The sequence below is a fragment of the Salvelinus fontinalis genome, chromosome 41, assembly GCF_029448725.1.
Source record: "Salvelinus fontinalis isolate EN_2023a chromosome 41, ASM2944872v1, whole genome shotgun sequence".
In the NCBI taxonomy this organism is placed as follows: domain Eukaryota; kingdom Metazoa; phylum Chordata; class Actinopteri; order Salmoniformes; family Salmonidae; genus Salvelinus; species Salvelinus fontinalis.
Window position 1 is genome coordinate 9,681,422 of NC_074705.1, and position 60,948 is coordinate 9,742,369.

Sequence of the window (60,948 nt, forward strand, 5' to 3'; positions counted from 1 at the left end):
TGTCACATGAAAAGATATACTCAAATATTTACAAAAATGTGAGGGGTGTACTCACTTTTGTGATATACTGTATGTGTTAGTTCTCTGATTCTACAACTGTGGCACACACGTATGTAAGGTACTTTGCGCTGTGTATTGTCTTGACCAAAGAGTAAGAGGTACAATGCCAAAAAACTATGCTCAGCTTGTGGTCAAAACATATGACGTGATCTTCATAGTTAGTACAATCTCTGTTCATAACATACTCTATCATGAGCAGGTGATTCACCTGCAAAATCAGTGGAATAGTTTTGGTTTGTCTGTTGGCCTTTTAATTAATAGTAATTGATGCTGTTTTTGGCATGAAACACAATGACAATGTTGTGATATGATGCAATAACATTTTATATCGAATGTATAATTTTTACCTCTAATAAACCATTCAAATCTCAAGTAAATTCAGAATGGTCTCCCAATAATGTATGTTTGGTCCACCTGAAGGGGGTGCTCTCCAACTAGATCTCTTCAATTTACCAGCTAGCAGTTCAGCGGTGTGCCGGTGGGAAGCAGGTAGGAAAGACAAAATACAAGGACATTTCAGATTAAATAGGTAAACAATTTAACCGTTCAAACGTAGTCTGTGATATAACTATGCTTAACTACGTTAGACAAATAATAGACTGTGCTTCATAAAGCTCGGAACTGCTGAACAAGTTAGCTTACACAGCTAGCATGATGAAGCCCCCTTATCTCGCTGCTTATACGCATGGAACAATATGCTTTGAGAACGTGAAGTTATGGTAAAGGCATGTACGGTCTTTGGTAACCGTGCCACCTCACCTGCTCAATTTGAATGCAAACGTAACATTGTATCGATTGTCGTTCAGTCTGCTTCATACGATAGCTACATAACGTAAGTGGTCACCTTTACTTCGGCTTGGATGTTGTTGACCCATATGTCATAACTTCCAACCAGTGTAGACATTATTTGTTAAAGTTCCATAACAATAAATACCAACCCTGGAAATGTACAGTAGGTATTCTATTTTAGAATATTGCACACTCTACTTCATACAGTACATAATATGCATATATCAACAATGACTATGCAATGTCAGATGCGGTATTAAAACAGCTGTTGCACTGTGTATGTATTTTGTCCATTTGCTCTCTCTTTATCTGCCCAAAAGGCATTTATTTAGCAGAACAATTAGCTGTAACATCCTAGCTCCTGGCCATGTGTTCTCAGATCCAGCTCCCATTGCTGGTGAAGCGTTCATGATGTATCCTCCTGAACGGCCCTGGGCGTCCCCAGCACCATGTCAGCAGGCAGCCTCAGCCCCCCAGGGCACCCGACCACTGCGGGGTCTCCAGCTAGCTAGCGCCTCCTCCCCAGGGTTCATGCAGCTGACAGTGTGACGCCTGTCCCGGTACGGATCCTCTGCCCAGCCTCGTGGGGAAGCCAGAGTTCCCAGACACTAGATGGGACCGCATCAAGGATCTCTTCGACAGGGAGTAATTTATGACCGTGACGCCTCTCTCCTATTGTTTGTGGCTTAGCCAAGTAAACCCATCACGATCAAGGAGCGCTCCCCATTGCTTACCTGTGCAGCGGATGAGTTTTCTAGCCTGCACTTAGTTTAGAAGGTTCCAGTTAGTTTAGAAGGTTCCAGACTTCTAGTGTAGCATAAGCATCCTTGCCTTACTGGGCTTCAAAAATTGTCTGTTTGATTTTTAAAAGTTTGTTTATACACCCCTTCCCTGTGTTCCCAGTGAAATGCACAAGTATCCAGAGGAGCTCTCCAGCGTGGTCCAGAGGAGCTCTCCAGCGTGGTCCAGAGGAGCTCTCCAGCGTGGTCCAGAGGAGCTCTCCGGCGTGGTCCAGAGGAGCTCTCCAGCGTGGTCCAGAGGAGCTCTCCAGCGTGGTGCAGAGTACCTTAGCTGCCGCCTTGGCTGGCATGATCTACGGAGGGCTGCCCCGCCGCCCGGCACGCCAGGGAGAGGTTCATCCAGCTCCACCAGGCTGAGATATACCACATCCGGGTGGAAGCTGTGGTGAGTGTCTGCGGTTGTGAATTAACAGCAGGCCACTACATACATAAATGCAATACGATGTCAATGCTTTTGTATACGTTTTCCCAAGTGCAGCGAAAGCACATTGTGTCTGTCTAATTTGTATTTTATGTTTGTCTTGTGTTGATGGAGGCTCTGTGTTGTCGTTGTTCTCCCCCAGCGTTCTGCCCATAATGCAGCCAACCGGGGCTTTGTGCGGTACGGCTGGAATACAGTAATGCAATACAAATAGTCTGGGTAGCCATTTGATTCAATGTTCAGGAGTCTTATGGCTTGGGGGTAGAAGCTGTTTAGAAACCAGGAAGCTTGGCCCCAGTGGTGTACTGGGCCGTTCGCACTACACTCTGTAGTCCCTTGCGTTCGGAGGCCGAGCACATGCCATAACAGGCAGTGATGCAACCAGTCTTGGCTGTGTGCTTAGGGTTGTAGTCCTGTTGGAATGTGAAACTTTGCCCCAGTCTGAGGTCCTGAGCGCTCTGGAGCAGGTTTTCATCAAGGATCTCTCTGTACTTTTCTCCATTCATCTTTCCTTCAAACCTGACTAGTCTCCCAGTCCCTGCCGCTGAAAAACATCCCCACAGGATGATGCTGCCACCACCATGCTTCACCATAGGGAGGGTGACAGGTTTCCTCCAGAAGTGACGCTTGGCATTCAGGCCAAAGAGTTGAATCTTGGTTTCACCAGACCAGAGAATCTTGTGCCCTTTAGGTGCCTCCAGCGGGCTGCATTTTACACTTCCGTCTGGCCAATCTACCATAAAGGCCTGATTGGTGGAGTGCTAGAGAAATGCTTGTCCTTCTGAAAGGTTCTCCCATCTCCACAGAGGAACTGTAGAGCTCTGTCAGTGACCTTCCCTTTATCACTTCCCTGACCAAGGCCATGCTCCTATTGCTCAGCTCTAGGAAGAGCTCTAGGAGCAATTTTAGAATGATGGAGGCCACTGTGTTCTTAGGGAGCTTCAATGCTGCAGAAATGTTTTGGTACCCTTCCCCAGATCTGTACCTCGACACAATCCTGTCTCAGAGCTCTACGGACAATTCCTTCGACCTCATGGCTTGGTCTTTGCTCTGACATGCACTGTCAACTGTGGGACATTATATTGGCTGGTGTGTGCCTTTCCAAATCATGTCCAATCAATTGAATTAACTGCCTTGTTCAGGGGCAGAATGACAGATTTTTTATCTTGTCAGCTCGGGGATTCGATCTTGCAACCTTTCGGTTACTAGTCCAACGCTCTAACCACTAGGCTACTTGCCACCCCAAGTCCAATCAAGTTGTAGAAACATCTCAAGGATGATCAATGGAAACAGGATGCACCTGAGCTAAATTTTGATTCTCATAGCAAAGGGTCTGAATACTTATGTAAATAAGATATTTCAGTTTTTTATTTTTAATACATTTGCAAAAATATATATATTTTTGCTTTGTCATTATGGGGTATTGTGTGTAAATTGCTGAGGATTTTTATTTATTTAATCCACTTTAGGATAAGGCTGTAATGTAACAAAATGTGAAAAAAGTCAAGGGGTCTGAATACTTTCCGAAGGCACTGTATATGAGTCTTGTGATTTAGGAAAATGTAATTCCGAAAGTGTTTTAGTATAAATGGGTCCTAGTGAAATAATTGTTGATATATACTGTTAATTATGATATAATTGATTAGATAAGAAAATGCTGATAATGAATATACTTTTCCTACAGTGTCTTCAGAAAGTATTCATACCCCTTGAATTATTCTACATTTTGTTGTTACAGCCTGAATTCAAAATGGATTAAATATATTTTTTTGTCACCCAATACCCCAAAAGTGAAAACATGTTTTAAGATATTTCAGCAAATTTGTTGAAAAATGAAAAACATATCTAATTTACATAAGTATTCACACCCATTTGCTATGTCATTCCAAATTGAGCTCCGGTGCATACAGTTTCCTTTGATCATCCTTGAGATGTCGCTACAACTTGATTGGAGTCCACCTGTGGTCAATTCAATTGTTTGGACATGATTTAGAATGAAACACACTTGTCTTGATAAAGTCCCACAGTTGACAGTGCATACATAACAGTAAATATTCGAGAGAGAATTGTGAGGAGGCATATATCTGGGAAAGGGTATAAAACCATTTCTAGTGTTGAAATTTTCCAAAAGCACAGTGGTCTCCATCATTGGGAAATCTGGGATTTATGGGAGAGTGGCCAGACGGTAGCCACTCTTGAGAAAAAGGCACATGACAGCACGCCTGGAGTTTGCAAAAAGGCACGTGAAAGACTCAGAGCATAAGGCAAAATATTCTGTGGTCTGATGATTTGACCTGAATGGAAAGCACTATGTCTGGAGAAAACCAGTCACAGCTCATCACCCATCTAACACCATCCCTACCGTAAAGCATGGTAGTGGTAGCATCATGCTATGGGGATGCTTTTCAGTGGCATGGACTGGGAGACTGGTAAGGACAGAGGGAACAATTAATGGAGACAAATACAGGCAAATCATTAATGACAACCTGCTTCATTGCAAACAACCATAGACTGGGGCAAAGATTTACGTTCCAACGGGACAATGACCCCAAGCATACAGCCAATGCAACGCTGGAATGGCTTCAGAACAAGACTGTGAAAGTCCTTGAGTGGCCTAGACTTGAATCCCATTGAAAATCTGTGGAAATACACCACCACTCCCCATCTAACTTAAGAGGTTGAAAAAATCTGCAAGGATGAATGGGAGAAAATTCCCAAATCCAGTTATGCAAAGCTGATAGACATACCCAAGACGACTCAAAGCTGTATCCCCACCAAAGGTGCTTCTACAAAGTATTGACTTGAGTGTGAATACTTATGTAAATGAGACATTTCTGTATTTCATTTTCAATACATTTGCTCATTTCTAAAAACATATTTTCACTTGTATTTAGATGGGTGAACATTTTTTCTTTTGAATTCAGCCTGTAACACAACAATGTAGAATAAGTCAAGGGAATGAATACTTTCTGAAGGCACTTGGTAAGTGTGATTTTGTAAATGTGTGACATTCCTGCCTGTGTGGGTTTGAGCAGCTGTGACAGGAGGCCTATTCAGGCTGAACCTGGGTCTGGGAGGACTGGTGGCAGTCACGGCCATAGGAGTAACCATGGGATGAGATATGATTTAAGGGTTTTCAGTGGCAAAATAACGGGCTGGTTTTGAACAAGGTGGTTACCTGGACTAATAGTGTTTACAGTGGAGAAGAGGTTTGAGGGAGCCAGATACTGCAGGGCAAGCCCGGACTATGGTAAAATATGAACTATGAAGCCTGAAGAATGTGAGAAGCAAGTCTCTGGCTGCCAGCTGCGCCCCCTCCCTGCAACCCCTCTGCTGCCCCCCTCCCTCCCCCTAACCATGCACTGGGTGCCAGAGGGACTCATGTGCGTTGCAGAGGGTTGTGTTTTGGGCAGAAGAGCAGGGAGGGAGGCCAAGGCAGCAGCTGCCCCTCTATTTTTACCACCCCATTGTTACGCCAGCGTTTCATCTCTATCCAGCTCCCGCTATCTCTGCTGCACTAGTCCCTTCTGTCCTCTCCTCTTCACCTGTCTTCTCCCTCTTTTTCCTCTCCTGCCTCTCTTCCCCCTTTTGATTTGTATGTATATCTAATGTGTCAGTGAAGGTTTTTAGAGTAGTAATGGACTGGGTGTATGTGATCCAACATTCATGTTGCTATGTCTCCAGAGCGAAGCAGAGTGCTGTCCATGTCTGCCTCAGTGCCCAGCCACCTGGACTGTGTGTTTGATGTGTGCAAACAGTCCCGGGAGCACCCACAGCCTCAGCCAGGTGCAACGTGGGGCGTGGGGGGATGAAAGCAGGCAGCTAATCAGATAACACATCACGCTCCAAATGTCTGCCCCTACCTCCCTCATAGTCCTGACACATGGACGAGGTGATAGGGGCGGGTTACTAAGTGAGTGACAGCCACCACAGCTCTTCATGCTAAACTGAGTTTAGGGGGGTTGGAATGAGAGCTGTAGTTGATATCAGGTGAAATGCTCAGAGAGGCAGCAACATGGCGTCCATCTCTGAAGTTGGCCAAACTCTCTGTTGGTATAACAGTCTGAGAGTAAGTGACAGCCACAGTGACAGAATTTAATGTGACGCAGAACATTGACATGTTGGAATGAAGGTGATGTCAGCTCGGCTCATGTCATCTCGTCAGGGTGCCGGCAGGAGCTCTGATCATCGCCATGCAGGGATTGGCTGGAGCTCTGATCATCGCCATGAAGGGATTGGCAGGAGAAACGGTCTGGGAGAGGAGGAGGAGGGAGCGCAGAGAGCTGTATGAACTAAAACTGGCAGAATGGTACATTCCATGGGCATCAAAACACACACACACAACACTTTTACTCCTAGTATTCACTCACTTTTTCCTACGCCCTCAAGGAGTGCCCGTTTGTAGTTGACGGATGACCTGAATGCTGATTTGAGCAGCAGTAGGCGGACCCAGGATGTAGACAAGGACATACAGAAGATCCAGGAGCTGCTCAGTTTACCACGGAACGAATCCTTGGCCCAGGACTGACAGCAGCTGAAATACTCAGATACCAATCATAGCCATCATCACAGACAGACAATGGTGGGTGGGACTTTCCTCACCCCTGAGGACATACTGGTTTCTATTGATGTTGACTACTCTATTTTTACTTCTGTTGAATGGAAAAGGGGCCTTACTTATTCGCTCAACAAAATATGTATTGATGCTGTATTATGATTTATACTGTAAATGTGATTGCTTTGTCTGGAACTTTTAAATGATTTCCAACATATTTTAAATAAATGGCAATAATGACACAGTATCTTAAGGTCTGAAATTCACTGCATTAGTCATAACATTTTGTGCAAAGTACATGAGGCTGAGAGCCAGTGGGTCTGAAGTTGTGTTCCCATTATTCAGAAGAACTTTGAGGAAAAGCACTACATTTTAGTCATTTAGCTAGACGCTCTTATCCAGAGCAACTTAGGGTTGTGTCTTGCTCAAGCGCACATCAACAGATTTTTCACTTAGTCAGCTCGGGATTCAAACCAGCGACCTTTTGGTTACTGTCCCAACGCTCTTAACCACTAGGCTGCCTGCTGCCCAGTGTGTAGGTTAAGACACAATCACATTGCCATTATGTTCAGATAAATGAACAAGCAACTGACTGCTAGGCAATTCCACGGTAATGATGCCGAGATTTTTCAATTTAAAATGTATGGCAAACAAAAACCGATGATTGCAAAGTTAAACAAACCATAAAACCCCTATGCACAAGGACGACTTAACAATTTCCATTGAACATTTTACAAAAACATTGGAAGAACAGTGCAAATACGACGTTTGTTAACAGAAGAATGGTTTGTGCTGTCCTTCTGTTACCAAACTTTGCATCTGCACTGTTCAAGTAAATGCATTTTTGTAAAAAATTTTAAACATTTAGAATTGAAAAATCGGGGGGTCTCAGCATTCTGTTAGCATGGAATTAACCTGCTTTATTCGTTCTTAATCACAGTGAGGGTGTGTGTCTAGAAACATACAAATTGAATTACAATATGTGTGTCTGTGTGTCTCCATGTCTGTGATGTTGGCCCCTAGGCTTGTCAGCAGCAACTAGGTCAACCATAGCCTATGCCCCTGCTGTAAACAAGATGTGGCACAGTAACAGCTGGGACTCGGAACAGGACTCAGACTGACAACATATAGCCACAGCTAACATTCTAATTCTACTTTAAAGGTTTGGTCAGTGACGATCGGTTACAGCTGTTTGCTTTATTGTGTCATTAAGTTATGATTTTTTTTATTTATTTAACTAGGCAAGTCAGTTAAGAACAAATTCTTATTTTCAATGACGGCATAGGAACAGTGGGTTAACTGCCTTGTTCAGGGGCAGAACGACAGATTTTTACCTTGTCAGCTCGGGGATTCGATCTTGCAACCTTTCGGTCACAAGTCCAACACTAACCACTACCTGCCGCCCCATCATCTGAATGAATTACATTTCATGTCCTATCAGAGGTAATCTCCTCAGATCAACAAGTGATGTAAGCATTATTATGCAAATTCGTTTTTGTTGAAATGCAACGCAATAGTGTCTCATTTGTCCCAGGGAGTTATTACTAAAGAAATGCATTCCTATTCACCTCCCAGCTGAAGGCTAGCCACAGTCCAATTTAAAAAATTGGATTGGAATGGCATTAGGAATGTATGTAATTTATTTTCAGGGCACTGGGCAGCATGTTTTAGACAAAATGACAGGCTTTTAAAACATATTTTACCAAAACAATTCATGCTGCTGTACATTGCATATATTGTATAACATCTCTACGCCTACAGTGTGTATGTAAATGCTGTCAAAGCTAATGGGATCTCCGTATAGGGCAGGCCCACTATAACCGGCCCACTAGTCCCAACACAAATCTAGGGTTGCTAGAGACGCGACCCAGTCGTTCGTTTTTTTTGTTCTGTATCTGTGGACGCGACCCAGTTGTTCTTCTAAATGCCATACTGACTGGCAACGTTCTTATTTATCCCTTGCGGGACACTGTTCGGACAAAATAAAGACAATCCATGATATTCATTTGAGCTGATTTTAATAACTGAAACCATACATTCACGTTGTTATCCACCACAGCTGACTTAAGTGATAATGCCCGAGAGGCCGGTGTTTGTTGGATATATTGGCACCGGTGTCTCCCTCAGATGATTCTTTATGGCCTCGTTATATGCGAGAGTGACGTATCTGAGAGAGAGGATGCATTGTTATTATATTGTTTTCCAGTAGCCTAATTACGGGTGCAACTTAGAAATGACACAAACAGGTTATGAACAACATACCTTAGGCCGTTGGGCTTTAGTTGTCTGTTCCTCACTTTTCCTCTTCGACCCAGATGTAACTGGAGGTCGAACCACACTTTCTGGTCGCAATTCAACATTGAAACAATATTGAAAAGGTCAGAGAGACAGACAGCAAGTTTTATACAAGTCTCTGCTGTTGAAAACCAAATGCTGGTCTATAAAAGAAATGGGAGATGCTTTTTATAGTGGAGATCAAGTTTATACATTTCCTGGCAGGGTGGATGAGACAGTGGATTGTGCAGTGAGATGGAACAGAGTAAATAGTCATTTTAACGTCATAGATTTAGCCGGTGGTAACTTGTGAAATAGACAGCGACTGGAATGCGGTTTTAACCAATCAGCATTCAGGATTAGAACCAACCGTTGTACAGTCACTCCACACCCTTACTGTACCCACGTGACCTGTCATTATAAAAGGTGGCGTGGTGGCGTGGCGTTACATACTGTCTACATAACCCCATGGAGGTGGCGGAACGACATGAAAGCTTAGCGACCTGTTACTCTACTCTGAGAACCAAGGTTACATCCGTAATGTTCTCTTTCGTTTTCGTAACATGTCACCAAACAACCTAGGGGAGAGGCTGTACCAAAGAGTTCTTTCTGACAACAGAGTGGGATAACCCCCCATTTAACTTAGTCCAGATGAGTCCCAGGGACGTCCTTGTATCCACACAGGATGCAGCAAAATATAATTACCCAACAGGGTAACAGAATTTCACCTGTGATATACAACCTTATACACAAGCAAGCTGAAAGCTAGAACTTAAAACATGAGGCTTCAACTGGGTGCAACAGCACCAAGAGTGGAACGCCACTGTTTAGAACGTCCATCTCACTGATGGTTGATAAGTATGTACAAGGTTCACGGTATCGGTCACTTTTCTGGGTAGAGCTAGTGTGCCGTGTCCAGATTCACACCCCCCACTGATGTTGTGGACATAACATTGAGTGTGTAGTACCTCATGAAAGTCATGGGTGTTTCCCAACTTGCATCAGCACAGATAGAGTCCAGGGAGGCCCCTCTGAACAGGGCCCATGAAGTGACCATACCCCTGGTGGAGCGTATAATTTTGACAATGCATTGGTAATCCAATGTACCAGTCTCTGCTTCAAAACAGTGCAACCTTTGGTGTTCTCCACATAACACACAAAAAACTGTTCCGGTTGACAAACAGTGCTTGTTGCAGCAAGATAGGCAGTCAATTCCCTAACTGGGCAAAGGGTATGCAACTCATGACTCTCTTGTGGGGAGGCAGGTGAAATGCTGCTATGATTAAGGGCTGGTTAGCATGTGATGATGAAAGCACCTTAGGTAAGCATGCTAGATTTGACAGAAGCACTGCCTTTTAGAGCCATTTTCTGCTGAAGTGAGGATGGAAGGATGGGTAGAAAGAGCATGTAATTATCCAACACGCTTGGCTGAAACAATAGCCAATTGACTGAGAGCTCACATACACTATATATACAAAATGATGTGGACACCCTTTCAAATGAGTGGTTTCGGCTATTTCAACCACACCCGTTACTGACAGGTGAATAAGATCGAGCACAAAGCCGTGCGATCTCCATAGACAAACATTGACAGTAGAATGGTCTTACTGAAGAGCTCAGTGACTTTCAACGTGGCATCATCATAGGATGCCCCTTTCCAACAAGTCAGTTTGTCAAATTTCTACCCTGCTAGAGCTGCCCCTGTCAACTGTAAGTGCTGTTATTGTGAAGTGGAAATGTCTAGAAGCAACAACGGCTCAGCCGCAAAGTGGTAGGCTACACAAGCTCACAGAACGGGACCGCCGAGTGCTGAAGTAAAAATCTGTCCTCGGTTGCAACACACTACTGAGTTCCAAACTGCCTCTGGAAGCAACATCAGCACAATAACTGTTGGTTGGGAGCTTCATGAAATGGGTTTCCATGGCTGAGCAGCCGCACACAAGTCTAAGATCCCCATGCGCAATGCTTCGGCTGGAGTGGTGTAAAGCTCGCCGCCATTGGACTCTGGAGTGATGAATCACGCTTCACCATCTGGCAGTCCGACAGATGCATCTAGGTTTGGCGGATGCCAGGAGAACGCTACCTGCCCCAATGCATAGTGCCAACTGTAAAGTTTGGTGTTGGAGGAATAATGTTCTGGGGCTATTTTTCATGGTTCGGGCTAGGCCCTTTAGTTCCATTGAAGGGAAATCCTAACGTTACAGCATACAATGACATTCTAGATGATCCTGTGCTCCCAACTTTGTGGCAACAGTTTGGGAAAGGTCCTTTCCTGTTTCCTGTTTCTGCTTGACAATGCCCCCATGCACAAAGCGAGTTCCATACAGAAATGGTTTGTCAAGATTGATTTGGAAGAACTTGACTGTCCTGCACAGAACCCTGACCTCAATCCCATTGACCTTTGGGATCAATTGGAACGCCGACTGCGAGCCAGGCCTAATCGTCCAACATCAGTGCCCGGCCTCACTAATGCTCTTGTGGCTGAATGGAAGCAAGTCCCCGCAGTAATGTTCCAACATCTAGTGGAAAGCCTTCCCAGAAGAGTGGAGGCTGTTGTAGCAGCAAAGGGGGGACCAACTCCATTTTAATGCCCATGATTTTGGAATGAGATGTTCAACCAGCAGGTGGCCACATACTTTTAGTCATGTAGTGTAGCTCAAGTGAAGACAGAGGCTCAAATGGTGGGCTCATAAGTGATCATAGGACAACATCTAACGCCCATGAGGGTATTAAAGGAGCGTTGGAGGGCCGTAGCCTGTGGGCACCTTTAATGAATTGTAATTCTAGAATGCCCCTGATGATGCACCTGCAATCTGGCCATGACCCATAAAGATGGCTGCCATATACACTTTTAATCTATACTGAACAAAAACATAAACGCAACATGCAACAATTTCAACGATTTTACTGATTTCATATAAGGAAATCAGTCAATTACAAAACATTCATTAGGCACTAATCTATGGATTTCACATGACCGAGCAGGGGCTTTATTACAGACAGAAATACTCCTCAGTGTCATCAACCGCCCGGGTGGCTTGTCTCAGATGATCTTACAGATGAAGAAGCTGGCTGTAGAGGTCCTGGCTGGCATGGTTACATGTGGTTGTAAGGCCGGTTCAACATACTGCCAAATTCTCTAAAACGACGTTGGAGGCTGTTTATGGTAGATACATGAACATTCAATTCTCTGGCAACAGCTCTGGTGGACATTCCTGCAGTCAACATGCCAGTTGCGTGCGCCCTCAAAACTTGAGACATCTGTGGCATTGTGTTGTGTGACAAAACTGCACATTTAAGAGTGGTATTTTATTGTCCCCAGTACAAGGTATACCTGTGTAATGATCATGCTGTTTAATCAGCTTCTTGATGTACCACACCTGTCAGGTGGATGGATTATCTTGGCAAAGGAGAAATGCTCACTAACAGGGATGCAAAAGAATTTGTGCACAAAATGTGAGAGAAACAAAGATTTTTGTGCGTATGGAACATCTCTGGGAACTTTTATTTCTGCTCATGAGACATGGGACCAACACTTCAGTATAGATGGGGAATTCCCTGCAGACATAAGCTACTGGAGAAAAGTCAAATTACAGAACAAATTCCACTTTCCAGCAAAGAGGATGCCCTCTCTGCCTGAACTGTATCAATTACCAAGGAGGGCAACCCTGCAGCTACAAGGCCGTCACGTTCAGGGGCCACATCCACAACTTCAGTATGCTGGGTTAGGGTGCCAAAGCGTGTCGTTCGCTTGTGACAGGAGGTCCTTTCGAAGAGGGGAATCCCATGATTGGGAGGTTGTCAGCTGTACAAGGTCTGAAAACCAGTGATGCTGTGGCCAATGTGGATCAACAAGTAGAACTGACGTGCTCTCGAGACTGATCTTCCTCAAGACCTTGACGGACCAAGGGAATTGTTGGAAACTCTTCTAGCAGCCGACTGTATCCGCCAGGCTGAAGGATAAGGGCCTCCACTAGAGAGAAGGTATGCTGCCTTCTCCACACCCGGCAGGTGTATTGCTCTGAGGGATGTAAGGTGTCTGTTTGCCCAAAGCAGTAGCTCCATTACTACCTGCTGCAGTGCTATAGACCTCAGTCCGCCCTAGTGGTTGATGTGTGCAACCACGTTGTCCTATAGTACTGGGAGGAAGTGACGCAGTGCAAGGTGAACTGCATGGAGCTCCAGTACGTTGATGTGAGGTGTTGTCCATGGTGCTGATGTAACAGTATAACTTTAAACCGTCCCCTCGCCCCGACACGGGCGCGAACCAGGGACCCTCTGCACACATCAACAACAGTCAACCACGAAGCGTCGTTACCCACCGCTCCACAAAAGCCGCGGCCCTTGCAGAGCAAGGGGCAACCCTACTTAAAGTCTCAGAGCAAGTGACGTAACTGATTGAAATGCTACTAGCGCGTACCCGCTAACTAGCTAGCCATTTCACATCCGTTACACTCACCCCCCTTTCAACCTCCTCCTTTTCCACAGCAACCAGTGATCCGGGTCAACAGCATCAATGTAACAGTATAACTTTAAACCGTCCCCTCGCCCCGTCACGGGCGCGAACCAGGGACCCTCTGCACACATCAACAACAGTCAACCACGAAGCGTCGTTACCCATCGCTCCACAAAAGCCGCGGCCCTTGCAGAGCAAGGGGCAACCCTACTTAAAGTCTCAGAGCAAGTGACGTAACTGATTGAAATGCTACTAGCGCGTACCCGCTAACTAGCTAGCCCTTTCACATCCGTTACACTGACCATACACCATAGACCCCTGACTAGTTCAAGGCTGTTCCTCATCCCTGTAGGGAGGTGGCTGTTGTCAAAGTCACCCGGTTGTAAACTGTGGCTAGGAGAACTCCACTGGGAGTTTGAAGTGCTAGGCACCACCATTGTATTGTTCCCCAGCAACTCATTGAAATTGTCAGCTTTTTGTGCTAGTCTCTTCTGGGACACCAGCACTGTATTGGCCACATGTGGAGCAAGCCCAACGGTACACCATGGACTGCAGCAGCTAGGAGGCCTAGGAGCCTCTGACTCTCTAGCACTGTTTTCTCAGTTTGAATGTTGAAAGGCAATTTGGCAACGACACCACTCTTTCTGGAGAGAGTGTTGCTCACATGATTTGAGTGTACAGTGTCAAGCCGAGGGGCGAGTGAAATAACTGAAAACACAATTTTTCGAAGGCAAATCTCAAGTATTTTCTGTGTTCAGGTAGAATGGGGATATGAAAGTATGCGTCTTTCAGGTCCACTGTGGTGAACCAATAACCTGGTTTTACTGACTGAAGGATGGTTTTGATTAGCAGCATTTTGAAGGGAAGTGCTGAATGATTATGATTAAGACAACTTAGGTCCAGGATCAGACCGAGGCCTCTGCCCTTTTTTGGCACCAGAAAATAGATTTCGCTCTCTCCCACAGAGGAGGGGGGGGGCTGCTGGATGATCGTCCTTCACACTCTGTCGTAAATTACCAGAGAGGGAGACTCTCTCTCTCTCTACCCTTTAGTATCAACCAAAGGAATGCCCAAAACTCTAACGTCCAAAAAGTGAACACTGGAACAATATTTCTAACATCCGATTGTGTGGAATGATGAGAGATGGTCTATGGAAAACTAATGTCTATTTTGTGATGTCATAAAAAAATGGTATAAAAATGGCAATGTCTTAACAATCCTATGTTAGGAATAGGACTGTGATTTTAGTTTTCTAATGAGATAATTGTTTTTCCTATAAGCTATGCACGTAACTAGCCACACCCGAGTGAGCTCAGAGATCGTATCAGCATGACGGAACGTCCCCTTGGCCAGAGTGCATAAAAAGCCTTGGTGACTAAATCAACCTTTAGACCAGGAAAGGTGAGGAGGAGAGAGCTACATGTTTTGAAATGGTTGACGCTTTGAACCTCAACACGAGGTGAAGATATTAACTCACCTTCCTTCAGAGAGACTAAGAGCTGCAGCTCATGTCCATCATGGTCCAAATCCTGAATGCCAACACGAGGAGGAAGAGAGGAGAAGCTCACCTCAGACAAATCACTGGTACAGTTGATTAGCTGTCTTAAGTCAGGTATCGAGAAAAGCGAATTTAAGTGAAGCTATCTTACTACGCTCATCATCAATGGGAATCATTTAAACTACAGACAATTTAGAAGAGGTACATTGTGACCTCTTGTGGACAATCAGAGCCTTACACCAACAGGAAATCCCACCACAACAATTTTTCGAGAAGGCTTGGTTCCGACTGAGATTAACCATGAACGAAGGAATTTCACACGTAAATACATTCATTATTTCTTATTCCAAGCGGGAGGTGGTTTGGGTGCAAGGTATATGATTAATGTGAGAATAGTTATAGAATGTGTCTCTTTTTCTCTGTCTCTCTTTTTCTCCATCTCTGTGTAATAAGCCATTATATTTTGTCAGTCCACTAGGGACCCTTGTCTCATGTAAGTGTGTATGTGTATTCTGTGTTATTATTTAGTTAGCTAGTAAATAAATGATTAAACCAATTTGTGTAGTACTGAATAATGTTCAAGGCTGGGATTCTTGCAGATCCAAGAAGGTTACAAATGTTCAGAATGAGAATTGATAAGAGGTTATGATTAATATGTTGACTGTTTTATGGATGTTATAGGTAAAGACCTTATAGAGTTTAATTCGGGAGATGGTAACTCTCTAAACAACTTCTTCCGTCGTGCCCCAAATCCTAATGAGTTAATTGTTACACAATTAATTGAAATCGGGTAATATTAAACATAGCTAGTGGATTAAATAAATAATCAGATTAATGAAGGTAAAGTCACGACACTTACGATTGGCCAACAACAAGCTACACGCGCCACTCTCGTGAAAAGCAAGAGCAGCAGCATAAATTATACCATTTCTCTGTCTCTCTCTATACTGCAGCATCGCGTTTGGATCTGTACAGGTCCTTCTGGACAGCTCAGTTATAATTACACATACCCGAGACCCGTGACAATCATATCAGATTCGACCCAGACCCGTGACAATATATATATATAGAATTCTGGATCCGAACCCGCTCAGGTCCAGGATCTAGTCTCGGGTATTCGGACACAGGTGGATTCGTGAAGACCTCTAGTCTGAACTGTGACGGAGAGATCAGGCAGAATAAGTGAAGCAAATGATTTGTCCATATGGTGGAAATGGTCTAAACTCTTTGCATCTGCACTATGAACTGTAGCTAAGCTGTACATAGGCTTGGCATGGCTAGGGTTCTGTCATTTGGCATGGTCAAAGTGCATTGGAGCTCACGCACAAAGTATTTGAACAACGGGATGGATGTCTCAGTCTTTTAAGAACTGAATTCATCAAACTTGGATGAGGATGCCATGGCAGTAGGTGTATGCTACACACTGAGGTTCCTCCTTACACACTCTCAAAGATTTCAGACAAGGATATTTTCTGGTCGACTGTCACTGCCAAGCCGGCAGGCTGGGACTGGTCGATGCTAGAGCTGTGGTTCATAGCATCATCATTAGAGTGCACGTAGTCTCTGTCATAATAGTGGGAAAGTGTCACCCGATTCAATAACCACGCTCCGTACTGAGGTTGGGTTTGGTACCGGCGGGGGAAAGCTGGCCATGATGTGCACGAGGGCAGACTCAATGGTTGCAATACGACTGTCCAGTGACTTAATCTCCTTGGCATCTCAGGGCATCGAGATTTGTGCCCAGGATGAGCGATGGCGTTTATTGGTTGATGGTTCACGAGAGGAGTGAGTCGAGATTTCAATGTTCTCGGTTTTAATTTCTGACAGTGACTGTAAACATTGACGGTATTTAGTGTCTCAATCACATTACAGGAAGGAGTTCCCATAGGTCATTTGGCGACCCGTTACAAAAACGAAAGAGATCTGCTTGTAAAAATTAAAAACCTCTTAGGAATCGGATCTCGCTAGTGGGATCAAATTTGACAACATCCTGTGAAATTGGAGCGCTCCAAATTCAAATTACAAAATCGTAATATTAAACATTCATGAACATACAAGTGTCTTAAATAATTTAAAATGTTAACTTCTTGTTAATCCAACCGCTTTGTCAGATTTCAGAAGGCTTTACGGCAAAAGCATACCATGCGATTATTTGAGGACATCGCCATTGATTTCGGTAATCCACTCCTTCAACATGCACACAAAGGAATCCAAACATCTACCGGTAAACTTTGTCCAAACAAGTCAAACAATGTTTCTAATCAATCCTCAGGTACCCTAATATGTAAATAAATTATAATATTTCAGACGGAAAGAACGGTGTTCAATAGAAAAGGATAATAATGAATAGCGCACCCTCATTCACGCATGCCAAAAGCCTACCTTTTCTGATGAGAACACCTTGGGCAAACTACAACTACTTGTTAATTTTTCAAGAAACAAGCCTGAAACCCTGCATAAAGACTTGACATCTAGTGGAAGCCATAGGAACTGCAAGCTGGGAGCTATTTTTTGTATATCCCATAGGCTTGCATTGAAAAGGCCTGTGAAAACAATTCTGGATGGATTTCCTCAGGTTTTCACCTGTCAAATCAGTTATGTTATTCTCACAGACATAATTTTAACAGTTTTAGAAACTTCAGCGTGTTTTCTACCCAATGCTACTAATTATATGCATATCCTAACTTCTGGGCCTGAGTAACAGACAGTTTACTTTGGGCACCTCAGTCAGCTGGAAATTTAGGATACTGCCCCCTAGCCTTAAGTTAATTTTAAGGAAGTAATTTAGCCATTCATTGTACTCATTGCAATCTGTAGAGTTGTTATTTTCTCAAGTTTTCTTGTGACATTCCTGGATTACTCATTATATTAATAAAGTTTGATTAATCAACAAATACGATAGTCAGTTGAAAAAAGATTAAGGGTACAAGACTATGTACATACTGTACACTGCTGTTGGCAAAATCACAAAATATCCCATCAAGCCAAGTGGGTAAAGCTTCCCGTTGTCACAGTTCCAAGACCAGTCAGAAACACCCAGCTAACCCTACGCTAATAGCGCCGCTGCATCTCAAAACTCAACTTGGATCCGCGTTAAGTAACAATGATATCCTTCTCCACCGTCATCTTACGACAGATATCTCGAACCAGTCATGACTTCAATAAAACAATACATCATTTAAGTTGCTTTCCAGCGAATTTCTTAGTTACATGTTTATATAACTAACAAAAGAGTTTTGAAGTTGAGGGTGCAGTATTTATGAAGATTCGCAATGAGGACGAAAACAAGCATAGTTCAGCTAGCCAGCTAGTTTAGCCCAGTAGTGGTGTGTGAGTAAAATCCCTTGGGAAGCCAATCTAGGAAAAAAAGCCATAATTGTGTTGTTTGCTCTATAACCTGTTAGTTCATATGCCTTGCTACTGTGACATATAGCGTGATATATAGGCCTAAGGCGGAGACAATAAGACAGTGGCAGAAATACATTTAACCACACCTTTGTTTCATCACAAAAATGAGAGGAACAAAGCATATTACATGGAACAAACAGTTACATCAGTGGAGGCCGCTGAGGGGAAGACGGCTCGTAATAATGGCTGGAACAGAGTGATGGAATGGCATCAAACCATATGTTTGATGTATTCGATACCTTTACCCTATTCCGCTACAGCCATTACCACAAGCCCGTCTTCCCAAATTAAGGTGGCACCAACCTGCTGTGAGTTACATGACCTACAGCATGATCAAGGAAGTTAATGTTTACGACATTTTCGGATCACTAAACAACTATTGATTTAGAACCACAGAGTTACCGCAAGTCGCAAAGAAAACAGGAGCTGCCTCCACTATTCCAGCACCGTTTCAACTTCAACATTTCAACATCATCAAATCCTATATGCTTTGTCTAATACAGTGACAACCAAAAGATACCAAAAACAATTTAATTTAATCAACGTAAACTAAATATGATGTGACTGTCTATAGAACTGATTACTGTGTGTGTGTGTGTGTGCGTGCAAGTAGAAAAAACATGACTCACCCTACTTGTAGCGAAACGCCAATGACATCCTTCATGTTGATGAAACGGTCAATGACTCTGTCATACAGTAGGCCAAAGCACTTAGTTGTTGTTGTCCTAGGCTACCTGGCTAAAATGTTTGCTCGCTAGCCTAATTTACTCTCAAGGGCAACGATGCGCCAGGCCAGCTAGATTACATTAACCTACTACATCTAGCTACATATTTAACTTCCATCCTCTCAGGCCAGGGGCACAATGTATGAATTTATGTTTGGATCAGAATCGCCATTGTAATCATTGGCCAGTAAAACCAGCACAAATCCCTATCTCCATCAATGGCTAATTTAGGAACGAGACGATTTTAGCTAGCTAGCCACTGGAGAACAACGACACTACACAATGCAACAATTCAAGTTTCTGTAAATGATGTTTTGCTTTTGATATGATTTGTGTGAAGCCAAATCCAAACAGGCTTTTTTTGGTATGCCAGGACCATTCACAGTTGAGCTCAACACTGATTGCCTATTATTTTATTTGGTATCAAGGGAGGCCAAATGCTCGCTGGCTTTCCTTACATTCAATGCTATGGGCAGCAACAATGTCATACCCTTTTTGGCCAGACAGCATCAGATGGGCTACACATACTGAGACAGAGGGGATATATTTTGCTCACTCGGATGCTTTCTCCATTGAGATACAAGGAAAATTATGAAACACAGAGACAAAATAAATTATTTATATGTTTTTTGGGGGGGAAGCCTGGTTTCCTTGGCATCTATGAATAGTGAAGGCCGCTGAGGGTAGAACGGCTCATAATAATGGCTGGAACGGAACTAATGGAATGGCATCAAACACATGGAAACCATTTGTTTGATGTATTTGATACCATTCCACCTATTATGCTCCAGTCATTAACATGAGCCCGTTCTCTCCAATTAAGGTGCCACCAACCTCATGTGATGAATACCTGCCACTGGTTTAGCCAGGGAAACCTGTTCTTATTATACCTCGGTAGGAAAACCGGGGAAAACTAGCTCAGGCCATGTGCGTGTGTGTATGCCATCGCACCCATTCCGCTTCAGTCATTAACATGAGCAGTTCTCCCCAATTAAGGTGCCACCAACCTCATGTGATGAATACCTGCCACTGGTTTAGCCAGGGAAACCCGTTCTTACTATACCTCAGTGGGAAAACCAGCTCAGGCCACAAGACTAATTCAGCAGAACTTTTGTTTTACGGCCTTATATCAGGAGCTGGTGACGAAAGGTTTGATTAAATTTGTAAGTCGCTCTGGATAAGAGCGTCTGCTAAATGACTTAAATGTAAATTAAACAATTCAGACTGAAACAAATCAATCAGATTACTTATTTATATGTAAGTATAGCAAATCAATATACAATCCCGAAATCAGCTGTAATTGTCAATAGTAAAACAAAGCTTAAAATTATATTTGAGTGAACTCTGAACCCTAAACACAGAAAATGAATGGTGAATTCGACTGGACACAGTAGACTCCTCCTCGTATTTATTTACACATTTTGGCGTGGTGTCATTGCACAATGGAACAACTGAAGAAAGATGTGAAATTTAATCCATCAACAACAGCCAATTTCTTTTCACGGGTGTTTTTCTGGTAAGTACTTGTTTACAGTTAACACTAGCTCGATCTTTTGAAAGTAGCCAGTTAGTATTAAGGGTGCGTTCGTAAATTCGCTCTGGCTATCTACTCCGATTTCAGAGCACTCTTGTCTGAGTGTGCCAGAGTTCAGAATAACAGGAATTTACGAACGCTCAACACCTGTTGACTATGGCAGGTGTCAGTAAACGTAGGCCAAAAAAGCGTGATTAAATTGTTGCCAGCAGCACAGTCACCAATGATATGGGTAACATAAAAACAGCCCAATCAGCTCTGCTAGGGCGAGTAAAATGGTCAGCGGTCTCTTCTCATTTGGGTCTGGAAGTAGCTGTATTTGGGTCTGGAAGTAGCTGTATTTGGGTCTGGAAGTAGCTGTATTTGGGTCTGGAAGTAGCTGTATTTGGGTCTGGAAGTAGCTGTATTTGGGTCTGGAAGTAGCTGTATTTGGGTCTGGAAGTAGCTGTATTTGGGTCTGGAAGTAGCTGTATTTGGGTCTGGAAGTAGCTGTAATGTAGTGAACATTATGCCACAATCCAGTCCGTGTATTCATTCTGTGGGGTTCCAGTTCCATGTTTTACAGTAGCCAGACAGTAGGAGTGATATGCCATGTGAACTATAACGCCGGCATACTTAGGAGTAAAGTTAAACTAAAGTATACGAGCGCCCGGACATCAGTTCTTCTAAACATAAGACATCTAAACAACTGTGGATGTTACATTTGGCGACGAGTGAAACGCACAAGAGGCGAATGCAATTTACAAGACGAACTACGTGCCTATGTGAGTAAACGCAGATAGCAACAACAGCCTAGTTAACATTGTACATTACAATACCATGATGTGCACACAGGACCCAGTTCAATCGGCTCGAGGTCGAAAAAATGGATCAACAGATTCAACAATTTTCTAGTGGCATTAGACATCGCGGATAACACACAGAAAAGGGCATTACTGTTACACTATGCAGGGTCGGATGTGTACGATATATTTGACACACTGCAAGATACCGGAGCAGCTGATGGCTATGACACAGCTGTAGTCAAGCTCAATGCATATTTCTGTCCAAAAGTCAACACAGAATATGAAACCTACGTTCAGGCATACAAGACAAAATGAAAACGAAACCTTGGATCCTTACCACACAAGATTGGGGCAATTAGCATACACATGCGAGTTTGCAAACGTTGATAAAGAAATCAAGTCACAGATAATACTAAGCTGCAGTTCCGCGCGCCTCCGCCGGATGGCGCTAAAGGATGGTTCAATTGCTTTCCAACAGCTACTTGATACAGGCAGGGCAGATGTCGGATAAACAAGCTGCAGGCATTGAGAATGCTCAATCAAAATCACAGAAATAACTCTCAGTGCGTGCTGTACAAAAGAAAAAAATATAACAAAAGCCAGGGCTATGAAAGTGACAAAAGTCAAAACAGAACATGCAATAACTGTGGAGGAAAATTCCCACATGATGGAGGACAAACAAACTGCCCTGCAGGGGGGAAAAGATGTGAAGGATGTGGAAAGTTGAATCACTTTCCAAGAATGTTGTAGATCAAACCACAGTCCACTCCTCCATGCTGAAAAACTAACCCAATGGCGTCCGAAACGTAACATAAAGTGCAGTCACATGATGACAAGATACAAAAACAAAACGCCTCACCAAGCTTGGATGATTATGTGTGTACACTACAGAAACCGTCGCAACCACACATCCAAGTCCAACCATTATGAACACAACTGTGGATGTTATTAGTGATTTGGGAGCACGTGTTAACATTGTTGATGAAAAAACAGGCTAAGGCAAATATCTTTGCTTATGGCTCACCCGAACCATTTCCACTGAGAGAAATTCACTTCACCAATCCGCTCCAAGACTAAGACGGTGGATACCACTTTCTATGTAATCAAAGGTGACTCTGGCTCACTACTTAGCTGTCAGACAGCAACAGACATTGGACTTCTGAAAATAATCAACCCACTATCCACCCCAGCTGAACCAACTGATGGTTCATTTATAAGCCAGCTTACCAATGAATACCAGGACCTCTTCCAAGGTATAGGAAAACTGACTTTCAAGTGAAGCTGCACATTGATGACACAGCCAGCAGTACAACCACACAGGAGGATTCCTTTTCACGTGAGCGAAAAAGTTCAACAAGAGCTTGACACACTTAAAAGCCAAGACGTTGGAAAAATTCAGCGGGTCAACGCCATGTATATCCCCAATAACACACCAAAACCCAAGACGCCTGATAAAGTTTGTCTGTGTCGACATGCGCCTTCCGAACACAGCAATTCAACGTGAACGACACATCACACCAATGGTCGACGACCTCATCCATGATCTGAATGGAGCAGTGGTGTTCTCCAAGCTAGATCTTAATGCTGGATACCACCAGCTTGAGTTACATCCAGACTCAAGGTACATCACAACCTTCACTACACATACTGGCCTATTGAGATACACCAGACTGAACTCTGGCATAAATTCAGCTGCCGAGGTGTTTCAAAATGCAATACAGCAAGTGCTGCAAGGCATTCCCAACGTGAGAAACGTGAGCGACGACATCCTCGTCTTCGGTAGATCTCAAGATGAACACAACGCGAGTCTTAAAGCTGTGTTTCAGAGAATGCGAAAGATCTCACGCTGAACAAAGAAATGTGAATACAGCAAAACAACGAGTGTTTACAACCATGTTTTCTCAGAGAAATGCATTTCGGAGGATCCAAAGAAAATCAAAACCATACAGAATCTGCCAGCACCTCAAAATGCCTCGGAAGTCCGCAGTCTACTGGGCATGATACAATACTGCTCACAGTTCATACCAGATTTTGCAACAGCCACACAGACTCTTCATGAGCACAGAAGAAAAGATCACACCTGGTCATGGGGACCACAGCACCAGTCTGCGATGGAAAAATTAAGAACCTGTCTGATGCAGCACACGACGACAGCCCACTTTGACCCAGCCAAGAGGTCGACACTGTTAGTTGGTTTAGGTGCCATACTAAGTCGGCACAACCCTACAAGTGATAAAGACGCACATATCATTGAATATACCTGCAGAGCGCTCTGAGGTTGAACAGCGCTACTCACAAACCGAGAGAAGTTCTGGCGATCATCTGGGCATGCGAACACTTTCACTTGTATCTCTATGGAGCTCACTTCACAGACCATAAACCACTAGAGCTTATCACCACTCACACCCCCAGCATGACTTGAGCGATGGAGACTGAGACGACAACCATACAACTACACTGAAGTACAAAGCCGGTAAAGACAACCCTGCCGACTACATGTCAAGACATCCCATCGCAGGGGAAACCCCACAAAAAACCTCTCGCATGGCAGAGGAATATGTGAACTTTATCATTGACAACACAGTTCCCAAAGCGATGACTCTAGAAGAGGTGCAAGAAGAAAGAAAGAGACAGCTCTACAGAAGGTGATGCGCCTATTGTCCACAGGAACCTGGCAAGATTCACCATGTGACACACAAGATGCTGATTTCCAAACATTAAAAGCACTATTTCGCATGAGACATGAACTAACTAATCAACGCACAAGCAAACGTCATCCTGAGAGGAACACGGCTCGTTCTTCCAATCTCTCTCCAAAAAAAGCAATCAATTTAGTTCACACAGGACATCCTAGGTATTGTGAAAACAAAACACCTACTGAGAGAGGTGTGGTTTCCAGGCATAGATGACATTGTGGTAAAAAGCAATTCAGCACTGCATTCCATGTCAATCTGCCACTGTAGACAGTGGTTTCATATGATTTTCTATGTCGAAACTACCCAAAGGTCCATGGCTAGAAGTATCAGTCGATTTCTGCGGGCCTTTCCCATCGCGTGACTACCTACTTGTAGTTGCTGACGAATACTCAAGGTATCTGGAAGTTAAAATTGAAGTCCACTTCTGTCCTTCCCAAGCTTGACAAAGTTTTCTCCTCCTTTGGAGTACCTGAGATTGTCTGTTTTTACAATGGACCTCCCGTCAATGGACAATCCTTCACAGATTTCAGCCACTACCTTGGATTTAAACATAGAAGATAACACCTTACTGGCCGAGAGCTAAATCCGAAGCAAAATGCTTCATGAGAACACAAGAAAACTGTCACAGCCACAAACTCTGAAGGAAAACCTTGGAAACAAAATCTCTACAGTTTTCAGGGGAAAGAGCTGATGCTGATATTTGGAAGAAAACTCTGCACTACACTTCCCACAATGCCTCACTTTGCACTAAACACCAAGCTACGTGACACTGATCAATGTGCAAAGCAACGCATGAAAGAGACTGCTGACTACAAGAACCGAGCATGACCCTCCACACTCAAACCAGGAGACATGGTACTGTCCTCAAATCAAAGGAAAACTCATGACTCCCTACGATCCTAAACCTTAAGTTGTGAGAATCAAAGGTTCGGTGATTTACAGTGATGCGTTCTGGATGTCTGTAAACCAGAAACTCATCATTCTTCAAAAAGCTCCCACCGTTAATACCTGTTGACTTCGACCCCGAGCTGTCGGAAGAAGACGACCTGAACACTTGTCCACAGGACGCTGAACAACCAGATCAAGACCCAGTTCCAAACCCTCGATACCCTATGAGAACCAATAGAAGACCTCCAAGATATCTCTTTGAAGAGAAGTAATTAATCAAGTTCAAAAACGGTGAAATAGTTAACCTTAATGTTGTATCCCAAGTGAATTTTATACCGACCAGTAGTGATAACCCAAGTTTCTTTATTTTGAAATAAGGGAGGGATGTAATGTAGTGAACATTATGCCACAATCTAGTCCGTGTATTCATACTGTGGGGTTCCAGTTCCATGTTTTACAGTAGCCAGACAGTAGGAGTGATATGTCATGTGAACTATAACTCCAGCATACTTAGGAGTAAAGTTAACCTAAAGTATACGAGCGCCCGGACATCAGTCCTTAAACATAAGACATCTAAACAACTGTCTAAACAACTGTGGATGTTACAGTAGCTAGCTAGCCAACGCGTTAGCCAGTTAACTTGGGTGCTTGACTGCCGATGTGAGGTCAGAATGCTCAGATGAACCCTACGCCTCGTTCAAAGCGTCCAGTCTGCGCTCTGAAGGCTCCGAAAGCTAAACACTCTGAATTTACGAGTGCACTCTGGCATTCCAGATTGAATTTACGAACACAACCTATGCGTTCTATGGAAAATAATTAACAATGTGGAAGGTGTGTATGGAGCCAGATACCTGCCAAAAGGTTGAACGTACACTACCGTTCAAACGTTTGGGGTCACTTAGAAATGCTTTAAAATAACATCAAATTGATCAGAAAAATAGTGTAGACGTTGTAAATGACTATTGTAGCTAGAAACATCAGATTTGTTAAAAAAAATTATAATGGAGTATCTACATAGACGTACAGAGGCACATTATCAGCAACCATCACTCCTGTGTTCCAATGGCACGTTGTGTTAGCTAATTCAAGTTTATCATTTTAAAAGGTTAATTGATCATTAGAAAACCATTTTGCAATTATGTTAGCACATTAAACTGTTGTTCTGATTTAAGAAGCAATAAAACCGTCCTTTTAAACTAGTGGGGCATCAGCATTTGTGGGTTCGATTCCAGGCTCAAAATGGCCAGAAACGAATAACTTTCTTCTGAAACTCGTCAGTCTATTCTTGTTCTGAGAAATTAAGGCTATTCCATGAGAGAAAATGCCAAGAAACTGAAGATCTCGTACCCTCAAACACCAGTCTCAACATCAACAGTGAAGAGACGACTCCGGGATGCTGGCCTTCTAGGCAGAGTTCCTCTGTCCAGTGTCTGTCTTCTTTTGCCCATCTTAATCTTTTCTTTTTATTGGCCAGTTTGAGATCTTTGCAACTCTGCCTAGAAGGCCAGCATCCCGGAGTCGCCTCTTCACTGCTGACGTTGAGACTGGTGTTTTGTGGGTACTATTTAATGAAGCTGACGTACAATAATCCCTTTCAGAGTTTTGGTTTCATCTCAACAACAAAAATAATGTACACCAAATGGCATGTGAGGAGTGCTACCCGAACAAGCATAACACAGTGTATGCATGTATGTATGTATGTATGCATGTATGTATGTAATGTATGTATGTATGTATGTCTATTTATTTTAGCAAAGTCATGGAAACTGGAAAGAGGTGTCCGGCTTGTTTATCAAGTTAAGTCGCCATTGTCTATTACTCCTCAGTTGAGTTGACTTCACATTTGATAGCTAATGTAATGGATTTGTTTGCCAGAGCAAGTCTAGACCGCACAAGCTGTATTATGCCGACAACAGTGCAGTTTCAGTCAGCCAGGTGTATCTCTACAGCATGGGCATACCTCTGGGTGAAGTGGACATCCCCATGCATGCACCTTATCAAAATATGACTAATTCAGTACCATCCCGTTCTCGATGCTTTGCCTGAAATCATAACCAGTAGTACACATACCCAGTAGTGCTCTCCACTAGTATTGGCACCCCTGGTTAAAAATTTTTTGTTTATGCTCATAGTCTTTCATTCAAAACATTCACAAAAATCTAACCTTTTTAATTAAAATGAATTATCATAAAACATATTGTTTAATTCTCTTGTTTAATTAGGAGTTTTGGCAAGGAGAATGTCTTTGTTCTCCATAGGCTCTCTCCCTCCATACTGAGAGTTTCCACCAGGAATTTATGACTGTTGTAAAACCTGATGTGAGAGAGGGAGGGAGCCACGATATACACCCAAAAGAGTCACATCGTGACACATTGTTTTAACAGTGTTTAATCATGATTTCTGCTGACAGACTTGATAGGCTACATGTTTTATTATTAAGTTATTGACTGTTCTAAGTTCCCTAGTGACCAATTTCAAAGCTGTAAAAAAAAAAACTTGAGGCGACCCTCAGATAAACATATTTTTTTGTGCCCTCTCGGATAAGTGATCATACCTTCTGTAAAATTTAAGAGTTATTGTGTTGATATATGCACATTATAGTAATTAATACCCATGAAATATGCTATTTCTTACCAATTGATAAAATGGGTTTTTCATGCTAGCATTCGTGCCTGCATGTCACAGTCACACAGTAGCAACAAAACTTGCTGACCTACAACAAAATAATATGCATTTTGTCTTATTTTACTGTTAAATTAACCTTGTGTTGTTATACAGTGCCTTGGGAAGGTATTCAAATCCCTTGACTTTTTCCATATTTTGCTACGTTACAGCCTTATTCTGAAATGTATCAAATAAAACATTCCACAGCAATCTACACACAATACCCCATAATGAGAAAGTGAAAAAGTTGAGTAATTTTGACTAATTTCGTAAAAATAAGACATCAATACCTTATTTACGTACAGTCGGAAGTTTACATACACCTTAGCCAAATACATTTAACCTTGGTTTTTCAGTTTTTTAAACTCTAAACTTTTTATTTTAGGTCAGTTAGGTTCACCACTTTTATTTTAAGAATGTAAAATGTCAAAATAATAGTTTCGAGTGATTTATTTCAGCTTTTATTTCTTTCATCACATTCCCAGTGGGTCAGAAGTTTACATGCACTCAATTAGTATTTGGTAGCATTGCTTTTAAATTGTTTAACTTCGGTCAAACGTTTTGGGTAGCCTTCCACAAGCTTCCCACAATAAGTTGGGTGAATTTTGGCCCATTCCTCCTGACAGAGCTGGTGTAACTGAGTCGGATTTGTAGGCCTCCTTGCTCGCACACGCTTTTTCAGTTCTTCCCACAAATGTTCTATAGGATTGCGGTCAGGGCTTTGTGATGGCCACTCCAATACTTTGACTTTGTTGTCCTTAAGCCATTTAGTCACAACTTTGGAAGTATGCTTGGGGTCATTGTCCATTTGGAAGACCCATTTGCGACCAAGCTTTAACTTCCTGACTGATGTCTTCAGATGTTGCGTCAATATATCCACATCATTTGCCTTCCTCATGAGGCCATCTATTTTGTGAAGTGCACAAGTCCCTCCTGCAGCAAAGCACCCCCACAACATGATGCTGCCACACCCGTGCTTCACGGTTGGGATGGTGTTCTTCGGCTTGCAAGCATCCCCCTTGCTACTCCAAACATAACGATGGTCATTATGGCCAAACAGTTCTATTTTTGTTTCATCAGACCAGAGGACATTTCTCCAAAAAGTACGATCTTTGTCCCCATCTGCAGTTGCAAACCGTAGTCTGGCTTTTTTTATGGCGTTTTTGGAGCAGTGGCTTCTTCCTTGCTGAGCGTCCTTTCAGGTTATGTCGATATAGGACTCGTTTTACTGTGGATATAGATACCTTTGTACCCGTTTCCTCCAGTATCTTCACAGGGTCCTTTGCTTTTGTTCTGGGATTGATTTGCACTTTGCGCACCAAAGTACGTTCATCTCTAGGAGATACTACGCGTCTACTTCCTGAGCGGTATGAGAGCTGCGTGGTCCCATGGTGTTTATGCTTGCGTACTATTGTTTGTACAGATGAATGTGGTACCTTCAGGCGTTTGGAAATTGCTCCAAAGGATGAACCAGACTTGTGGAGGTCTACAATTCTTTGAGTCTTGGCTGATTTTCTTTAGATTTTCCCATGATGTCAAGCAAAGAGGCACTGTGTTTGAAGGCAGGCCTTGAAATACATCCACAGGTACACCTCCGATAGGCTAATTGACATCATTTGAGTCAATCAGAAGCTTCTAAAGCCATGACATAATTTTCTGGAATTTTCCAAGCTGTTTAAAGGCACAGTCAACTTAGTGTAACTTTTGACCCACTGGAATTGTGATACAGTGACTTATAAGTGAAATAATCTGTCTGTAAATAATTGTTGGAAAAATGACTTGTCATGCACAAAGATTTCCTAACCGACTTAACAAACTATAGGTTTGGCAACAAGACATTTTTGGAGTGGTTGAAAAACAAGTTTTAATGACTCCAACCTAAGCTTAAGTAAACTTCCGACTTCAACTGTAAGTATTCAGACCCTTTGCAATGAGACTCGAAATTAACCTCCGGTGCATCCTGTTTCCATTGATCATCCTTGATGTTTCTACAACTTGATTGGAGTCCACCTGTGATAAATTCAATTGATTGGACATGATTCGGAAAGGAACAGACCTGTCTATATAAGGTCCCACAGTTGACCGTGCATGTCAGAGCAAAAACCAAGCCATGAGGTCGAAGCAATTGTCCGCAGAGCTCCGAGACAGAATTGTGTCTAGGCACAGATCTGGGAAAGGGTACCAAAACATTTCTGCAGCATTGAAGGTCCCCAAGAACACAGTGGCCTTCATCATTCTTAAATGGAAGAAGTATAGAACCACTAAGACTCTTCCTAGAGCTAGCCGCCCAGCCAAAATGAGAAATCTGGGGAGAAGGGCCTTGGTCAGGGAGGTGACCAAGAACTCGATGGTCACGCACCTAAAAACGCTCAGACCATGAGTAGTGAGATTCTCTGGTCTGATGAAACCAAGATTGAACTCTTCGGCCTGATTGCCAAGCGTCACTTCTGGAGGCAACCTGGCACCATACCTATGGTGAAGCATTGTGGTGGCAGCATCATGCTGTGGGGTGTTTTTCAGCGGCAGGGATTGGGAGACTAGTCAGGATCCTTGATGAAAACCTTCTCAGGACCTCAGACTGGGGCCAATGTTCACCTTCCAACAGGAAAATTACCCTAAGTACACAGCCAAGACAACGCAGAAGTGGCTTTGGTACAAGTCTCTGAATGACCTTGAGTGGCCTAGCCAGAGCCCGGACTTGAACCCGATTGAACATCTCTGGAGAGATCTGAAACCTGTTTTTGTTTTGTCATTATGGGTGTGTGTTTGTAGATTGGGGGGGTTGTAATAAAGTTTAGAATAATGCTGTAACAAAATGTGGAAAAAGTCAAGTGGTCTGTATACTTTCCAAAGGGGATACATTTTAAATCTGACGTTTTTACAAGTTTGGCTTGAAGGGTAGCGTAGCACAAAACCACTCCCTCTATGCAGAATGTAAATGGCTATAAATAAATATGGTTCAACTGGCTTTAGATAGACAAGTTCAACTAACAAGAATAGCAGTACAGCAAATGTGAATCAGCTTTCAGATAATGAATTGAAAGTGGTGTGTGTTAGTCTTTGTGCATGGCTTCTTATTCACAGAGGGCCAGTGTGGGTACAGGGTTGTGTTCTAACCAAACAAAATCACACCTGATTCAACCAATCAGGTCTTGAGTTAAGTCTTTGATTAGTTGAATCAGGTGTGTGTACTGGTTGGCAAGAAAAAAAGCCTAAGTGTACATTCATATCTGTGGATACAATTGGACACCCCCCTGTTACGAGTGCTACTTTCATCATGATGAATAGTAATGATCAGTTTATTTGAGTAACTTCAGGGGACATTTTACTTAAATGTCCGTTTGTAAGTTTTAGACATTTGGAAATGAATTATGTAAGAGGTGGGCTTATTTGGAACACACTCGGGCTGAAAGCGTACATTCGGTACCCATTAAGCTCAGTCTGGACTTTTCACATATTTGATCAAATATTTGTACCTCTTGTTAAAAAATGTTTTAAGTAAAGTCATAAAACTTGATCAGAGATTCATCTTACATTTTATCTCCACTTAATTTTTTTATTTGATTCCCCCCCCCCCCCCCCCCCCCCCCAAAAAAGAAGAAATGAGGGCAATATGTATTAGAAATTTCTAAACTTAGATTTTGGTGGGCTTATTAGGTACACTTACCATATCAACAAAATATTAATAAAACAAATACTAAAATATTGTTTTTGGGTGGAATTTTCCTTTAAGTGTCAGTGGTCTTTTTAAAGAGAATCTGGATATTCTCTGCTGTTACATGCTCATTTCAGGTATTAAAACCCCAAATATGGTTGTACTTGTATTACTCTTGTTTATATTTTTGTTGTCTTTTGAGTCTTGTAAAGCATCTATTACGTTTGAGAGCGGTTACATTTCTCCAGCCACATCCTTCAGTTGAAGTGGCGGGGCTGGTCACAGACCCCAGATTATCCATTCAAGGCTGCCTGATTATCCATTCAGCGTTTTCCAGGGTTAGGAAACACCACAAAATCAGTAGAGCAAAGCAAGCAAACTGATCACAGGTCAGTCAAAAAGTTAAGCATCTATCCCATGTGTCATAAAGCACCACTAGAGTTCAGAGAGAATGTTGCACAGTGTTGATGCACAGTGTGATGAACTGGTTGTTTTGAGCAAGATAATGTTCTTTCAAGCTGAAAAACAAGGTAACAGTAGCTAGGTTTCCATTCAATTAGCGACAGATTTTCATGCAAATATAAAAAAAATCTGCATAAAACAAGTTGCACGTTTTAGACCAGAGATGTTTCCATCAAACTGACTTTTTGCGGATAAAAGGCTGTGCATGATTATGCATTGCACATCAAAATAACTTTTGCCATTTAAATTGGGTGCACGTGTTGGTTTTTGCCCTACCACTATACAGCAGATAAAAATAATTCAAGCTTGAGGATGAGTTGGTTATTTCAATCAGCTGTGTAGTGGCAGGGCAAAAAACTAAACGTGTACCCAGGGAGGGCCCCAGGACCGAGTTTGGGAAACCCTGCTTTAACCAACAGCTCGCAGATGCAGTGTGGGTAGGCTACCTACATTATGAGATTATTATGGATAACAGCGATTTATTATTTGTCAAATGGCAGCCAAGCATCGATCATGTCGCCAGAATAAGACCCTCGATATTTATTGTAAAGGAGCATCAAACTCCTCATCTTGCAAATTCAGCACCCTGTGAAGTTCATCAATTGATTTAATCTGTATCTTAAACTGCATGCTTTACGACTTGGGAGTGGGAGGACCACACAACATATCTCATGACTCCAAATGTACTACGATATTATGGTTATTTTATCAATATATGCGCATAGAGGTTTTCCACTGCCATTTCTCACATAATTAATTTTACCGACACAATAAGATCCCACCATGTCGAACAAACAAATTCTATTTTAAATTGTACCGGTGTGGTTTGTGGTACTGAGAAAGGGAAAAAGTACACAGTGTTCCTTGCATTTAGATGTAAAAACAATGTTCTTGCATGCATATTGATCACGCAACAGTTGCCACCTTTATCATACTAATTCCTTTATCAGTGACACTGCTGAGGGAGAGTGCCTGAGGTCATGTAAAGTTGGCTGACACAACTAAAACAAATGAGCTATTAGTTAACACTTGAACCCTGAATCAGTAATTCGTAGTTAAGAAGCTTTATCTTTCAAGGTACATTTTAATTTGTTACTCTTCAACCAAGTTGTCGTAGGGCAGTGCAAACAAACCAGGCCCTCCTACTACATGTATATCCTAATAAAATAAAAAACATAAAGCAGAACATTTAGTCAGTGCATTTTGATGTTGGGGTTCATGGATTAAATGTTGCTCATACACATCCACTTCCTATTTTGTGTTCTCTTTCCTCAATGTGCATTGGTTAATTATTGCATTAGTTAATTGGTTATTGCACTGGCTAATTATTGCATTGGTTAATAGGTTATTGCATTGGTTAATTAATACATTGGTTAATTAACCTGCTCTATCTCCTTTTTCTTTAAGTTGGGTAACCCCTTTATTCAGTATTGGAAATAAGCGGAGGCTAGAGGAAGATGACATGTACCATGTGCTTCCTGATGATTCTTCTCAGGTCCTGGGAGAGGAACTACAGAGGTATGACATACTGTGGCCCAGCTCTATTTTGCTCCCTAGGGCCTAGCCCTATCCCCTAGCCTAGCCCTATCCCCTAGCCCTGTCCCTCGGACATTGTCCTATCCCCTAGGACATTGTCCTATCCCCTAGCTTAGCCCTGTCCCTAGGACATTGTCCTATCCCCTAGGACATTGCCCTATCCCCTAGGACATTGCCCTATCCCCTAGCCTAGCCCTTTCCTTAGGAAATTGCCCTATCCTCTAGCCTAGCCTAATCCCCTAGCCTAGCCCTTTCCTTAGGACATTGCCCTATCCTCTAGCCTAGCCTAATCCCCTAGCCTAGCCCTTTCCCTAGGACATTGCCCTGTCCCCTGGCCTAGCCCCTAGCCCCTTCCCTAGGACATTGCCCTGTCCCCTGGCCTAGCCCTATCGCCTAGCCCTTTCCCTAGGACATTGCCCTGTCCCCTGGCCTAGCCCTATCCCCTAGCCCTTTCCCTAGGACATTGCCCTTTCCCCTAGCCTATCCCCTAGCCTAGCCCTTTCCCTCTTCATTGTTTACATCCCTTATTGTATTTTTTGTTTTCAGAGCATTGAGAGAGAACTTTCCCTGGCTCTATTTGGAGTTTCATGCTAAACACTAAACTTAGCACCATTGTGTATTTAGGTTCTGTTTTCTGATCATAGTCTAACAATGTGCTAATCTCTCCAGGCATTGGGATAAGGAGGTTCGAATGGCTGCCAAGGAGCTGCGGATGCCCAAACTCACCAAAGCCATTGTAAAGTGCTATGGGAAACCCTACGCAGTGCTGGGGATCTTTAGTTTCACTGTAGTATGTAGAAATATACGTTTTCCGGTTCTTGAACATAACATTTGACCTATGTACCTATAGTACATAGTAAGTGGGTTTTCTATTTATATATGTCAGCTTTTACATTGTAAATAAGTGGATTTGAGTTCAGGTTGAAATCTCTCTACCTCTTCTCTTGTTCCCCCAACAGGAGGTGATTAAGGTGATCCAGCCAGTGTTCTTGGGAAAGCTGATCCAGTACTTTGAGAAGTACGATCCTGATAATATGAACGCGCTGTATGAGGCCTTAGCCTACGCTGCTGGTATCTCTCTGTCCACTGTCGCGCTGACCGTCCTCCAAATTCATTATTACTACCACGTCCTGAGGACCGGCATGAAGATACGAGTGGCCATGTGTCACATGATCTACAAGAAGGTCATTATACGCTACATACCTGCATACAGCATTATACAAACTAAAATCTTTAAGAACAATTTACTAGTAAATGTAATTTCCCCCATAGGCCCTGTGTCTCAGCAGTGCAGCGATGGGAAAAACAACCACAGGCCAAATAGTGAACCTGCTATCCAACGATGTCAACAAGTTTGATGAGGTAAAAGCAGGAAGTAAATGCGATTACTTTGGATGAAATGGTTGAGCACATCATCTCCCTCAGTTCATTCCGTAGGTTTCTGAAGAGTATGGCTGTAGCTTATATGACAGAGGCCCCATATAACAATTGACCCTTCGTCAAATGTACAGGAATGGAATGCACCAATATCCGCAATGCCTTTGAGCCGTCTGTCATCCTGTCCTTGCAACTAAAGTACATAAGTTAAATCCACAGAGAACAAAGTTATGGATGAATGGAAAATGCAGATGGCTGCGTAGCACAAATGTTTACAATTATCCGATGCTAAACTCAAACCAGACTGAAGGTATATAACATGGGGAGCCCATGCAGCTTATGAAGACAAGCGTGGCCTGTTGGCCGCTGTAGTAGGTCATGAATCCAGCTCGAAGGCACATTTATCTGTGTTATGCTAAATGCAACTACATAGAAACATGTTACAGCTAAGTGAACCAAGGATCACTGGTCTTTGCAGGTGACCACCAATCTGCACTACCTCTGGATAGCACCTCTGCAGGCTGTGGTGGTTATCATACTCCTGTGGTATGAGATTGGCCCGTCGTGCCTGGCAGGCGTGGCTGTCCTTGTGTTCCTCCTGCCACTACAGACCATGTTTGGAAAGCTCTTCGGCTCCCTCAGGTGAATTACATAAGTTACATCACATGGCTTGAACTTAGTGGGGTCTTCTTGAGAAAAGTTGACCTCGTCCTTATCTATAGGGGGCAATGTTTTTCAGTGAGTGGCTCCTATGCTTCATTGACTGTCAGAGCTACCTTGTTCAATGGTAACCCATAGGTCAACCTATATGTTAAAATGATGTCCTTGTCTTAAACCCCTTTTCTGTTTTGACTAATGATTTACCTCTTAGAACATTCCAAGCACATGTGAAGAAAAGTTAGCTTCATATGTTGGCTGGCAATTGAACCGTGAGCTCTTGCTTGGGCAGTTGTTCACACAATCAACAAAACAAGTGCTGGAAGTAATAGCTTTGATTAGGCGTTATGAAACCCTAAAGCAATGCAGACTTCTCTGATTCTACGAAAGAGTTCTTAGTTGAATGCAATTGAAACATTGCCATCGACTCGTTAAACTCAGGAAACGTCAGTAGTTTCTGTTCACAAAGAGATATGACTGAACTGACTGAGTGACCTCATTTTCTTGCAGGAGTAAAACAGCTGCCTTGACTGACAATAGGATACGCACCATGAATGAAGTGGTGTCTGGAATCAGGATCATCAAAATGTATGCCTGGGAGAAGCCCTTCTCAGCACTGGTCAATGATGTCAGAAGGTAAAAACTAAGAAACGTCCTCTCACTGTCAACTGCGTTTATTTTCAGCAAACTTAACATGTGTAAATATTTGTATAAACATAACAAGATTCAACAACTGAGACATAAACTGAACAAGTTCCACAGACGTGTGACTAACAGAAATTGAATAATGTCCCTGAACAAAGGGGGGGTCAAAATCAAAAGTAACAGTCAGTATCTGGTGTGGCCACCAGCTGCATTATGTACTGCAGTGCATCTCCTCCTCATGGACTGCACCAGATTTGCCAGTTCTTGCTGTGAGATGTTACCCCACTCTTCTACCAAGGCACCTGCAAGTTCCTCGACATTTCTGGGGGGAATGGTCCTAGCCCTCACCCTCGGATCCAACAGGTCCCAGACGTGCTCAATGGGATTGAGATCCGGGCTCTTCGCTGGCCATGGCAGAACACTGACATTCCTGTCTTGCAGGAAATCACGCACAGAACGAGCAGTATGGCTGGTGGCATTGTCATGCTGGAGGGTCATGTCAGGATGAGCCTGCAGGAAGGGTACCACATGAGGGAGGAGGATGTCTTCCCTGTAACGCACTGCATTAAGATTGCCTGCAATGACAACAAGCTCAGTCCGATAATGCTGTGACACACCGCCCCAGACCATGACGGACCCTCCACCACCAAATCGATCCCGCGCCAGAGTACAGGCCTCGGTGTAACGCTCATTCCTTGGACGATAAACACCAATCCGACCATCACCCCAAAGTGAGAACCGTGACTTGTCAGTGAAGAGCACTTTTTGCCAGTCCTGTCTGGTCCAGCGACGGTGGGTTTGTACCCATAGGCGACGTTGTTGCCGGTGATGTCTGGTGAGGACCTGCCTTACAACAGGCCTACAAGCCCTCAGTCCAGCCTCTCTCAGCCTATTGCGGACAGTCTGAGCACTGATGGAGGGATTGTGTGTTCCTGGTGTAACTCGGGCAGTTGTTGTTGCCGTCCTGTACCTGTCCCGCAGGTGTGATGTTCGGATGTACCGATCCTGTTCAGGTGTTGTTTCACGTGGTCTGCCACTGCGAGGACGATCAGCTGTCCGTCCGGTCTCCCTGTAGCGCTGTCTTAGGCGTCTCACAGCACAAACATTGCAATTTATTGCCCTGGCCACATCTGCAGTTATCACGCAGATGAGCAGGGACCCTGTTCATCTTTCTTTTGGTGTTTTTCAGAATAAGTTAAAAGGCCTCTTTAGTGTCCTAAGTTTTCATAACCGGGACCTTAATTGCCTACTGTCTGTAAGCTGTTAGTGTCTTAACGACCGTTCCACAGTTGCATGTTCATTAATTGTTTATGGTTCATTGAGCAAGCATGGGAAACAGTGTTTAAACCCATTACAATGAAGATCTGTGAAGTTATGTAGCTTTTTACGAATGATCTTTTAAAGACAGGGTCCTGAAAAAGGGACGTTCGTTTTTTTGCTGAGTTTACAATAGTAACATAAATTGTATATGTTTATTTCTATTATGGGGCGGCAGCGTAGCCTAGTGGTTAGAGCTTTGGGCTAGTAACTGAAAGGTTGCAAGTTCAAATCCCAGAGCTGGCATGGTACAAATCTGTTGTTCTGCCCCTGAACAAGGCAGTCATTGAAAATAAGAATTTGTTCTTAACTGACTTGCCTAGTTAAATAAAGGTAAAACAAATAAAATATTAGCTGGATACACAAACGGTATGATAAACTAACGACCCTCAGCTAGATGGGATCAATCTCTTTAACGTTCTCATTCCTTGTACTGTCTCAGTCTATTTTGTCCTGATGGTGGTGCTGTGGAGCGATGGTGCATGAACCCTGCCATGGCTGCTTGCAGCTATATTTTTTATAATATCCTTTCTGGGTCAATTTAGATGTATGGATTTAAATTGAAAATAACTTTTGCAAGCTTGCAACTGTTGTTTTCAAAGGGGAATATCAAAAACCTGAAAATAAAAAGGTCATTCCACCAAATTAATACCTTTTGTGTAGTGTAACTTAGGCATTTTTGTGCACATGTTCAACTTAAAGGAGAAATCCATAAAAAAACACTCATTCCTTACATTTATAGTGTTAAATAACACCGTGAGAACAATGTTTTTTGTGAACAAATGTTTCATTTTGGTGTTATAATAAGGTTGGTAGCAACATGGAAATCGGTTCCAGCTCAAGTCGACTACAAAATCCGCAATGCTCTCTCTATGGGCTGGCTAGCTACCTAGCTTTGTAGCCAAGTTAGCTACACACAATAATACCAAAGACAATATCAGCATGTAAAGTAGCTACTGTAGTTTGCAGTTTGTTTAGGCAATTTTAAAGCTCTCTCAATTTAGGAGTCTACAATCTCACCATGTTCAAACTGCAGATCGATGTGCCTCACAGATTGGTCTCACATTCGCAATGACAGATATACTTTTGAGGAGATAGGAAACCTTACCCATGCACGTCACTGGGCCGCGCGGTGCATTCTGGGCGATTCTGGGACAAGGAGCGCTCTCCTTCAAGGACTGAATGAACTATACTATGATGGTCTCCACACCTGGTTATTGTACTAGCTCCACTACTATACTATGATGGTCTCCACCTTGTTATTGTCCTAGCTCCACTACTAGTACCACTACTATACTATGATGGTCTCCACACCTAGTTATTGTACTAGCTCCTCCAGGATGGCACATCAATGCGAGCTGTGGCAAGAAGGTTTGCTGTGTCTGTCAGCGTAGTGTCCAGAGCATGGAGGCGCTACCAGGAGACAGGCCTGGTAAATAATAATCTTCAGAAATGACTTTGTCAAAGCAACAAAATAACTAGGGCCTTATAATGATGGTGAAAACTTGGAGAAATTTTTCGGGATTAACCAGTTAAATGTAATCTATATAATCCCCAAAAGTAATTATTTATCATGAGGGTCATTAACAATAACTAGTAATGTGTACTCAAAGAAAGGCTAAAATCATACCTTTCTGGTAAAAATAGTTATACATTGCTTAGGTGTAGACACTTGAGGACACAAGCTCAAGTACAGTGATTTTTTTAAATTTTATTTCCTGTTTATTTCCTGTTTAACAAAACTGTATGAATATGGTTTGAAATGACTTACTTTCTAAATATAGCATAATAAAATGATAAAACTACTAATATTTCACGTTCCTTATGACTGTAAAATACATTTCTGTATGTCTATTGTTGGAGAAAATGTTCATATTTTCTAAAGTTCGCTCTTGATCAAAACGTCTGCCCCCATCGCTGTGAACGTCTGAGCTCTAGCTTGGCTTCCTGAACTCATTAGGAACTCTCCTTTCATCTCATATTAATCTTGTCCATCTATGACTAACTTTAAAAAAAATTGATCTATTATTTTCCCATGATGAAACCACTCTCTCCTGCTGCGCTACGATGTAAGGTTTGCAGGCATGTGCTTTGTCCGTGATGTACAGTTGAAGTCGGAAGTTTACATACACCTTAGCCAAATACATTTGAAATAAGTTTTTCACAATTCCTGACATTTAATCCTAGTAAAAATTCCCTATACTAGGTCAGTTAGGATCACCACTTTATTGTAAGAATGTGAAATGTCAGAATAATAGTAGAGAGAATTATTTTTTTCAGCTTTTATTTCTTTCATCACATTCCCATTGGGTCAGAAGTTTACATAGGCTCATAGTATTTGGTAGCATTGCCTTTAAATTGTTTAACTTGGGTCAAACGTTTCAGGTAGCCTTCCACAAGCTTCCCACAATAAGTTGGGTGAATTTTGGCCCATTCCTCCTGACAGAGCAGGTGTAACTGAGTCAGGTTTTTAGGCCTCCTTGCTCACCTACGCTTTTTCAGTTCTGCCCACAAATTTTCTATAGGATTGAGGTCAGGGCTTTGATGGCCACTCCAATACCTTGACTTTGTTGTCCTTAAGTATGCGTGGGGTCATTGTCCATTTGGAAGACCCATTTGCGACCAAGCTTTAACTTCCTGACAGATTTCTTGAGATGTTGCTTCAATATATCCACATAATTTCCTCTCCTCATGATGCCATCTATTTTGTGAAGAGCACCAGTCCCTCCTGCAGCAAAGCACCCCCACAACATGATGCTGCCAGCCCTGTGCTTCACGGTTGGGATGGTGTTCTTCGGCTTGCAAGCATCCCCCTTGTTCCTCCAAAAATAACAATGGTCATTATGGCCAAATAGTTATATTTTTGTTTCATCAGACCAGAGGACATTTCTCCAAAAAGTATGATCTTTGTCCCCATGTGCAGTTGCAAACCGTAGTCTGGCTTTTTTATGGCGGTTTTGGAGCAGTGGCTTCCTTGCTGAGCGGCCTTTCAGGTTATGTCAATATAGGACTCGTTTCAATGTGGATATGGATACTTTTGTACCTGTTTCCTCCAGCATCTTCACAAGGTCCTTTGCGGTTGTTCTGGGATTGATTTGCACTTCTCGCACCAAAGTACGTTCATCTCTAGGAGACAGAACACGTCTCCTTTCTGAGCGGTATGACGGCTGCGTGGTCCCATGGTGTTTATACTTGCATACTATTGTTTGTACAGATGAACGTGGTACCTTCAGGCGTTTGGAAATTGCTAACAAGGATGAACCAGACCTGTGTAGGTCTACAATTGCATTGGCTGTTTTCTTTTGATTGTCCCATGATGTCAAGCAAAGAGGCACTGAGTTTGAGAGGAGGCACTGAGCTAGAAATACATCCACAGGTACACCTCCAATTGACTCAGGCTAATTGACATTATTTATCAGAAGCTTCTAAAGCCATGACATCATTTTCTGGAGTTTTCCAAGCTGTTTAAAGGTACAGTCAACTTAGTGTATGTAATAATAAATAAATAATTAAATGTGATACAGTGAAATAATCTGTCTGTAAACAATTATTGGACAAATTACTTGTCATGCACAAAGTAGATGTCCTAACCGACTTGCCAAATCTATAGTTTGTTAACTTCTCTAGGATAGGGGGCAGAATTTTCACGTTTGGATGAAAAGCATACCCAAATTCAACTGCCAGCTACTCATCCCCAGAAGATAAGATATGCATATTATTAGTAGATTTGGAAAGAAAACTGTTTGAATCATGTCTGAGTATAACAGAACTTATTTAGCAGGCAAAACCCAGAGGACAGAATTTTTTTTGTTTTTGAAGTCACACTTTTCAATGGGTTTTCATTGGGAATCCAGATTTCTAAGGGACCTTCTTGCAGTTCCTACCGCTTCCACTGGATGTCAACATCTTTAGAAATTGGTTGAGGTTTTTCCTTTGTGTAATGAAGAAGTACGGCCATCTTGAACAAGGGTAACTTGAAGTGTACTGTTGGATGGAGGCGTGTGACCAGAAAGCTAGCTACAGTTTGTTTTCCTCCTGTATTGAACACAGATCATCCCGACTTCAATTTTATCGATTATTTACGTAATAAAATACCTAAAGTTGTATTACAAAAGTAGTTTGAAATGTTTTGGCAAAGTTTACAGGCAACTTTTGAGATATTTTGTAGTCACATTGAGCAAGTTGGAACCAGTGTTTTTCTGGATCAAACGCGCCAAATAAATGGACATTTTGGATATATATAAGCAAAAATGTCAGTCGGAACCGGTACAATAACCACATCCTAAGAGGTTTTAAGTGGGTTAAATTCTTCCTAGAAATCAGTGGGTGCACAGAGGGAGATGTCAAAATGCAGAATTCTGGCACGTCTTTCTTCTTATAATTTTTTGGGGATTAATTGAACTTTCCATGTGGTCTATACTGTCCGGCAAACAGACCAATAGGCTTCAAGACAGCTTCTACCTCCAAGCCATAAGAGTGCTAAATAGCCAGACTTGACTCAAAGGTGTGAATACTTAAAGATATTTTTGTATTTTATTTTCAAAACATTTGTAAAAAAAAATCTAAAAATATGTTTTGACTTTGTCATTATGGGTTATTGTGTGTAGATGGGTGAGAAATAAAATCAATATAATCCATTTTGTATTCAGGCACAACAAACCAAATGTGGATTAAGTCAAGGTGTATGAATATAGTGTGTGCATGTCTGCATGTGCGATTTATTATGTTTGGCTGAGTGCCAGGCACCCCTAGCAGGGACTCGCAGAGGGAGCAAAGCCACATGCACTTCACCAGCTGCCAACAAACAGCTATCAGTTACATCACAGGTCTAGTCCCCTGATCCCTCTGAGAACTGGCTGTCGTCTTTCTGCTTCTCTTTGTTCTTTAACACGAGGATAAGTTGCATTTATTTGTCTGAGAATGTTATTGAATGTTACATTATATGGTAGCTTTTAGTGGAATGTCTGGGGCATTTGTGGAATTCTCCAAACACTATCTCCCATATTCCTGGCTGCAGCAAAGTGCATAATAGCAATTCTGCCGTTCTTCTTCCATGTTTCCTCAATGAGTGGAAAAACCTCTTAAAATCCTTCAGTATCCAATGGACATAAAAAAAATCACCAGCAAAATCTGTCAGTTTAATGTTTTTTTGCATGGGGAATCGGACAAACACGATTTGAGAAAATGAACTGCAATTTTTAAAGGAACTGGAAGACTGTCTTTTTGCGGAAGAGCCTTCCGCAAACTGTGGTGGAAAGTAGCAGAGCTACAGCGCTACAAACTAATATGACCCCACTGTGGAAATGGGAGACTCATGAACACAATGGTGTACTCTTTTTTTTTTTTTTTTCTTCCTCTTTCTCTACGACCCCAACAAGTGTCACGGAAATCATCTGAAGGTAGACCATACAAAGGAATGGAAGTATGGAGGTATTTTTGTGCCATCAAATAAGTGTCCAATAAAAGTAAATATATCTACTAGAACCTTATTCCTTTATGTACATTTGACTTTTTTTTGTTGTAATTTATTAATGTGTTATTCACTGCGAATCTATGGGTTACAGTAGTAAAAGCCAAATTCAATATTTTATCAAATAACAAAAATATCAACCAAGTTAAAAAAAAAAAGTACACACACCTAAAGGGGTCCTAAAATTCCAAATCAAATGGCTAAATGATCCATGGTATGACCCCCCCCCCCCCCCCCAAAAAAACAGCTTAGACTTTTATAGGTTAATGGTGTTAGGTTCTAATTCTCAGAGTAAAAACTCAACGGACAGTATGAAAGCTCAAACCAAGTTTATTCTTCCCAGAGGGTCAATACAGCTGCATTAGACAAAGACATTGTTCACACAAGCACTGATATTTAACCCTTCCTCCTAGGCTGAGTCTCCTCCTACACATCTGAACAGCCAAAGCATCTGTTGCTCAACAGAACCTTAGTGATATCTGTTCTTCCTCACTTCCTCTGACCTGACCTCTACCCCAAAGGGCTTACTCCTCTTATCAATGCCTGCCACGTGATCGCTTTCCCTGCACTCAACACATTCCAAGCTTAATAGTACACACTATATACCTTCCTCCTACAGATAACCATTAACCTCTGGTGTAGACCATCAGAACATAGGCACTCAATATTTCAATAGGATAATTAACCCTATCCCAAGTTTAGGAGCTAGAACCCAGAATCCATCAATGGAAAGGTTTAACAGATGTGTAACAATGTTTTGTTTTATTGCATTGTTATTATTGAAAGACTTCTTTCATTCTTCCCTCAGGGAAGAGATCTCCAAGATCATGTCGAGCTCCTACCTGCGAGGTCTCAACATGGTCTCCTTCTTTGCGGCCAGTAAGATCATAGTCTTCATCACCTTCGCCGTCTACGTCCTCCTGGGGAACACCATCTCAGCCAGCCGGGTGTTTGTGGCAGTGTCTCTGTATGGTGCCATCAAGATCACAGTGACCCTCTTCTTCCCACAGGCCATTGAGAAAGTGTTCGAGACCATCATCAGTATCCGCAGGATCAAGGTACTCTATAGATCATCTGGCACAAAATGGCTGATGTGCCTCACCTAGGTGCAATGAGTTATTGTGGTTTAGTAAGGTTTGTTTGGCTGCATCATCTCTCTGTTGACCCACAGAATTTCCTTCTGTTGGATGAGATGGAGAGACCCAACATGAGATTTACCCTGGAGGAAAAGAAAGACGCCTCTGTTGAGATCAAGGACTTAATTTGCTACTGGGACAAGGTGAATATTCTGGTCAAATGTTGATATACAAAACAAGAATACGCCTGTCCTGTGTGGTAGTTTCATGTATTGCTATGAAATGTCATTTCTCTCTCTCTCTCCACAGAGTCAGGACGCTCCATCTCTCCAGAACCTGTCACTCACAGTGAAGTCGGAGCAGCTCTTTGCTGTCATTGGACCTGTGGGGTCTGGAAAGGTCAGAGGTCATACATAGTACACATACTTTTGTATATATATAGTGAACACCCCTTCAAATTAGTTGATTCGGCTATTTTAGCCACACCCTTTGCTGATAGGTGTATAAGATCCAGCACACAGCCATGTAATCTCCATAGACAAACATTGGCAGTAGAATGGTCTTACTGAAGAGCTCTGTGGCACCGTCATAGGATGCCACCATTCCAACAAGTCAGTTCGTCAAATTTCTGCCCTGCTAGAGCTGCCCCTGGCAACTAAGTGCTGTTATTGTGTTTTGGAAACGTCTAGGAGCAACAATGGCTCAGCTGCGAAGTGGTTGGCCACACAAGCTCACAGAACGGGATAGGCGAGTGCTGAAGCGAGACGTGTTAAAAAAAAAAAAAAAAGTCTGTCTTGGGTTGCTACACTCACTACCAAGTTCCAAACTGCCTCTGGAAGCAACGTCATCACAAGAACTGTTCATCGGGAGCTTCATGAAATGGGTTTCCATGGCTGAGCAGCTGCACACAAGCCTAAAATAACCATGCGCAATGCCAAGTGTTGGCTGGAGTGGTGTAGTAAAGCTCGCCGCCATTGGACTCTGGAGCAGTGGAAACACACTTCCCCATCTGGCAGTCCGACAGACGAATCTGGGTTTGACGGATGCCAGGAGAACGCTACCTGTCCCAATGCATAACACTGCCCACGTGCACAAAGCGAGGTCCGTACAGAAATTGTTTGTCAAGATCGGTGTGGAAGAACTTGTCAAGCCTGTACAGAGCCCTGACCTCAACCCCATCGAACACCTTTGGGAGGAATTGGAACACCACTGTGAGCCAGGCCTAATCGCACAACATCACTAATGCTCTTGAGGCTGAATGGAAGCAAGTCCCCAACATCTAGTGGAAAGCCTTCACAGAAGAGTGGAGGCTGTTATAGCAGCAAAGGGGGGGACCAACTCCATATTAATACCCATGAATTTGGAATGAGGTGTTTGATGCGCAGGTGTCCGAATACTTTTGGTCATGTAGTGTGTGTGTGTGTATATATGGTAAAATATGTAGTAAGCCATATCAGCCAGCTCACATGTTTACCAGCCCATCTCCCACAGTCCTCTCTGCTCAGCGCCATCCTGGGGGAGCTGCCTCACGACAAAGGGGTGTTGAAGGTCAAAGGTCAGCTGACCTACGCCTCCCAGCAGCCCTGGGTGTTCCCTGGAACCATCCGCAGCAACATCCTGTTTGGCAAAGAGCTCCATCCTCAGAAGTATGAGAAGGTCCTGAGAGCCTGCGCCCTCAAGAGGGTAAGACACACTGAATGGAGTTCTCATGGTATTTAACGCTGGGAGCTTTGCAGTGGTTGTAATGCCTTTGTGTTCTGACTGTTAGCCCCTGTCGTCTTTGTTGTCCCTTCTGTGTTCAGGACATGGAGCTGCTGCCAGACGGCGACCTGACATTGATAGGGGACAGAGGAGCCACCCTCAGTGGGGGACAGAAAGCTAGAGTGAACCTGGCCCGGTAAGACCACAGCTCCACTTCAAACCAGAGTAGAAATGGTACATTCTATAGATGAATATCCTCCAGTCTCTATCTGAAAGCCTTGTTGTGTCTCAGGGCTGTGTATCAGGATGCTGATATCTACCTGCTGGACGACCCTCTAAGTGCTGTGGATGCTGAGGTCGGGAGACACCTGTTTGAACAGTGAGTGAACCACAGTTTCAGCTAAACAGGCTGTATTTTTTTAAACCTTTATTTTACCGGACTCGTCCCATTGAGATAAATAATTACTTTACAAGAGAGACAAAATATCAGCTCAAAGTTTGACCCATTTACAACATAAAACACAACGCACTACAGTTTAAAAATATGCATTTACACATTGAGCAGCAAGATGATTTGAGGAGGTGTGGTGCAACTATGAAATGATGACCTCTTCCTAAATATTTGGTGACATGATTCATTTTGCGTATGGTTTCCTAGAAACAAAGGGTGTCTCAACTAACCCTTTGGCTCAACTTACCCCACTACCCTCTAGTACAACTGAACTGCATTCTTCCCAGACTCAGATTAGGTCTACTTACTGGCTGCTGCTTTAGGGCAGGAATGGGTTTTTGTATAGCATTTACAAGTTAATGGATGTTCAGGGTCATGTGGATTCTCTGACGTTAGAACAGGCCTTCACTAGCAGTGTGAAACTGCACTTAAACTGTCTGTCTCCATGTGTCTGTGTGTCCAGGTGTATCTGTGGTATTCTGAAGAACAAGCCCCGCATCCTGGTCACCCACCAGTTGCAGTACCTCCAAGCAGCCGACCAGATCCTCGTCCTCAAGGAGGTGTGTTTCTGGCTGAATTTAACATTCTACACATGCTTTGTAACCTACGTATGACCACAGGTGCATTTCTGCTTACCTTTTTACTTTGCTGAGCACATAACATGTCTGCTGTCAATCTTTATGAAAGGAATAGTTCACCCAAAGGCATATGAATTTACATATGAATACAGACTCCAGAAGTTGGGCAGGGTGTGACGTGTGTGTGTGTGTGTGTGTGTGTGTGTGTGTGTGTCAGGGTCACATGGTGGCGAGGGGGACATACTCCGAGCTGCAGCACTCTGGGGTTGATTTCACCTCCCTGCTGAAGAGGGACGAGGAGGAGGAGGAGCCACAAACCAACGACAATCCCTCAGTGGTCAAACACGCCTTTTCCCAGAGCTCAATTTCCTCCTGGAATTCAGTGGTCTCCCACACCTCCTCCATGCACTCTGTTAAAGATGGAGCTGAACAGCTTCCGGTGGGTCCAAACCCCACCCACTTCCTTTCAAGCTCTTAGACACAGTCACAAGGAGGATTTTCATTCTGAAGTATCCCAGATTGTCCCTCCTTTAGTTAACAGGGTATTATGTCCATGTCTCCTCCCTGTCCAGACAGTAGCAGAGGAGAGCCGATCGGAAGGCAACATCGGCGCCACCCTCTACTTCAAGTACATAAACGCAGGAGCCAGCATCCTAGTTATGCTGGGCACAGTCCTCCTCAGTCTCATCGCGGAGGTATTAACACATCCAAAATGTCAGGCAGTGAATAGCCATATGTCACTATTGTACCGCCTAGCATCTACAGTAAATACAAGCATTTTGACTTCTGATAGATGCGTGCAAAATCAAACTCTGAACAGATTAAGGCATTGGAACCAATGACATTGCAATGATCTAACCAACTATAATATAATTTGTCACCCACAGGTAGCATACGTTCTTCAGGACTGGTGGCTGGCCTATTGGTAAGAAGCATCTATTGTTACAGTAGTACATTATTTGTTTCACAGTTCAGTTGGACCATAGCAATGTGAATGTTCAAATAACAACGCTGACTGTTTGATTGACAGGGCTGGAGAGCAGGAGAAACTCAATATTAACGGCACTGGGATTGTCCAAAATGGCCTCAACATCACTCAAGAATTGGACCTCAGTTTCTACATGGGTATTTATGCAGGTATACAGAAGAGCATTACTAAATATACTGTATATTTACTTCTCCCTTCAAAGAATGGGAATATTTTCCAAGTAAGTATGAGGTTGTCCCCTTACCTGGGAGGAAGCTTGGGAAAATCGTGTAATGACTGACAAGTCACCTTCTCTGTGTTCAGGTTTGACTCTGGCCTCGGTCATCTTTGGCTTTGCCAGGAGTCTGGTGATGTTCAATGTGCTGGTGAAAGCTGCTCAGTCTCTGCACAACCGTATGTTCAACTCTATCCTCCGGACGCCTGTACGCTTCTTTGACGTCAACCCAATTGGTGAGAAACCCCTCGCATCCAATAGAATCTGTTTGTGTTGTTTTTTCTTGTTGAGTACAATACAATTTCTTGTAATTGAGTCCTGACCTCAAAATGCTTTGAAACTGGTTGGGTGAGAGAACAGACGTCATTTACAAATCTATTTTTGATTTACATTTGGTTGGGTTGTCAACTAATGTGAATTCAACAAAAATAAATAAATGTCACTCCTTGTATTTAGGTTAAAAGTTGGGTGGAGAAAAAATAGCTAAATTCCCTTAAATTTGTTAGGAATTGAAAACTGGTCAAGTTGTGGAGAAATGCTAGATGCAAAATATAAGGCAAACAACTTCTATATTTAAAAGGTTTAATAGGCAAACGTTCCTCCAAGAGGTTCGCTGCAAATCTCCCCTCCAGAGGAGAGGGCGGAACTAAATACTCGTGCCTTACCTGTTCGCTGTTTCACCCTTCCGTGTCTCGTGCCAAAGCATTAAATCAAGGCTGAGACCTTGGGGTTGAATAGATTATACATTTGAAACGTCTTAATTGCTTAGGACACCCATGGTCGATTTTTATGCCTCAGAGGGCCAGATACCAGTAACAAAGACCTGATTTACGGTGCCCTCTGGCCTTAGTGTACCTACAGTCGTGGCCAAAAGTTTTGAGAATGAGACAAATATTAATTTTCACAGTCTGCTGCCTCAGTGTCTTTTAGATATTTTTGTCAGATGTTACTATGTAATGCTGAAGTATAATTACAAGCATTTCATAAGTGTCAAAGGCTTTTATTGACAATTACATGAAGTTGATGCAAAGAGTCAATATTTGCAGTGTTGACACTTCTTTTTCAAAATCTCTGCAATCTGCCCTGGCATGCTGTCAATTAACTTCTGGACCACATCCTGACTGATGGCAGCCCATTCTTGCATAATCAATGCTTGGAGTTTGTCAGAATGTGGGTTTTTGTTTGTCCACAAGTTCTAATTGGAATAAGGTCTGGGGAATTTCCTGGCCATGGACCCAAAATATCAATGTTTTGTTCCCCGAGCTACTTAGTTATCACTTTTGCCTTATGGCAAGGTGCTCCATCATGCTGGAAAAGGCATTGTTCGTCACCAAACTGTTCCTGGATGGTTGGGAGAAGTTGTTCTCTTAGGATGTGTTGGTACCATTCGTTTATTCATGGCTGTGTTCAGGCAAAATTGTGAGTGAGCCCACTCCCTTGGCTGAGAAGCAACCCCACACATGAATGGTCTCAGGATGCTTTACTGTTGGCATGACACAGGACTGATGGTAGCGCTCACCTTGTCTTCTCCGGACAAGCTTTTTTCCGGATGCCCCAAACAATCGGGAAAGGGGATTCATCAGAGAAAATGACTTTACCCCAGTCCTCAGCAGGCCAATAGCTATACCTTTTGCAGAATATCAGTCTATCCCTGATGCTTTTCCTGGAGATAAGTTGCTTCTTTGCTGCCCTTCTTGACACCAGGCCATCCTCCAAGTCTTCGCCTCACTGTGCGTGCAGATGCACTCACACCTGCCTCCCGCCATTCCTGAGCAAGCTCTGTACTGGTGGTGCCCCGATCCCGCAGCTGAATCAACTTTAGGAGACGGTCCTGGCGCTTGCTGGACTTTCTTGGGTGCCCTGAAGCCTTCTTCACAACAATTGAACCACTCTCCTTGAAGTTCTTGATGATCCGATAAATGGTTGATTTAGGTGCAATCTTACTGGCAGCAATATCCTTGCCTGTGAAGCCCTTTTTGTGCAAAGCAATGATGACGGCACGTGTTTCCTTGCAGATAACCATGGATGACAGAGGAAGAACAATGATTCCAAGCACCACCCTCCTTTTGAAGCTTCCGGTCTGTTATTCGAACTCAATCAGCATAACAGAGTGATCTCAAGCCTTGTCCTCGTCAACACTCACACCTGTGCTAACGACAGAATCACTGACATGTCAGCTGGTCCTTTTGTGGCAGGGCTGAAATGCAGTGGAAATGTTTTTTGGGGATTCAGTTTATTTGCATAGCAAGAACTAACTTTGCAATTCATCTGATCACTCTTCATAACATTCTGGAGTATATGCAAATTGCCATCATACAAACTGAGGCAGCAGTCTGAATTTGTCATTCTCAACTTTTGGCCACGACTGTAGAGGCCAAATTCCAATAGGGAATAGTCATCCAAAAATAGCATTCTTAGCAGGTGATGACTTTTTAAAAATCCAATAATTTTCCCACGTTGAGTAAATGTCATCACATTGAATTTTTTTTGTTGAAATGACGTGGCAAACAATGCTGATTTAACCAGTTTTTGCCCAGTGGATTACTTTCTCCTGTTCTGTCACAGGAAGAATTCTCAACAGGTTCTCCAAGGACATCAGCCAGCTGGATTCCATGTTACCTAATACCTTTGTTGACTTCAGTCAGGTAAGTGACTTTATTGCCCTAGAGGGGAACATCTATGTATTTTGTCAGGAGGATATAGATTTCCCAATCCATTATCTTTATTACATAAATCTTTTCTTCTCTTCATGTCTCCTGGGCGTATCCGATCTTGCCACAGTCGATCCTGCAGAATATCGGCGTAGTTGTGGTGGCAGCCTCCGTTATGCCCTGGATCCTCATTCCTGTGGTTCCTCTTCTCATTATATTCCTGTTCCTGAGACGCTACTTCCTGCAGACGTCACGGGACGTCAAACGCCTGGAGTCCACCAGTGAGTGACAGGACTGACTGGGACAGGGGAGGCAAGGGACAAATGATAATTGTACATTTTCTCTTAATGTGTACAATTTCCTTTTGTGTCTGCAGGCGTGTGTGAGTTGATGCATTTCCTGTGTTCTGCAGCTCGGAGTCCTGTCTTCTCCCACCTGTCCTCGTCCCTCCAAGGTCTGTGGACGATCCGAGCTTTCAGAGCCGAGGAGAGATTCCAAAACACCTTTGACGCCCATCAGGATCTGCACTCAGAGTCCTGGTTCCTGTTCCTGGTCACCTCTCGATGGTTCGCTCTCCGACTGGATGGAATCTGCGCAGCCTTTGTCACTGTCACTGCCTTCGGCTGCCTCTTCCTCAGAGATGGTAAGAGGATAAATTATTATGGCTTCATTACACAAGCTGTTACACAATGGTAGAAATCAGTATTGGTTGCATATGACATAAAACAAATTGAATGAGGTTGGATAATCTTTCTGATCAAAGTCTTTGGCCCATTGCCTGTTCCCTAGCAACAACTTGTATTACACTTGGGGCCAAACAGTTATCCAAGCTACACTACCAGTCAGAAGTTTTAGAACACCTACTCATTCAAGGGTTTTTCTTTATTTTTACTATTATCTACTTTGTAGAATAATAGTGAAGACATCAAATAACATATGGAATCATGTAGTAAGCAAAAAAGCATTAAACAAATCAAAATATTTTATTTGAGATTCTTCAAATAGCCACCCTTTGCCTTGATGACAGCTTTGCACACTCTTGGCATTCTCTCAACCGGCTTCATGAGGTAGTCACCTGGAATGCATTTCAATTAACAGGTGTGCATTCTTAGGTTAATTTGTGTAATTTCTTTCCTTAATGCGTTTTAGCCAATCAGTTGTGTTGTGACAAGGTTGGGGTGGTATACAGAAGATAGCCCTATTTGGTAAAAGACCAAGTCCATATTATGTCAAGAACAGCTCCAAAAAAAGCAAAGAGAAACGACAGTCCATCATGACTTTAAGACATGAAATTCAGTCAATATGGAAAATTAAGAACTTTGAAAGTTTTTTCAAGTGCCGTCGCAAAATCCATCAAGTGCTAGGATGAAACTGACTCATGCGGACCGCCACAGAAAAGGAAGACCCAAAGTTACCTCTGCTGTAGAGGATAAGTTCATTAGTTACCCGCCTCAAATTGCAGCCCAAATAAATGCTTCAGAATTCAAGTAACACAGATCTCAACATCAACTGTTCAGTGTGAATCAGGACGTCATGGTCAAATTGCTGCAAAGAAACCACTACTAAAAGGACACCAATAATAAGAAGAGACTTGCTTGGGCCAAGAAACACGAGCAATGGACATTAGACCAGTGGAAATTTGTCCTTTGATCTGTAGTCCAAATTGGATATTTTTGGTTCCAACCGCTGTGTCTTTGTGGAATGCGGTGTGGGTGAACGGATGATCTCTGCATGTGTATTTCCCACCGTAGCATGGAGGAGGAGGTATGATGGTGTTGGGGTGCTTTGCTGGTGACAATTATATAGAATTCAAGGCAACTTAACCAGCATGGCTACCACAGCATTCTGCAGCGATCCGCCATCCCATCTGGTTTGGGCTTAATGGGACTATCATTTTGTTTTCAACAAGACAATGACCCAACACCTCTAGGCTGTGTAAGGGCTATTTGACCAAGAAGGAGAGGGATGAAGTGCTGCATCAGATGAACTGGCCTCCACAATCCCCCGATCGCAACCAAATTGAGATGGTTTGGATAAGTCGGGATGCAGAGTGAAGGAAAAGCAGCCAACAAGTGTTCAGCATATGTTGGGAAAGCATTCCAGGTGAAGCTGGTTGAGAGAATATCAAGAGTGTGCAAAGCTGTCATCAAGGCAAAGGGTGGCTATTTGAAGAATCTCAAATATAAAATATATTTTGATTTGTGTAACACTTTTTTTGGTTACTACATGATTCCATGTGTTATTTCATAGTTTGTCTTCACCTTCATTCCAAAGAAAAAACCCTTGAATGAGTAGGTGTCCTAAAACTTTTGGCCGCTAGTGTATGTCAAGAAACATAATAAGAATGTTCAATAAAATCTAATCAAAATCACATTTTATTTGTCACATGCTTCATATAAAAACAGGGCTAGACCTAACAGTGAAATGCTTACTTACAGGCCCTTCCCAACAATGCAGAAAAAGAAAATAGAGAAGTAATAATAAATAACTTGGTCTATGTGCAGGGGTATGAGGTAGATATGTACATATACAGTGCATTCTGAAAATATTCAGACACGTTCACTTTACGTTACAGCCTTATTCTAAAATGGATGAAATATTTTTTTAAATACATTTTTGCAAATGTATTAAATTTAAAACATACCTTACATAAGTATTCAGACCCTTTGCTATTAGACTCAAATTGACCTCCGGTGCATCCTGTTTCCATTGATCATCCTTGATGTTTCTACAACTTGATTGGAGTCCACCTGTGGTAAATTCAATTGATTGGACATGATTTGGAAAGGCACAAACCTGTTTATACGTCGGAATTTTACATTAAATACACCTTAGCCAAATACATTTAAAACTCAGTTTCACAAATCCTGACATTTAATCCTAGTAAAGATTACCTGTCACTTTATTTTAAGAATGTGAAATGTCAGAATAATAGGAGTGATTTATTTCAGCTTTTTATTTCTTTCATCACATTCCCAGTGGATCAGAAGTTCACATATAGTCAATTAGTATTTGGTAGCATTGCCTTTAAATTGCTTAAATTGGGTCAAATGTTTTGGGTAGCCTTCCACAAGCTTCCCACAATAAGTTAGGTGAATTTTGGCCAATTACTCCTGACAGAGCAGGTGTAACGGAGTCAGGTTTGTAGGCCTCCTTGCTCACACACGCTTTTTCAGTTCTGCCCACAGATTGTCTATAGGATTGAGGTCAGGGCTTTGTGATGACCACTCCAATACCTTGACTTTGTTGTCCTTAAGCCATTTTGCCACAACTTTGGAAGTATGCTTGGGGTCATGGTCCATTTGGAAGACCCATTTGCGACCAAGCTTTAACTTCCTAACAGATGTCTTGAGATGTTGCTTCAATATATCAACATAAGCCTCATGACGCCATCTATTTTGTGAAGTGCACAAGTCCCTCCTGCAGCAAAGCACCCCCACAACATGATGCCACAACATGATGCTGCCACCCCCGTTCTTCACAGTTGGGAGGGTGTTCTTCGGCTTGCAAGCCTCCCCCTTTTTCCTCCAAACATAACGATGGTCATTATGGCCAAACAGTTCTATTTTTGTTTCATCAGACCAGAGGACATTTCTCCAAAAAGTAAGATCTTTGTCCCCATGTGCAGTTGCAAACTGTAGTCTGGCTTTTTTATGGCGGTTTTGGAGCAGTGGCTTCTTCCTTGCTAAGCAGCCTTTCAGATTATGTCGATATAGGACTTGTTTTACTGTGGATATAGATACTTTTACCTGTTTCCTCCAGCATCTTCACAAGGTCCTTTGCTGTTGTTCTGGGATTGATTTGCACTTTTCGCACTGAAGTACGTTCATCTCTAGGAGACAGAACACGTCTCCTTTCTGAGCGGTATGACGGCTGCGTGGTCCCATGGTGTTTATACTTGCGTACTATTGTTTGTACAGATGAACGTGGTACCTTCAGGTGTTTGGAAATTGCTCCCAAGGATGAACCAGACTTGTGGAGGTTTACACATTTTTTTCTGAGGTCTTGGTTGATTTCTTTTTATTTTCCCATGATGTCAAGCAAAGAGTCACTGAGTGTGAAGGTAGGCCTTGAAATAGGTACACCTGAAAGGCTGCTTAGCAAGGAAGAAGCCACTGCTCCAAATGATGTCAATTAGCCTATCAGAAGCTTTTAAAGCCATGACATCATTTTCTGGAATTTTCCAAGCTGTTTAAAGGCACAGTCAACTTAGTGTATTTAAACCTCTGGCACACTGGAATTGTGATACAGTGCATTTATAAATGAAATAATCTGTCCGTAAACAATTGTTGGAAAAATGACTCAGACCATGATAAAACCAAGATTGAACGGTTGGACTTAAGGAAACTAGGCACCGCTCATCACTTGGCCAATACCATTGCTACGGTGAAGCATGATGGTGGCAGCATCATGCTGTGGAGATGTTTTTCAGCGGCAGGGACTGGAAGACTAGTCAGGATCGAGGGAAAGATAAATGGAGCAAAGTACAGAGATCCTTGATGAAAACCTGCCCCAGAGCGCTCAGGAAAGTCCTTGAGTGGCCCAAAAATTAAGTGAAGGGATCTGAATAGTTTCCAAAAGGCACTAACTAGGACTAAAGTTTACAGTGCATTCAGCATATGAGTGTGCAAAGGATAGATAATACATACAATGCTGCTACTGTTTGAGTCAAAAGAGTTATTGCAAAAAGGTTCAATGCAGATAGTCCGGGTAGCTATTTAACTAAATACTTAGCACTAATGGCTTTGGGTGGAAGCTGTTCAGCGGCCTGTTGGTTCCAGACTTGGTGCATCAGTAGTGCTTGTCGTGCGATAGAGAGAAGTCTTTGACACGGGTTGCTGGAGTCTTTGACAATTTTTAGGCCCTTCCTCTGATACTGCCTGGCATAGAGGTTCTGGGTGGCAGGGAGCTCGGCACTGGGCCTTACGCACTACACTCTGTAGCGCCTTGCAGTCGGATGCCAAGTAGCTGCCAGACCAAGTGGTGATGCAGTCAGTGAAGATGCTCTCAAATGGTACAGTTGTAGAACTGTTTAGCCTCCTGAGGACGACCTGGCGTTTTCATGCCCTCTCCACGACTGTGTTGGTGTGTGTGGATCATGATAGATCCTTAATGATGTGGACACAGAGGAACTTCAAGCTCTCGACCCACTCCACTACAGCCCTGTCGATGGGGGCGTGCTCAGCCCTCCGTTTCCTGTAGTCTATGATCAGGTCCTTTTGTCTTGCTGATGTTGAGGGAGAGGAGGTTGTTCTGGCACCACACTGCCAGGTCTCTGACCTCCTCCCAATAGGCTGTCTCATCGTTGTCGGTGATCAGGCTTTGCGCCATCGTGTTGTCAACTTAATGATGGGGCTGGAGTCGTATGCGGCCACACAGTCATGTGTGAACGGAGTACAGGAGGGGACTAAGCACGCACCCCTGAGGGTCCCCTGTGTTGGATGTGTTGTTGCCTACCCTCACCACCTGGGGGCAGCCTGTCAAGAAGTCCAGGTTCCAGTTAGAGGGAGGTGTTCAGTACCAGGGTCCTTAGCTTATTGATGAGCTTGGAGGGGATGATGGTGTTGATCGCTGAGCTGTAGTCAATGAACAGCATTCTAACATAGGTGTTCCTCTTGTCCAGGTGGGAAAGGGCAGTGCGGAGTGCAATAGAGATTGAGTCATCTGTGGATCTGTTGGAATGGTATGCAAATGAGTTGGGTCTGGGATGATGGTGTTGATGTGAGCCATGAGCAGCCTTTTAAAGCATTTAAGGCTACAGATGCGAGTGCTACAGGCCATAGTCATTTAGACAGGGTACCTTGGTGTTCTTGGGCACAGGGATTATGGTGGTCTGCTTGAAATGTAGGTATTACAAACTAGATCAGTTGTAGTTGAAAATATCAGTGAAGACACTTGCCAGCTCGTCAGCGCATGCTCAGAGTACATGTCCTGGTAATCCGTCTGGCCCTGCGGCCTTGTGAATATTAACCTGTTTCAAGTTCTTACTCGCATCGGCTACGGAGAGCATGATCAGTCGTCTGGAACAGCTGGTGCTCTCGTGCATGATTCAGTGTTGCTTGCCTTGAAGGCATTTAAATCGTCTGGTAGGCTTGTGTCACCGGGCAGCTCGCAGCTGAGTTTCCCTTTGTAATCAGTGATCGTTTGCAAGCCCTGCCACATCCGACCAGTGCCAGAGGATTCGATCTTAGTGCTGTATTGACGGCTTGACGGAGGTTGTTGCGGGATTTCTTATAAGTGTACGGCTTAGTGTCCGACTCCATGAAGGGACAGCTCTAGCCTTTAGCTCAATGCAGATGTTGCCTGTAATCCATGGCTTCTGGTTGTTGACATGCTGTGTAGCCAATGAATTGAGTAAATGTTCTAATCAGGGCTGGAGGCGGGAGCTGTGGGTTTGGTGTTGTCCTACGCCGTCACCCTTCTTGGGAACTTCCAATGGACCATTCGTCAGAGTGCGGAGATGGAGAACATGGTAAGATCACCACACCTAACTCTGGTATTGTCACTCCCCCAGCACCACAGGCCCTTTTACAGTATCTGAAAGATTTTACCTGGGAATGAATTTCCACAGGGAAAATAATCAAACACAGAGATCTGCGCCAGTGACCTGTAGAAATAAGATTCATTAGAATCAAACGGGTTTTAGTTGCATCCTGTCATTCAGGAATCTTCAGCTGAAAAGGCTCACTTAAGAATGTAGCGTGTGGATTATTAAAGTTCTGTAAAGTTTTATAATTTAGTGCTGAGAAGCCATACTAGCATTAGACCAAGGTTAACCACGTTCCCAGTCTCAGAGTAGGCTGGTAAATCAGCTTAGAACCAGGTTTGTTTGATTGACATGGTTATTTATTTACCGTCCTCAGATGACGTCAGTGGAGAGGGTGGTGGAGTACACAGAGCTGGAGAGTGAAGCACCCTGGGAAACCCAGAAGCGTCCTCCTCCTGAGTGGCCGAGCCAAGGCCTCATCACTTTTGACCGGGTCAGCTTCTCCTACAGCTCAGACGGCCCTGTGGTCCTGAAGGACATGAAGGCCATGTTCAGGCCCAAAGAGAAGGTTGGCATCGTGGGCAGGACAGGTGCGGGGAAAAGCTCCCTGGTATCGGCGCTCTTCCGCCTGGCAGAGCCAGAGGGCAGGATCTACATTGACGGAGTTCTGACCTCCGAGATCGGCCTTCATGACCTGCGCCAGAAGATGTCCATCATACCTCAGGTAGCTACTGTTGGTGGGTCTTCTGTGGCTGCTCTGTCCCTTAGTCCTTCTGAATGTATTAAAGGAAAGGCTCCTAGTTCAGATATGGCTCTGTTAGAGCTTATTACATGTTTGTGTTTCTGCAGGACCCGGTACTTTTCACCGGCACCATGAGGAAGAACCTGGACCCTTTTAGCCAGCACACAGACGAAGACCTGTGGAACGCTCTCCAAGAGGTACTGCTCCTCAGACTCCTATTGATACAGTAACGTGACATACAGGTTAATGTGTGTTTTTGGTGGCATTGATCAGGGTCTTACTCCAGTAACTGTTTCCTCTCCAGGTCCAGCTGAAGTCTGTTGTGGAGGAGCTGCCCAATAAGATGGAGACGGTTCTGGCCGAGTCGGGCTCCAACTTCAGTGTGGGTCAGAGGCAGCTGGTCTGTCTGGCCCGAGCCGTCCTGAGGAAGAACCGCATCCTCATCATCGACGAGGCCACAGCCAACGTGGACCCCAGGTACAGAGCTGCCTCACACACACAGTCTGTCCTTTAGAGCTGATGTGTTTTGAGTGGGAGGCCTCTAGTAGTCAATGAAAGCGTGATAGTTTCTTCATCTTGGTTGAGTCTTTCCTGAACTGTTTGTCTGTCTGTGTCCGTAGAACAGACGAACTGATCCAGAAGACCATACGAGACAAGTTCAGGGAGTGCACCGTGCTCACCATCGCCCACCGCCTTAACACCATCATAGACAGCGACCGCATTCTGGTGAGAGCTCTTCCCATCAAATAGATGTATATCTGTCACACACACACACACCTCATCAGTCATGTATATATGAGATAAAAAACGAGACTGAGCAGGGTGAGATGCACTTTTATTCACTTTAAATTTCAGGTTGATCTGAGATCGTATCCTATGTTTAGTGAAATGAGTTGACCCTGTTTACACTTCTCTGAAGGTGCTGAGTAATTCAGCCAGTGCAGAGTGAAGTAGGGTTACTCTATTGTAAACAGCGCTAGATCAGTGGTTCCCAAACTATGGGAAGCGCCCGAGGTGTAGGCAGGGGGGTCCCCCCATCCCAAAAAATTGTTAAGGAACGGTCTGAATTTAAACTTAATCCTGGAAGTTGTAATAGTAAAATGCACAAGGTACAATTTCGAAATTTGGTAGTGCATCAGCAGTTGTCCTCATCGAGACAGTCATTGCAGACCTTAGAGCTATTTATAACTTGTCATAAATGTCCAGATCATCTAGGCCATGTCAGCTAAAGTTTTTTAGCCTATTGAGTCCCATGGCAAAATGTATAGAATTGCAGTAAATACGCTATGAACAGGGCACTTTCCCATAGAAATACGGAGGGCACGGGATGTTCCACAATGCTGGAAGGGGGGCCTGAGTGAAAGTTTGGGAATCCCATAATTTCACTACAGACCAGTTTAGCCAGGTTGACTTACTGGCTTTTGACCCTGCCTTCAGGTGCTAGGCGCTGGTATGATCCAGGAGTTTGACGAGCCGTACGTCCTTCTTCAGAACCAGGAGAGTGCCCTCTACAGGATAGTCCAGCAGACGGGCAAGGCTGAGGCAGCTGCCCTGCTTGAATCAGCCAAACAGGTGAGCACTGACACTGCATCCCAACCCAGCACACATGTCCTCTCAACCTAACTTGATTTCTTTACCAATTCACAATATTTTCATTCAGGCGTATATGAACAACGGCAACAGCCATGGTCCAAAAATGGCCAACGGAGCGGTGGTCTTCTTTGAGACGGTTGTGTGACGGTGCAGAAAGAGATATCTGCCCAATCACACAAGATCTTTTCCAGAGCTGATGGGTCAAAAGACCAATTAGTGAAAAGGAAAAAAAACGAAATGCTATTTTTATGGTAAGATGTTTGCATGCAAAATCAGGAAAGATTTATGGAACTGACTTAAATTATTTTTTATTTAAATAAGGAAGCAAAAATGTATTTCCTTATTGACACTTTGCTGATGTGTGTTGCAACAATGGAAGTAGCATTGCATTTTCATACTTTGTGCCTCAATCTTTCACTATTTGAACTGCTGCTACTCCTATTGATTTATCTTACTGCACAGGGCACTATCCTGACATGCTGCACTGTCTCTGCAATCACTTTACTGGGCAATGGAACTAATTGGCGTGTGTATTCATATACTATACGTGCAACGGAAAATTACACTTCACCATTGTACGCACAAGAAAAGACATGCTGTCATTAAGCTATAAGGGATTTATGAGAATTTCTTGACCAAAGTGTGTAACCCATGTATGTCTCACGTTGTATTCATGAGTGATGGTTGTAAGGACAGTCTAGATCATTTAAAAGCAGGAATACCTACCCATCAATGTGAAAATGTATTGAACTACAAACGTATCCCCTAATGAGGCAGTATGGAGAGACCTTAGATTTTAAGTTACATTTTGATTCCATTGGTTTTTAAATGTTTTTGTAGTGGATGTAATTTTCCCAAAGGCATTCTTATTTTTATGTACCTATAGCAACAGTACCTCATTTTTACAAGTTTCAGATAAATTGATTTTCCTTACATAGAAGTTTCTATTAATTAAATTTCACAATATTATTGTACAAACTTAAGTCTTGTCTCTTATGTTACATCTTCAACGCAAACATGTAGTTGCTTTTCTTTGAGTTTGTTAATACTATCAGCATTGACTAAAGAAAAAGGGACAAAAGATAGCTCCTCAATTTGACACCATCTTTTCCTAGGATGGTTTTGTAAGCCTCTTTCCACAACTTCACTTTACCCTCTTCAAACACACTTACAGTATTTCATTATCCAGATAAACACAGGTTTATGAAGAATTTAAATGCACAATTGTGACTTTTGCAGTGAAAAGACTCATAACTCATGATTATCTAAAGGAGAACCTTGCGAGATGTGCGTAGGATGCATTATATAAAGGCCAAGTAGGCTGCGTTTAGACAGGCAGCCTAATTCTGATATTTTTCCCACTAATTGGTCTTTTGAACAAACAGATATTCTTCAGACCTGAAAAAAATATCCAAATTGGGCTTCCTTTGGATAAGGAAAACTGCTGCGTTTACAATCTTGTTCTGAGGACAAATGTGAATGGTTGGTTGGATGAAAGCTCAATGGGCAGAGATTGCAAGAGGTGAGAGCCAAATAAAGAACAGCCTTTTAGGGAGGCAGGTTGGAGGTGGATGGAGGGCGTTAAACACGGGTTGTGACAGGCTAGGTTGCCAGTTCGAATCTGGACTGTGCCTTTCAACCTTACATTTCTAATCTACATGACTATGGGACTGAACAGCTTTAAATATGAGAAACAACCAGTGTGGTGGTCTCCCCCTGATGGCACTGTGAAATACAGTTGAAGTTGGAAGTTTGCATACACTTAGGTTGGAGTCATTAAAACTCGTTTTTCAAC

At 43.1% G+C, this 60,948-nt stretch overlaps 1 protein-coding gene, 1 long non-coding RNA gene and 1 pseudogene across 7 annotated transcripts; 2 read left to right on the forward strand and 1 right to left on the reverse strand.

The window, feature by feature from the left end:
• The first annotated feature begins 424 nt into the window (after positions 1-424).
• On the forward strand, positions 425-6,872 carry LOC129840401 (complex I assembly factor TIMMDC1, mitochondrial-like; annotated as a pseudogene).
• A 1,754-nt stretch (positions 6,873-8,626) lies between these two features.
• LOC129840402 (uncharacterized) lies at positions 8,627-9,012 on the reverse strand. Its single transcript, XR_008757192.1, has 2 exons — positions 8,888-9,012; positions 8,627-8,792 (listed from the first exon to the last, which is right to left on the reverse strand). It is a non-coding gene; the product is annotated as an uncharacterized LOC129840402 (long non-coding RNA).
• Positions 9,013-20,392: 11,380 nt separating this feature from the next.
• LOC129840679 (ATP-binding cassette sub-family C member 4-like) lies at positions 20,393-60,136 on the forward strand. 6 transcript variants are annotated; one of them, XM_055908723.1, is made up of 29 exons: positions 20,393-20,502; positions 33,078-33,188; positions 33,876-33,996; positions 34,166-34,390; positions 34,479-34,568; positions 35,062-35,225; positions 35,751-35,876; positions 43,481-43,730; positions 43,844-43,951; positions 44,058-44,147; positions 45,240-45,431; positions 45,551-45,645; positions 45,742-45,828; positions 46,364-46,460; positions 46,696-46,917; positions 47,051-47,173; positions 47,366-47,403; positions 47,509-47,615; positions 47,770-47,916; positions 50,246-50,325; positions 50,462-50,612; positions 50,708-50,974; positions 56,703-56,803; positions 57,195-57,542; positions 57,668-57,757; positions 57,865-58,037; positions 58,181-58,286; positions 58,998-59,132; positions 59,221-60,136. In XM_055908723.1, the coding sequence occupies exons 1-29, from the start codon at positions 20,429-20,431 to the stop codon at positions 59,296-59,298; spliced, it is 3,996 nt and encodes a 1,331-aa protein (XP_055764698.1). In that variant the 5' UTR covers positions 20,393-20,428; the 3' UTR covers positions 59,299-60,136. The 6 variants fall into 6 exon arrangements, with proteins under 6 accessions (XP_055764698.1, XP_055764701.1, XP_055764700.1 ...); XM_055908726.1 differs by having other exon boundaries at positions 33,876-33,942; XM_055908725.1 differs by having other exon boundaries at positions 20,394-20,502; positions 50,744-50,974.
• Positions 60,137-60,948: the final 812 nt, after the last annotated feature.

Excerpts from the sequence above, each read along its gene's own strand:
- LOC129840679 (XM_055908723.1), top strand. The coding sequence starts at position 20,429 with ATGGAACAACTGAAGAAAGATGTGAAATTTAATCCATCAACAACAGCC. Across the intron at positions 33,189-33,875 it reads CTGGGAGAGGAACTACAGAG|GCATTGGGATAAGGAGGTTC; the intron begins GTATGACATACT and ends TAATCTCTCCAG. Across the intron at positions 43,952-44,057 it reads TAATTTGCTACTGGGACAAG|AGTCAGGACGCTCCATCTCT; the intron begins GTGAATATTCTG and ends CTCTCTCCACAG.